A 72,089-nucleotide genomic window follows, 5' to 3' on the forward strand; every position below is an offset into this window, starting at 1 on the left:
TTTTGCAGATGGCCCTTTTGCCCGTGGGGCAGTGAGACTTCATTGTAGTGCAGATTTCCTTTGCAAGCTTGCTTGGTTGGCCAAAAAGGGCGTATGCATTTTTTCCTGAATATATTCAGGAAAAAACGCATACGCCCTTTTTGGCCAAGTGCATCATTGTGGACGTTCTGCCTCTTTTCCTATGCTTTTCATGCAATTCCTGTCTACCTCCTGAAATCGGTTTCCTGCAATCTGCCCCGCTTTCAAGTCCTCTTGGCAGCCTTACTTCAATATATTTTTGGACGATAGCTGTCATTTATGACTCTGCAGGTTTGAGAATGACAGTGCCCCTGAGCTCCTTTCTTCAACTCGCTTTCTTGTGAGCTGGCCGCAACACCGCAAGATTGCTTCAGGCCCTAGTGTGGTTCCGGCACGGCAAGCTGAGCCTTTGGTTAATTCCTCTTCCTGGTGGGAAATGAGAGTTAAATTTGCCCGTCCAGACACCTCCAGCTAGTCTCTCATTGGTTCTCCCTATTCCTGTTCATTTCCCGCGGAAATTGCAAACTGGGCCAAACAGGAGGTTAAAGGCACTGACTCTCCAAGTGGGGAGAGTGTTAGTAAAGCGTCTGGAATGTTGCACCCGAGTACCAGGGGACGAAAACTGAGACATATATGAACACGTTTCCCGATCACACAGTGGATCATACTCTGGGTTCCACATGCATGTTTTAGCTGAAGGAAGAATCCCTTAAACCTGGAGAGTTGAGACCCATGGAATGGGTACCATGCAATATGACTTCAAAGGGTCTGCATTTGCTCACCGAACCTCACTAATCCTATCACTGCTGCGTTTATGCTGCTGTACACACGCTTGATTCTCTTTTGGAGACATGTAAATCCATAGGTTTTAAGATTCTTACTAGTCAGGTATATTCTTAGGCGTTTAATATGGGGTGTTGAGTCCACTTCGTTGAGCAAGGAGTAGCTCTTGTCTATTACATATTTGGCTTATGGAACGGTATCTGTGCTAATTTCAATCTCTGGTTTTATGCAGCACCCCAACTCACCTTTGCCCTTAAGCAAGCATAAGTTGGTTTTCTACATTTGAGACCCTGTTCTGTTTTGTAATTCAGTTCCTGGGTAGCCAAGTTTACATTCCGTGTATTAGTGATACCTTATGATATTTCTTTTTTTGTGTGACTTATTTCTCTTAGAATCATCGTACCTGAGTCCACTCATTATGCTGCTACGGGTCTGATGACATAGATTTCATTGCTGAGTGGTATTGCATTGTACATAAGTACCACAAATTCTTTATTCATTTTTCGCTTTCTGTGATATTGAACTTGTACCATAAACGAGGTTCTTGTAAACAGAGCCGTCCCAAACTTTGGGGTGGCTGTGACTTTTTGATTTGAATTTCCCTAAGCTATAGGAGCATAAGTGGAAGTGCCCTAGGCTCTGTTGCTTTGTTTTTTAGATGTTTCAGGAAACACCATACACTTCTCCAGAGTGGCTGTTGGCAATTTACATCCCGCCCATCAGCAAAACAAGGCTCCCAGTTCTCCATGGCCTGTCCTGCCTTTCTGGATTTTACACTTTTTTCAGATGGCCCTTTTGCCCAGGGGGCTGTGAGACTTCATTGTAGTGCAGATTTCCTTTGCAAGCTTGCTTGGTTGGCCAAAAAGGGCGTATGCGTTTTTTCCTGAATATATTCAGGAAATAACGCATACGCCCTTTTTGGCCAAGTGCATCATTGTGGACGTTCTGCCTCTTTTCCTATGCTTTTCATGCAATTCCAGTCTACCTCCTGAAATCGGTTTCCTGCAATTCTGCCCCGCTTTCAAGTGCTCTTGGCAGCCTTACTTCAATATATTTTTGGACGATAGCTGTCATTTATAACTCTGCAGGTTTGTGAATGACAGTGCCCCTGAGCTCCTTTCTTCAACTGGCTTTCTTGTGAGATGGCCGCAACACCGCAGGATTGCTTCAGGCCCTAGTGTGGTTCCGGCACGGCAAGCTGAGCCTTTGGTTAATTCCTCTTCCTGGTGGGAAATGAGAGTTAAATTTGCCCGTCCAGACACCTCCAGCTAGTCTCTCATTGGTTCTCCCTATTCCTGTTCATTTCCCGCAGAAATTGCAAACTGGGCCAAACACGACGTTAAAGGCACTGACTCTCCAAGTGGGGAGAGTGTTAGTAAAGCGTCTGGAATGTTGCACCCGAGTACCAGGGGACGAAAACTGAGACATATTTGAACACGTTTCCCGATCACATGGTGGATCATACTTGGGGTTCCATATGCATGTTTTAACTGAAGGAAGAATCCCTTAAACCTGGAGAGTTGAGACCCATGGAATGCGTACCATGCAATATGACTTCATAGGGTCTGCATTTGCTCACCGAAACTCACCAATCCTATCACTGCTGCGTTTATGCTGCTGTACACATGCTTGATTCTCTTTCGGAGACATGTAATTCCATAGGTTTTAAGATTCTTACTAGTCAGGTATATTTTTAGGAGTTTAATAAGGGGTGTTGAGTCCACTTCGTTGAGCAAGGAGTAGCTCTTGTCTATTACATATTTGGCTTATGGAACGGTATCTGTGCTAATTTCAATCTCTTGTTTTATGCATCACCCCAACTCACCTTTCCCCTTAAGCGAGCATATGTAGGTTTTCTACATTTGAGACCCTGATCTGTTTTGTAATTCAGTTCCTGTGTAGCCAAGTTTACATTCCGTGTATTAGTGATATCTTATGATGTTTCTTTTTCTGTGTGACTTATTTCACTTAGAATCATCGTATCTGAATCCACTCATTATGGTGCTACGGGCCTGTTGACATAGATTTCATTGCTGAGTGATATTGCATTGTACGTAAATACCACAAATTCTTTATTCATTTTTCGCTTTCTGTGATATTGAACTTGTACCATAAACGAGGATCTTGTAAACAGAGCCGTCCCAAACTTTGGGGTGGCTGTGACTTTTTGATTTGAATTTCCCTAAGCTATAGGAGCATAAGTGGAAGTGCCCTAGGCTCTGTTGCTTTGTTTTTTACATGTTTCAGGAAACACCATACACTTCTCCAGACTGGCTGTTGGCAATTTACATCCCGCCCATCAGCATAACAAGGCTCCCAGTTCTCCATGGCCTGTCCTGCCTTTCTGGATTTTACACTTTTTTCAGATGGCCCTTTTGCCCGTGGGGCAGTGAGACTTCATTGTAGTGCAGATTTCCTTTGCAAGCTTGCTTGGTTGGCCAAAAAGGGCGTATGCGTTTTTTCCTGAATATATTCAGGAAAAAACGCATACGCCCTTTTTGGCCAAGTGCATCATTGTGGACGTTCTGCCTCTTTTCCTATGCTTTTCATGCAATTCCAGTCTACCTCCTGAAATCGGTTTCCCGCAATTCTGCCCCGCTTTCAAGTCCTCTTGCAGCCTTACTTCAATATATTTTTGGACGATAGCTTTCATTTATAACTCTGCAGGTTTGTGAATGACAGTGCCCCTGAGCTCCTTTCTTCAACTCTCTTTATTGTGAGCTGGCCGCAACACCGCAGGATTGCTTCAGGCCCTAGTGTGGTTCCCGCACGGCAAGCTGAGCCTTTGGTTAATTCCTCTTCCTGGTGGGAAATGAGAGTTAAATTTGCCCGTCCAGACACCTCCAGCTAGTCTCTCATTGGTTCTCCCTATTCCTGTTCATTTCCCGCAGAAATTGCAAACTGGGCCAAACAGGAGGTTAAAGGCACTGACTCTCCAAGTGGGGAGAGTGTTAGTAAAGCGTCTGGAATGTTGCACCCGAGTACCAGGGGACGAAAACTGAGACACATTTGAACACGTTTCCCGATCACACGGTGGATCATACTCTGGGTTCCACATGCATGTTTTAGCTGAAGGAAGAATCCCTTAAACCTGGAGAGTTGTGACCCATGGAATGGGTACCATGCAATATGATTTCAAAGGGTCTGCATTTGCTCACCGAAACTCACCAATCCTATCACTGCTGCGTTTATGCTGCTGTACACATGCTTGATTCCTTTTCGGAAACATATAAATCCATAGGTTTTAAGATTCTTACTATTCAGGTATATTTTTAGGCGTTTAATATGGGGTGTTGAGTCCACTTCGTTGAGCAAGGAGTAGCTCTTGTCTATTACATTTTTGGCTTATGGAACGGTATCTGTGCTAATTTCAATCTCTGGTTTTATGCAGCACCCCAACTCACCATTCCCCTTAAGCAAGCATAAGTTGGTTTTCTACATTTCAGACCCTGTTCTGTTTTGTAATTCAGTTCCTGTGTAGCCAAGTTTACATTCCGTGTATTAGTGATATCTTATGATTTTTCTTTTTCTGTGTGACTTATTTCACTTAGAATCATCGTATCTGAATCCACTCATTATGGTGCTACGGGCCTGTTGACATAGATTTCATTGCTGAGTGATATTGCATTGTACGTAAATACCACAAATTCTTTATTCATTTTTCGCTTTCTGTGATATTGAACTTGTACCATAAACGAGGATCTTGTAAACAGAGCCGTCCCAAACATTGGGGTGGCTGTGACTTTTTGATTTGAATTTCCCTAAGCTATAGGACCATAAGTGGAAGTGCCCTAGGCTCTGTTGCTTTGTTTTTTACATGTTTCAGGAAACACCATACACTTCTCCAGAGTGGCTGTTGGCAATTTACATCCCGCCCATCAGCATAACAAGGCTCCCAGTTCTCCATGGCCTGTCCTGCCTTTCTGGATTTTACACTTTTTTCAGATGGCCCTTTTGCCCGGGGGGCAGTGAGACTTCATTGTAGTGCAGATTTCCTTTGCAAGCTTGCTTGGTTGGCCAAAAAGCGCGTATTCGTTTTTTCCTGAATATATTCAGGAAAAAACGCATACGCCCTTTTTGGCCAAGTGCATCATTGTGGACGTTCTGCCTCTTTTCCTATGCTTTTCATGCAATTCCAGTCTACCTCCTGAAATTGATTTCCTGCAATTCTGCCCCGCTTTCAAGTGCTCTTGGCAGCCTTACTTCAATATATTTTTGGACGATAGCTGTCATTTATAACTCTGCAGGTTTGTGAATGACAGTGCCCCTGAGCTCCTTTGTTCAACTCGCTTTCTTGTGAGCTGGCCGCAACACCGCATGATTGCTTCAGGCCCTAGTGTGGTTCCGGCACGGCAAGCTGAGCCTTTGGTTAATTCCTCTTCCTGGTGGGAAATGAGAGTTAAATTTGCCCGTCCAGACACCTCCAGCTAGTCTCTCATTGGTTCTCCCTATTCCTGTTCATTTTCCGCAGAAATTGCAAACTGGTCCAAACACGACGTTAAAGGCACTGACTCTCCAAGTGGGGAGAGTGTTAGTAAAGCGTCTGGAATGTTGCACCCGAGTACCAGGGGACGAAAACTGAGACACATTTGAACACGTTTCCCGATCACACGGTGGATCATACTCTGGGTTCCACATGCATGTTTTAGCTGAAGGAAGAATCCCTTAAAGCTTGAGAGTTGAGACCCATGGAATGGGTACCATGCTATATGACTTCAAAGGGTCTGCATTTCCTCACCGAAACTCACCAATCCTATCACTGCTGCGTTTATGCTGCTGTACACATACTTGATTCCTTTTCGGAGACATATAAATCCATAGGTTTTAAGATTCTTACTAGTCAGTTATATTCTTAGGCGTTTAATAAGGGGTGTTGAGTCCACTTCGTTGAGCAAGGAGTAGCTCTTCTCTGTTACATATTTGGCTTATGGAACGGTATCTGTGCTAATTTCAATCTCTGGTTTTATGCAGCACCCCAACTCACCTTTCCCTTAAGCAAGCATAAGTTGGTTTTCTACATTTGAGACCCTGTTCTGTTTTGTAATTCAGTTCCTGTGTCGCCAAGTTTACATTCCGTGTATTAGTGATACCTTATGATATTTCTTTTTCTGTGTGACATATTTCACTTAGAATCATCGTACCTGAATCCACTCATTATGCTGCTACGGACCTGATGACATAGATTTCATTGCTGAGTGATATTGCATTGTACGTAAGTACCACAAATTCTTTATTCATTTTTCGCTTTCTGTGATAATGAACTTGTACCATAAACGAGGTTCTTGTAAACAGAGCCGTCCCAAATTTTGGGCTGGCTGTGACTTTTTGATTTTAATTTCCCTAAGCTATAGGAGCATAAGTGGAAGTGCCCTAGGCTCTGTTGCTTTGTTTTTTAGATGTTTCAGGAAACACCATACACTTCTCCAGAGTGGCTGTTGGCAATTTACATCCCGCCCATCAGCATAACAAGGCTCCCAGTCCTCCATGGCCTGTCCTGCCTTTCTGGATTTTACACTTTTTTCAGATGGCCCTTTTGCCCGGGGGGCAGTGAGACTTCATTGTAGTGCAGATTTCCTTTGCAAGCTTGCTTGGTTGGCCAAAAAGGGCGTATGCGTTTTTTCCTGAATATATTCAGGAAAAAACGCATACGCCCTTTTTGGCCAAGTGCATCATTGTGGACGTTCTGCCTCTTTTCCTATGCTTTTCATGCAATTCCAGTCTACCTCCTGAAATCGGTTTCCTGCAATTCTGCCCCGCTTTCAAGTGCTCTTGGCAGCCTTACTTCAATATATTTTTGGACGATAGCTGTCATTTATAACTCTGCAGGTTTGTGAATTACAGTGCCCCTGAGCTCCTTTGTTCAATTCGCTTTCCTGTGAGCTGGCCGCAACACCGCAAGATTGCTTCAGGCCCTAGTGTGGTTCCGGCACGGCAAGCTGAGCCTTTGGTTAATTCCTCTTCCTGGTGGGAAATGAGAGTTAAATTTGCCCGTCCAGACACCTCCAGCTAGTCTCTCATTGGTTCTCCCTATTCCTGTTCATTTCCCGCGGAAATTGCAAACTGGGCCAAACAGGAGGTTAAAGGCACTGACTCTCCAAGTGGGGAGAGTGTTAGTAAAGCGTCTGGAATGTTGCACCCGAGTACCAGGGGACGAAAACTGAGACATATATGAACACGTTTCCCGATCACACAGTGGATCATACTCTGGGTTCCACATGCATGTTTTAGCTGAAGGAAGAATCCCTTAAACCTGGAGAGTTGAGACCCATGGAATGGGTACCATGCAATATGACTTCAAAGGGTCTGCATTTGCTCACCGAACCTCACTAATCCTATCACTGCTGCGTTTATGCTGCTGTACACACGCTTGATTCTCTTTTGGAGACATGTAAATCCATAGGTTTTAAGATTCTTACTAGTCAGGTATATTCTTAGGCGTTTAATATGGGGTGTTGAGTCCACTTCGTTGAGCAAGGAGTAGCTCTTGTCTATTACATATTTGGCTTATGGAACGGTATCTGTGCTAATTTCAATCTCTGGTTTTATGCAGCACCCCAACTCACCTTTGCCCTTAAGCAAGCATAAGTTGGTTTTCTACATTTGAGACCCTGTTCTGTTTTGTAATTCAGTTCCTGGGTAGCCAAGTTTACATACCGTGTATTAGTGATACCTTATGATATTTCTTTTTTTGTGTGACTTATTTCTCTTAGAATCATCGTACCTGAGTCCACTCATTATGCTGCTACGGGTCTGATGACATAGATTTCATTGCTGAGTGGTATTGCATTGTACATAAGTACCACAAATTCTTTATTCATTTTTCGCTTTCTGTGATATTGAACTTGTACCATAAACGAGGTTCTTGTAAACAGAGCCGTCCCAAACTTTGGGGTGGCTGTGACTTTTTGATTTGAATTTCCCTAAGCTATAGGAGCATAAGTGGAAGTGCCCTAGGCTCTGTTGCTTTGTTTTTTAGATGTTTCAGGAAACACCATACACTTCTCCAGAGTGGCTGTTGGCAATTTACATCCCGCCCATCAGCATAACAAGGCTCCCAGTTCTCATAGCCTGTCCTGCCTTTCTGGATTTTACACTTTTTTCAGATGGCCCTTTTGCCCGGGGGGCAGTGAGACTTCATTGTAGTGCAGATTTCCTTTGCAAGCTTGCTTGGTTGGCCAAAAAGGGCGTATGCGTTTTTTCCTGAATATATTCAGGAAAAAACGCATACACCCTTTTTGGCCAAGTGCATCATTGTGGACGTTCTGCCTCTTTTCCTATGCTTTTCATGCAATTCCAGTCTACCTCCTGAAATCGGTTTCCTGCAATTCTGCCCCGCTTTCAAGTGCTCTTGGCAGCCTTACTTCAATATATTTTTGGACGATAGCTGTCATTTATAACTCTGCAGGTTTGTGAATGACAGTGCCCCTGAGCTCCTTTGTTCAACTCACTTTCTTGTGAGCTGGCCGCAACACCGCAGGATTGCTTCAGGCCCTAGTGTGGTTCCGGCACGGCAAGCTGAGCCTTTGGTTAATTCCTCTTCCTGGTGGGAAATGAGAGTTAAATTTGCACGTCCAGACACCTCCAGCTAGTCTCTCATTGGTTCTCCCTATTCCTGTTCATTTTCCGCAGATATTGCAAACTGGTCCAAACACGACGTTAAAGGCACTGACTCTCCAAGTGGGGAGAGTGTTAGTAAAGCGTCTGGAATGTTGCACCCGAGTACCAGGGGACGAAAACTGAGACACATTTGAACACGTTTCCCGATCACACGGTGGATCATACTCTGGGTTCCACATGCATGTTTTAGCTGAAGGAAGAATCCCTTAAAGCTTGAGAGTTGGGACCCATGGAATGGGTACCATGCTATATGACTTCAAAGGGTCTGCATTTCCTCACCGAAACTCACCAATCCTATCACTGCTGCGTTTATGCTGCTGTACACATACTTGATTCCTTTTCGGAGACATATAAATCCATAGGTTTTAAGATTCTTACTAGTCAGTTATATTCTTAGGCGTTTAATAAGGGGTGTTGAGTCCACTTCGTTGAGCAAGGAGTAGCTCTTGTCTGTTACATATTTGGCTTATGGAACGGTATCTGTGCTAATTTCAATCTCTGGTTTTATGCAGCACCCCAACTCACCTTTCCCTTAAGCAAGCATAAGTTGGTTTTCTACATTTGAGACCCTGTTCTGTTTTGTAATTCAGTTCCTGGGTAGCCAAGTTTACATTCCATGTATTAGTGATATCTTATGATGTTTCTTTTTCTGTGTGACTTATTTCACTTAGAATCATCGTAGCTGAGTCCACTCATTATGCTGCTACGGGCCTGTTGACATAGATTTCATTGCTGAGTGATATTGCATTGTACGTAAATACCACAAATTCTTTATTCATTTATCGCTTTCTGTGATATTGAACTTGTACCATAAATGAGGATCTTGTAAACAGAGCCCTCCCAAACTTTGGGGTGGCTGTGTCTTTTTGATTTGAATTTCCCTAAGCTATAGGAGCATAAGTGGAAGTGCCCTAGGCTCTGTTGCTTTGTTTTTTAGATGTTTCAGGAAACACCATACACTTCTCCAGAGTGGCTGTTGGCAATTTACATCCCGCCCATCAGCATAACAAGGCTCCCAGTTCTCCATGGCCTTTCCTGCCTTTCTGGATTTTACACTTTTTTCAGATGGCCCTTTGCCCGTGGGGCAGTGAGACTTCATTGTAGTGCAGATTTCCTTTGCAAGCTTGCTTGGTTGGCCAAAAAGGGCGTATGCGTTTTTTCCTGAATATATTCAGGAAAAAACGCATACGCCCTTTTTGGCCAAGTGCATCATTGTGGACGTTCTGCCTCTTTTCCTATGCTTTTCATGCAATTCCAGTCTACCTCCTGAAATCGGTGTCGTGCAATTCTGCCCCGCTTTCAAGTCCTCTTGGCAGCCTTACTTCAATATATTTTTGGACGATAGCTGTCATTTATAACTCTGCAGGTTTGTGAATGACAGTGCCCCTGAGCTCCTTCGTTCAACTCGCTTTCTTGTGAGCTGGCCGCAACACCGCATGATTGCTTCAGGCCCTAGTGTGGTTCCGGCACGGCAAGCTGAGCCTTTGGTTAATTCCTCTTCCTGGTGGGAAATGAGAGTTAAATTTGCCCGTCCAGACACCTCCAGCTAGTCTCTCATTGGTTCTCCCTATTCCTGTTCATTTCCCGCAGAAATTGCAAACTGGGCCAAACAGGAGGTTAAAGGCACTGACTCTCCAAGTGGGGAGAGTGTTAGTAAAGCATCTGGAATGTTGCACCCGAGTACCAGGGGACGAAAACTGAGACACATTTGAACACGTTTCCCGATCACACGGTGGATCATACTCTGGGTTCCATATGCATGTTTTAGCTGAAGGAAGAATCCCTTAAACCTGGAGAGTTGAGACCCATGGAATGGGTACCATGCAATATGACTTCAAAGGGTCTGCATTTCCTCACCGAAACTCACCAATCCTATCACTGCTGCGTTTATGCTGCTGTACACACGCTTGATTCTCTTTCGGAGACATGTAAATCCATAGGTTTTAAGATTCTTACTAGTCAGGTATATTCTTAGGCGTTTAATATGGGGTGTTGAGTCCACTTCGTTGAGCAAGGAGTAGCTCTTGTCTATTACATATTTGGCTTATGGAACGGTATCTGTACTAATTTCAGTCTCTTGTTTTATGCAGCACCCCAACTCACCTTTGCCCTTAAGCAAGCATAAGTTGGTTTTCTACATTTGAGACCCTGTTCTGTTTTGTAATTCAGTTCCTGTGTAGCCAAGTTTACATTCCGTGTATTAGTGATATCTTATGATGTTTCTTTTTCTGTGTGACATATTTCACTTAGAATCATCATACCTGAATCCACTCATTATGGTGCTACGGGCCTCATGACATAGATTTCATTGCTGAGTGATATTGCATTGTACGTAAATACCACAAATTCTTTATTCATTTTTCGCTTTCTGTGATATTGAACTTGTACCATAAACGAGGATCTTGTAAACAGAGCCGTCCCAAACTTTGGGGTGGCTGTGTCTTTTTGATTTGAATTTCCCTAAACTATAGGAGCATAAGTGGAAGTGCCCTAGGCTCTGTTGCTTTGTTTTTTAGATGTTTCAGGAAACACCATACACTTCTCCAGAGTGGCTGTTGGCAATTTACATCCCGCCCATCAGCATAACAAGGCTCCCAGTTCTCCATGGCCTCTCCTGCCTTTCTGGATTTTACACTTTTTTCAGATGGCACTTTTGCCGGGGGGCAGTGAGACTTCATTGTAGTGCAGATTTCCTTTGCAAGCTTGCTTGGTTGGCCAAAAAGGGCGTATGCCTTTTTTCCTGAATATATTCAGGAAAAAACGTATACGCCCTTTTTGGCCAAGTGCATCATTGTGGACATTCTGCCTCTTTTCCGATGTTTTTCATGCAATTCCAGTCTACCTCCTGAAATCGGTGTCCTGCAATTCTGCCCCGCTTTCAAGTGCTCTTGGCAGCCTTACTTCAATATATTTTTGGACGATAGCTGTCATTTATAACTCTGCAGGTTTGTGAATGACAGTGCCCCTGAGATCCTTTCTTCAACTCTCTTTATTGTGAGCTGGCCGCAACACCGCAGGATTGCTTCAGGCCCTAGTGTGGTTCCGGCACGGCAAGCTGAGCCTTTGGTTAATTCCTCTTCCTGGTGGGAAATGAGAGTTAAATTTGCCCGTCCAGACACCTCCAGCTAGTCTCTCATTGGTTCTCCCTATTCCTGTTCATTTCCCGCAGAAATTGCAAACTGGGCCAAACACGACGTTAAAGGCACTGACTCTCCAAGTGGGGAGAGTGTTAGTAAAGCGTCTGGAATGTTGCACCCGAGTACCAGGAGACGAAAACTGAGACACATTTGAACACGTTTCCCGATCACACGGTGGATCACACTCTGGGTCCACATGCATGTTTTAGCTGAAGGAGGAATCCCTTAAACCTGGAGAGTTGTGACCCATGAAATGGGTACCATGCAATATGACTTCAAAGGGTCTGCATTTGCTCACCGAACCTCACCAATCCTATCACTGCTGCGTTTATGCTGCTGTACACATGCTTGATTCTCTTTCAGAGACATGTAAATCCATAGGTTTTAAGATTCTTACTAGTGAGGTATATTCTTAGGCGTTTAATATGGGGTGTTGAGTCCACTTCGTTGAGCAAGGAGTAGCTCTTGTCTATTACATATTTGGCTTATGGAACGGTATCTGTGCTAATTTCAATCTCTTGTTTTATGCAGCACCCCAACTCACCTTTCCCCTTAAGCAAGCATAAGTTGGTTTTCTACATTTGAGACCCTGTTCTGTTTTGTAATTCAGTTCCTGTGTAGCCAAGTTTACATTCCGTGTATTAGTGATACCTTATGATATTTCTTTTTCTGTGTGACATATTTCACTTAGAATCATCGTACCTGAATCCACTCATTATGCTGCTACGGACCTGATGACATAGATTTCATTGCTGAGTGATATTGCATTGTACGTAAGTACCACAAATTCTTTATTCATTTTTCGCTTTCTGTGATAATGAACTTGTACCATAAACGAGGATCTTGTAAACAGAGCCGTCCCAAACTTTGGGGTGGCTGTGTCTTTTTGATTTCAGTTTCCCTAAGCTATAGGAGCATAAGTGGAAGTGCCCTAGGCTCTGTTGCTTTGTTTTTTAGATGTTTCAGGAAACACCATACACTTCTCCAGAGTGGCTGTTGGCAATTTACATCCCGCCCATCAGCATAACAAGGCTCCCAGTTCTCCATGGCCTGTCCTGCCTTTCTGGATTTTACACTTTTTGCAGATGGCCCTTTTGCCCGTGGGGCAGTGAGACTTCATTGTAGTGCAGATTTCCTTTGCAAGCTTGCTTGGTTGGCCAAAAAGGGCGTATGCGTTTTTTCCTGAATATATTCAGGAAAAAACGCATACGCCCTTTTTGGCCAAGTGCATCATTGTGGACGTTCTGCCTCTTTTCCTATGCTTTTCATGCAATTCCTGTCTACCTCCTGAAATCGGTTTCCTGCAATCTGCCCCGCTTTCAAGTCCTCTTGGCAGCCTTACTTCAATATATTTTTGGACGATAGCTGTCATTTATGACTCTGCAGGTTTGAGAATGACAGTGCCCCTGAGCTCCTTTCTTCAACTCGCTTTCTTGTGAGCTGGCCGCAACACCGCAAGATTGCTTCAGGCCCTAGTGTGGTTCCGGCACGGCAAGCTGAGCCTTTGGTTAATTCCTCTTCCTGGTGGGAAATGAGAGTTAAATTTGCCCGTCCAGACACCTCCAGCTAGTCTCTCATTGGTTCTCCCTATTCCTGTTCATTTCCCGCGGAAATTGCAAACTGGGCCAAACAGGAGGTTAAAGGCACTGACTCTCCAAGTGGGGAGAGTGTTAGTAAAGCGTCTGGAATGTTGCACCCGAGTACCAGGGGACGAAAACTGAGACATATATGAACACGTTTCCCGATCACACAGTGGATCATACTCTGGGTTCCACATGCATGTTTTAGCTGAAGGAAGAATCCCTTAAACCTGGAGAGTTGAGACCCATGGAATGGGTACCATGCAATATGACTTCAAAGGGTCTGCATTTGCTCACCGAACCTCACTAATCCTATCACTGCTGCGTTTATGCTGCTGTACACACGCTTGATTCTCTTTTGGAGACATGTAAATCCATAGGTTTTAAGATTCTTACTAGTCAGGTATATTCTTAGGCGTTTAATATGGGGTGTTGAGTCCACTTCGTTGAGCAAGGAGTAGCTCTTGTCTATTACATATTTGGCTTATGGAACGGTATCTGTGCTAATTTCAATCTCTGGTTTTATGCAGCACCCCAACTCACCTTTGCCCTTAAGCAAGCATAAGTTGGTTTTCTACATTTGAGACCCTGTTCTGTTTTGTAATTCAGTTCCTGGGTAGCCAAGTTTACATTCCGTGTATTAGTGATACCTTATGATATTTCTTTTTTTGTGTGACTTATTTCTCTTAGAATCATCGTACCTGAGTCCACTCATTATGCTGCTACGGGTCTGATGACATAGATTTCATTGCTGAGTGGTATTGCATTGTACATAAGTACCACAAATTCTTTATTCATTTTTCGCTTTCTGTGATATTGAACTTGTACCATAAACGAGGTTCTTGTAAACAGAGCCGTCCCAAACTTTGGGGTGGCTGTGACTTTTTGATTTGAATTTCCCTAAGCTATAGGAGCATAAGTGGAAGTGCCCTAGGCTCTGTTGCTTTGTTTTTTAGATGTTTCAGGAAACACCATACACTTCTCCAGAGTGGCTGTTGGCAATTTACATCCCGCCCATCAGCATAACAAGGCTCCCAGTTCTCATAGCCTGTCCTGCCTTTCTGGATTTTACACTTTTTTCAGATGGCCCTTTTGCCCGGGGGGCAGTGAGACTTCATTGTAGTGCAGATTTCCTTTGCAAGCTTGCTTGGTTGGCCAAAAAGGGCGTATGCGTTTTTTCCTGAATATATTCAGGAAAAAACGCATACGCCCTTTTTGGCCAAGTGCATCATTGTGGACGTTCTGCCTCTTTTCCTATGCTTTTCATGCAATTCCAGTCTACCTCCTGAAATCGGTTTCCTGCAATTCTGCCCCGCTTTCAAGTGCTCTTGGCAGCCTTACTTCAATATATTTTTGGACGATAGCTGTCATTTATAACTCTGCAGGTTTGTGAATGACAGTGCCCCTGAGCTCCTTTGTTCAATTCGCTTTCCTGTGAGCTGGCCGCAACACCGCAAGATTGCTTCAGGCCCTAGTGTGGTTCCGGCACGGCAAGCTGAGCCTTTGGTTAATTCCTCTTCCTGGTGGGAAATGAGAGTTAAATTTGCCCGTCCAGACACCTCCAGCTAGTCTCTCATTGGTTCTCCCTATTCCTGTTCATTTCCCGCAGAAATTGCAAGCTGGGCCAAACAGGAGGTTAAAGGCACTGACTCTCCAAGTGGGGAGACTGTTAGTAAAGCGTCTGGAATGTTGCACCCGAGTACCAGGGGACGAAAACTGAGACATATATGAACACGTTTCCCGATCACACGGTGGATCATACTCTGGGTTCCACATGCATGTTTTAGCTGAAGGAAGAATCCCTTAAACCTGGAGAGTTGAGACCCATGGAATGGGTACCATGCAATATGATTTCAAAGGGTCTGCATTTGCTCACCGAACCTCACTAATCCTACCTCTGCTGCGTTTATGCTGCTGTACACACGCTTGATTCTCTTTTGGAGACATGTAAATCCATAGGTTTTAAGATTCTTACTAGTCAGGTATATTCTAAGGCGTTTAATATGGGGTGTTGAGTCCACTTCGTTGAGCAAGGAGTAGCTCTTGTCTATTACATATTTGGCTTATGGAACGGTATCTGTGCTAATTTCAATCTCTGGTTTTATGCAGCACACCAACTCACCTTTCCCCTTAAGCAAGCATAAGTTGGTTTTCTACATTTGAGACCCTGTTCTGTTTTGTAATTCAGTTCCTGTGTAGCCAAGTTTACATTCCGTGTATTAGTGATACCTTATGATATTTCTTTTTCTGTGTGACTTATTTCTCTTAGAATCATCGTACCTGAGTCCACTCATTATGCTGCTACGGGTCTGATGACATAGATTTCATTGCTGAGTGGTATTGCATTGTACATAAGTACCACAAATTCTTTATTCATTTTTCGCTTTCTGTGATATTGAACTTGTACCATAAACGAGGTTCTTGTAAACAGAGCCGTCCCAAACTTTGGGGTGGCTGTGACTTTTTGATTTGAATTTCCCTAAGCTATAGGAGCATAAGTGGAAGTGCCCTAGGCTCTGTTGCTTTGTTTTTTAGATGTTTCAGGAAACACCATACACTTCTCCAGAGTGGCTGTTGGCAATTTACATCCCGCCCATCAGCATAACAAGGCTCCCAGTTCTCCATGGCCTGTCCTGCCTTTCTGGATTTTACACTTTTTTCAGATGGCCCTTTTGCCCGGGGGGCAGTGAGACTTCATTGTAGTGCAGATTTCCTTTGCAAGCTTGCTTGGTTGGCCAAAAAGGGCGTATGCGTTTTTTCCTGAATATATTCAGGAAAAAACGCATACGCCCTTTTTGGCCAAGTGCATCATTGTGGACGTTCTGCCTCTTTTCCTATGCTTTTCATGCAATTCCAGTCTACCTCCTGAAATCGGTTTCCTGCAATTCTGCCCCGCTTTCAAGTGCTCTTGGCAGCCTTACTTCAATATATTTTTGGACGATAGCTGTCATTTATAACTCTGCAGGTTTGTGAATTACAGTGCCCCTGAGCTCCTTTGTTCAATTCGCTTTCCTGTGAGCTGGCCGCAACACCGCAAGATTCCTTCAGGCCCTAGTGTGGTTCCGGCACGGCAAGCTGAGCCTTTGGTTAATTCCTCTTCCTGGTGGGAAATGAGAGTTAAATTTGCCCGTCCAGACACCTCCAGCTAGTCTCTCATTGGTTCTCCCTATTCCTGTTCATTTCCTGCAGAAATTGCAAACTGGGCCAAACAGGAGGTTAAAGGCACTGACTCTCCAAGTGGGGAGAGTGTTAGTAAAGCGTCTGGAATGTTGCACCCGAGTACCAGGGGACGAAAACTGAGACACATTTGAACACGTTTCCCGATCACACGGTGGATCATACTCTGGATTCCATATGCATGTTTTAGCTGAAGGAAGAATCCCATAAACCTGGAGAGTTGAGACCCATGGAATGGGTACCATGCAATATGACTTCAAAGGGTCTGCATTTGCTCACCGAACCTCACCAATCCTATCACTGCTGCGTTTATGCTGCTGTACACATGCTTGATTCCTTTTCGGAGACATATAAATCCATAGGTTTTAAGATTCTTACTAGTCAGGTATATTCTTAGGTGTTTAATATGGGGTGTTGAGTCCACTTCGTTGAGCAAGGAGTAGCTCTTGTCTATTACATATTTGGCTTATGGAGTGGTATCTGTGCTAATTTCAATCTCTGGTTTTATGCAGCACCCCAACTCACCTTTCCCTTAAGCAAGCATAAGTTGGTTTTCTACATTTGAGACCCTGTTCTGGTTTGTAATTCAGTTCCTGGGTAGCCAAGTTTACATTCCGTGTATTAGTGATACCTTATGATATTTCTTTATCTGTGTGACATATTTCACTGAGAATCATCGTACCTGAATCCACTCATTATGCTGCTACGGGCCTGATGACATAGATTTCATTGCTGAGTGATATTGCATTGTACGTAAGTACCACAAATTCTTTATTCATTTTTCGCTTTCTGTGATAATGAAATTGTACCATAAACGAGTTTCTTGTAAACAGAGCCGTCCCAAATTTTGGGGTGGCTGTGACTTTTTGATTTTAATTTCCCTAAGCTATAGGAGCATAAGTGGAAGTGCTCTAGGCTCTGTTGCTTTGTTTTTTAGATGTTTCAGGAAACACCATACACTTCTTCAGAGTGGCTGTTGGCAATTTACATCCCGCCCATCAGCATAACAAGGCTCCCAGTCCTCCATGGCCTGTCCTGCCTTTCTGGATTTTACACTTTTTTCAGATGTCCCTTTTGCCCGTGGGGCAGTGAGACTTCATTGTAGTGCAGATTTCCTTTGCAAGCTTGCTTGGTTGGCCAAAAAGGGCGTATGCGTTTTTTCCTGAATATATTCAGGAAAAAACGCATACGCCCTTTTTGGCCAAGTGCATCATTGTGGACGTTCTGCCTCTTTTCCTATGCTTTTCATGCAATTCCAGTCTACCTCCTGAAATCGGTGTCCTGCAATTCTGCCCCGCTTTCAAGTCCTCTTGGCAGCCTTACTTCAATATATTTTTGGACGATAGCTGTCATTTATAACTGTGCAGGTTTGTGAATGACAGTGCCCCTGAGCTCCTTTGTTTAACTCGCTTTCTTGTGAGCTGGCCGCAACACCGCAAGATTGCTTCAGGCCCTAGTGTGGTTACGGCACGGCAAGCTGAGCCTTTGGTTAATTCTTCTTCCTGGTGGGAAATGAGAGTTAAATTGGCCCGTCCAGACACCTCCAGCTAGTCTCTCATTGGTTCTCCCTATTCCTGTTCATTTCCCGCAGAAATTGCAAACTGGTCCAAACACGACGTTAAAGGCACGGACTCTCCAAGTGGGGAGAGTGTTAGTAAAGCGTCTGGAAAGTTGCACCCGAGTACCAGGGGACGAAAACTGAGACACATTTGAACACGTTTCCCGATCACACGGTGGATCATACTCTGGGTTCCACATGCATGTTTTAGCTGAAGGAAGAATCCCTTAAACCTGGAGAGTTGAGACCCATGGAATGGGTACCATGCAATATGACTTCAAAGGGTCTGCATTTCTCACCGAACCTCACTAATCCTATCACTGCTGCGTTTATGCTGCTGTACACACGCTTGATTCTCTTTCGGAGACATGGAAATCCATAGGTTTTAAGATTCTTACTAGTCAGGTATATTCTTAGGCGTTTAATATGGGGTGTTGAGTCCACTTCGTTGAGCAAGGAGTAGCTCTTGTCTATTACATATTTGGCTTATGGAACGGTATCTGTGCTAATTTCAATCTCTGGTTTTATGCAGCACCCCAACTCACCTTTCCCCTTAAGCAAGCATAAGTTGGTTTTCTACATTTGAGACCCTGTTCTGTTTTGTAATTCAGTTCCTGGGTAGCCAAGTTTACATTCCGTGTATTAGTGATACCTTATGATATTTCTTTTTCTGTGTGACTTATTTCTCTTAGAATCATCGTACCTGAGTCCACTCATTATGCTGCTACGGGCCTGATGACACAGATTTCATTGCTGAGTGATATTGCATTGTACGTAAGTACCACAAATTCTTTATTCATTTTTCGCTTTCTGTGATATTGAACTTGTACCATAAACGAGGTTCTTGTAAACAGAGCCGTCCCAAACTTTGGGGTGGCTGTGTCTTTTTGATTTTAATTTCCCTAAGCTATAGGAGCATAAGTGGAAGTGCCCTAGGCTCTGTTGCTTTGTTTTTTAGATGTTTCAGGAAACACCATACACTTCTCCAGAGTGGCTGTTGGCAATTTACATCCCGCCCATCAGCATAACAAGGCTCCCAGTTCTCCATGGCCTGTCCTTCCTTTCTGGATTTTACACTTTTTTCAGATGGCACTTTTGCCCGGGGTCAGTGGGACTTCATTGTAGTGCAGATTTCCTTTGCAAGCTTGCTTGGTTGGCCAAAAAGGGCGTATGCGTTTTTTCCTGAATATATTCAGGAAAAAACGCATACGCCCTTTTTGGCCAAGTGCATCATTGTGGACGTTCTGCCTCTTTTCCTATGCTTTTCATGCAATTCCAGTCTACCTCCTGAAATCGGTGTCCTGCAATTCTGCCCCGCTTTCAAGTGCTCTTGGCAGCCTTACATCAATATATTTTTGGATGATAGCTGTCATTTATAACACTGCAGGTTTGTGAATGACAGTGCCGCTGAGCTCCTTTGTTCAACTCGCTTTCTTGTGAGCTGGCCGCAACACCGCAAGATTGCTTCAGGCCCTAGTGTGGTTCCGGCACGGCAAGCTGAGCCTTTGGTTAATTCCTCTTCCTGGTGGGAAATGAGAGTTAAATTTGCCCGTCCAGACACCTCCAGCTAGTCTCTCATTGGTTCTCCCTATTCCTGTTCATTTCCTGCAGAAATTGCAAACTGGGCCAAACAGGAGGTTAAAGGCACTGACTCTCCAAGTGGGGAGAGTGTTAGTAAAGCGTCTGGAATGTTGCACCCGAGTACCAGGGGACGAAAACTGAGACACATTTGAACACGTTTCCCGATCACACGGTGGATCATACTCTGGATTCCATATGCATGTTTTAGCTGAAGGAAGAATCCCTTAAACCTGGAGAGTTGAGACCCATGGAATGGGTACCATGCAATATGACTTCAAAGGGTCTGCATTTGCTCACCGAACCTCACCAATCCTATCACTGCTGCGTTTATGCTGCTGTACACATGCTTGATTCCTTTTCAGAGACATATAAATCCATAGGTTTTAAGATTCTTACTAGTCAGGTATATTCTTAGGTGTTTAATATGGGGTGTTGAGTCCACTTCGTTGAGCAAGGAGTAGCTCTTGTCTATTACATATTTGGCTTATGGAGTGGTATCTGTGCTAATTTCAATCTCTGGTTTTATGCAGCACCCCAACTCACCTTTCCCTTAAGCAAGCATAAGTTGGTTTTCTACATTTGAGACCCTGTTCTGTTTTGTAATTCAGTTCCTGGGTAGCCAAGTTTACATTCCGTGTATTAGTGATACCTTATGATATTTCTTTATCTGTGTGACATATTTCACTGAGAATCATCGTACCTGAATCCACTCATTATGCTGCTACGGGCCTGATGACATAGATTTCATTGCTGAGTGATATTGCATTGTACGTAAGTACCACAAATTCTTTATTCATTTTTCGCTTTCTGTGATATTGAACTTGTACCATAAACGAGGTTCTTGTAAACAGAGCCGTCCCAAACTTTGGGGTGGCTGTGTCTTTTTGATTTGAATTTCCCTAAGCTATAGGAGCATAAGTGGAAGTGCCCTAGGCTCTGTTGCTTTGTTTTTTAGATGTTTCAGGAAACACCATACACTTCTCCAGAGTGGCTGTTGGCAATTTACATCCCGCCCATCAGCATAACAAGGCTCCCAGTTCTCCATGGCCTGTCCTGCCTTTCTGGATTTTACACTTTTTTCAGATGGCCCTTTTGCCCGTGGGGCAGTGAGACTTCATTGTAGTGCAGATTTCCTTTGCAAGCTTGCTTGGTTGGCCAAAAACGGCGTATGCGTTTTTTCCTGAATATATTCAGGAAAAAACTCATACGCCCTTTTTGGCCAAGTGCATCATTGTGGACGTTCTGCCTCTTTTCCTATGCTTTTCATGCAATTCCAGTCTACCTCCTGAAATCGGTTTCCTGCAATTCTGCCCCGCTTTCAAGTGCTCTTGGCAGCCTTACTTCAATATATTTTTGGACGATAGCTGTCATTTATAACTCTGCAGGTTTGTGAATTACAGTGCCCCTGAGCTCCTTTGTTCAATTCGCTTTCCTGTGAGCTGGCCGCAACACCGCAAGATTGCTTCAGGCCCTAGTGTGGTTCCGGCACGGCAAGCTGAGCCTTTGGTTAATTCCTCTTCCTGGTGGGAAATGAGAGTTAAATTTGCCCGTCCAGACACCTCCAGCTAGTCTCTCATTGGTTCTCCCTATTCCTGTTCATTTCCCGCAGAAATTGCAAGCTGGGCCAAACAGGAGGTTAAAGGCACTGACTCTCCAAGTGGGGAGACTGTTAGTAAAGCGTCTGGAATGTTGCACCCGAGTACCAGGGGACGAAAACTGAGATATATATGAACACGTTTCCCGATCACACGGTGGATCATACTCTGGGTTCCACATGCATGTTTTAGCTGAAGGAAGAATCCCTTAAACCTGGAGAGTTGAGACCCATGGAATGGGTACCATGCAATATGATTTCAAAGGGTCTGCATTTGCTCACCGAACCTCACTAATCCTATCACTGCTGCGTTTATGCTGCTGTACACACGCTTGATTCTCTTTTGGAGACATGTAAATCCATAGGTTTTAAGATTCTTACTAGTCAGGTATATTCTTAGGCGTTTAATATGGGGTGTTGAGTCCACTTCGTTGAGCAAGGAGTAGCTCTTGTCTATTACATATTTGGCTTATGGAACGGTATCTGTGCTAATTTCAATCTCTGGTTTTATGCAGCACCCCAACTCACCTTTCCCCTTAAGCAAGCATAAGTTGGTTTTCTACATTTGAGACCCTGTTCTGTTTTGTAATTCAGTTCCTGGGTAGCCAAGTTTACATTCCGTGTATTAGAGATACCTTATGATATTTCTTTTTCTGTGTGACTTATTTCTCTTAGAATCATCGTACCTGAGTCCACTCATTATGCTGCTACGGGCCTGATGACATAGATTTCATTGCTGAGTGGTATTGCATTGTACATAAGTACCACAAATTCTTTATTCATTTTTCGCTTTCTGTGATATTGAACTTGTACCATAAACGAGGTTCTTGTAAACAGAGCCGTCCCAAACTTTGGGGTGGCTGTGACTTTTTGATTTGAATTTCCCTAAGCTATAGGAGCATAAGTGGAAGTGCCCTAGGCTCTGTTGCTTTGTTTTTTAGATGTTTCAGGAAACACCATACACTTCTCCAGAGTGGCTGTTGGCAATTTACATCCCACCCATCAGCATAACAAGGCTCCCAGTTCTCCATGGCCTGTCCTGCCTTTCTGGATTTTACACTTTTTTCAGGTGGCCCTTTTGCCCGGGGGGCAGTGAGACTTCATTGTAGTGCAGATTTCCTTTGCAAGCTTGCTTGGTTGGCCAAAAAGGGCGTATGCGTTTTTTCCTGAATATATTCAGGAAAAAACGCATACGCCCTTTTTGGCCAAGTGCATCATTGTGGACGTTCTGCCTCTTTTCCTATGCTTTTCATGCAATTCCAGTCTACCTCCTGAAATCGGTTTCCTGCAATTCTGCCCTGCTTTCAAGTGCTCTTGGCAGCCTTACTTCAATATATTTTTGGACGATAGCTGTCATTTATAACTCTGCAGGTTTGTGAATTACAGTGCCCCTGAGCTCCTTTGTTCAATTCGCTTTCCTGTGAGCTGGCCGCAACACCGCAAGATTGCTTCAGGCCCTAGTGTTGTTCCGGCACGGCAAGCTGAGCCTTTGGTTAATTCCTCTTCCTGGTGGGAAATGAGAGTTAAATTTGCCCGTCCAGACACCTCCAGCTAGTCTCTCATTGGTTCTCCCTATTCCTGTTCATTTCCCGCAGAAATTGCAAGCTGGGCCAAACAGGAGGTTAAAGGCACTGACTCTCCAAGTGGGGAGAGTGTTAGTAAAGCGTCTGGAATGTTGCACCCGAGTACCAGGGGACAAAAACTGAGACACATTTGAACACGTTTCCCGATCACACGGTGGATCATACTCTGGGTTCCATATGCATGTTTTAGCTGAAGGAAGAATCCCTTAAACCTGGAGAGTTGAGACCCATGGAATGGGTACCATGCAATATGACTTCAAAGGGTCTGCATTTGCTCACCGAATCTCACTAATCCTATCACTGCTGCGTTTATGCTGCTGTACACACGCTTGATTCTCTTTTGGAGACATGTAAATACATAGGTTTTAAGATTCTTACTAGTCAGGTATATACTTAGGCGTTTAATATGGGGTGTTGAGTCCACTTCGTTGAGGAAGGAGTAGCTCTTGTCTATTACATATTTGGCTTATGGAACGGTATCTGTGCTAATTTCAATCTCTGGTTTTATGGAGCACCCCAACTCACCTTTCCCCTTAAGCAAGCATAAGTTGGTTTTCTACATTTGAGACCCTGTTCTGTTTTGTAATTCAGTTCCTGGGTAGCCAAGTTTACATTCCGTGTATTAGTGATACCTTATGATATTTCTATTTCGGTGTGACTTATTTCTCTTAGAATCATCGTACCTGAGTCCACTCATTATGCTGCTACGGGCCTGATGACATAGATTTCATTGCTGAGTGATATTGCATTGTACGTAGGTACCACAAATTCTTTATTCATTTTTCGCTTTCTGTGATATTGAACTTGTACCATAAACGAGGTTCTTGTAAACAGAGCCGTCCCAAACTTTGGGGTGGCTGTGACTTTTTGATTTGAATTTCCCTAAGCTATAGGAGCATAAGTGGAAGTGCCCTAGGCTCTGTTGCTTTGTTTTTTAGATGTTTCAGGAAACACCATACACTTCTCCAGAGTGGCTGTTGGCAATTTACATCCCGCCCATCAGCATAACAAGGCTCCCAGTTCTCCATGGCCTGTCCTGCCTTTCTGGATTTTACACTTTTTTCAGATGGCCCTTTTGCCCGGGGGGCAGTGAGACTTCATTGTAGTGCAGATTTCCTTTGCAAGCTTGCTTGGTTGGCCAAAAACGGCGTATGCGTTTTTCCTGAATATATTCAGGAAAAAACGCATATGCTTTTTTTGGCCAAGTGCATCATTGTGGACGTTCTGCCTCTTTTCCTCTGCTTTTCATGCAATTCCAGTCTACCTCCTGAAATCGGTGTCCTGCAATTCTGCCCCGCTTTCAAGTGCTCTTGGCAGCCTTACTTCAATATATTTTTGGATGGTAGCTGTCATTTATAACTCTGCAGGTTTGTGAATGACAGTGCCCCTGAGCTCCTTTCTTCAACTCTCTTTATTGTGAGCTGGCCGCAACACCGCAGGATTGCTTCAGGCCCTAGTGTGGTTCCGGCACGGCAAGCTGAGCCTTTGGTTAATTCCTCTTCCTGGTGGGAAATGAGAGTTAAATTTGCCCGTCCAGACCCCTCCAGCTAGTCTCTCATTGGTTCTCCCTATTCCTGTTCATTTCCCGCAGAAATTGCAAACTGGGCCAAACAGGAGGTTAAAGGCACTGACTCTCCAAGTGGGGAGAGTGTTAGTAAAGCGTCTGGAATGTTGCACCCGAGTACCAGGGGACTTAAACTGAGACATATTTGAACACGTTTCCCGATCACACGGTGGATCATACTCTGGGTTCCACATGCATGTTTTAGCTGAAGGAAGAATCCCTTAAACCTGGAGAGTTGAGACCCATGGAATGGGTACCATGCAATATGACTTCAAAGGGTCTGCATTTGCTCACCGAACCTCACGAATCCCATCACTGCTACGTTTATGCTGCTGTACACATGCTTGATTCCTTTTCGGAGACATATAAATCCATAGGTTTTAAGATTCTTACTAGTCAGGTATATTCTTAGGTGTTTAATATGGGGTGTTGAGTCCACGTCGTTGAGCAAGGAGTAGCTCTTGTCTATTACATATTTGGCTTATGGAGTGGTATCTGTGCTAATTTCAATCTCTGGTTTTATGCAGCACCCCAACTCACCTTTCCCTTAAGCAAGCATAAGTTGGTTTTCTACATTTGAGACCCTGTTCTGTTTTGTAATTCAGTTCCTGGGTAGCCAAGTTTACATTCCGTGTATTAGTGATACCTTATGATATTTCTTTATCTGTGTGACATATTTCACTGAGAATCATCGTACCTGAATCCACTCATTATGCTGCTACGGGCCTGATGACATAGATTTCATTGCTGAGTGATATTTCATTGTACGTAAGTACCACAAATTCTTTATTCATTTTTCGCTTTCTGTGATAATGAACTTGTACCATAAACGAGGTTCTTGTAAACAGAGCCGTCCCAAATTTTGGGTTGGCTGTGTATTTTTGATTTTAATTTCCCTAAGCTATAGGAGCATAAGTGGAAGTGCTCTAGGCTCTGTTGCTTTGTTTTTTAGATGTTTCAGGAAACACCATACACTTCTTCAGAGTGGCTGTTGTTAATTTACAACCCGCCCATCAGCATAACAAGGCTCCCAGTCCTCCATGGCCTGTCCTGCCTTTCTGGATTTTACACTTTTTTCAGATGGCCCTTTTGCCCGTGGGGCAGTGAGACTTCATTGTAGTGCAGATTTCCTTTGCAAGCTTGCTTGGTTGGCCAAAAAGGGCGTATGCGTTTTTTCCTGAATATATTCAGGAAAAAACGCATACGCCCTTTTTGGCCAAGTGCATCATTGTGGACGTTCTGCCTCTTTTCCTATGCTTTTCATGCAATTCCAGTCTACCTCCTGAAATCGGTGTCCTGCAATTCTGCCCCGCTTTCAAGTCCTCTTGGCAGCCTTACTTCAATATATTTTTGGACGATAGCTGTCATTTATAACTGTGCAGGTTTGTGAATGACAGTGCCCCTGAGCTCCTTTGTTTAACTCGCTTTCTTGTGAGCTGGCCGCAACACCGCAAGATTGCTTCAGGCCCTAGTGTGGTTCCGGCACGGCAAGCTGAGCCTTTGGTTAATTCCTCTTCCTGGTGGGAAATGAGAGTTAAATTTGCCCGTCCAGACACCTCCAGCTAGTCTCTCATTGCTTCTACCTATTCCTGTTCATTTCCCGCAGAAATTGCAAACTGGGCCAAACAGGAGGTTAAAGGCACGGACTCTCCAAGTGGGGAGAGTGTTAGTAAAGCGTATGGAATGTTGCACCCGAGTACCAGGGGACGAAAACTGAGACACATTTGAACACGTTTCCCGATCACACGGTGGATCATACTCTGGGTTCCACATGCATGTTTTAGCTGAAGGAAGAATCCCTTAAACCTGGAGAGTTGAGACCCATGGAATGGGTACCATGCAATATGACTTCAAAGGGTCTGCATTTCTCACCGAACCTCACTAATCCTATCACTGCTGCGTTTATGCTGCTGTACACACGCTTGATTCTCTTTCGGAGACATGGAAATCCATAGGTTTTAAGATTCTTACTAGTCAGGTATATTCTTAGGCGTTTAATATGGGGTGTTGAGTCCACTTCGTTGAGGAAGGAGTAGCTCTTGTCTATTACATATTTGGCTTATGGAACGGTATCTGTGCTAATTTCAATCTCTGGTTTTATGCAGCACCCCAACTCACCTTTCCCCTTAAGCAAGCATAAGTTGGTTTTCTACATTTGAGACCCTGTTCTGTTTTGTAATTCAGTTCCTGGGTAGCCAAGTTTACATTCCGTGTATTAGTGATACCTTATGATATTTCTTTTTCTGTGTGACTTATTTCTCTTAGAATCATCGTACCTGAGTCCACTCATTATGCTGCTACGGGCCTGATGACATAGATTTCATTGCTGAGTGATATTGCATTGTACGTAAGTACCACAAATTCTTTATTCATTTTTCGCTTTCTGTGATATTGAACTTGTACCATAAACGAGGTTCTTGTAAACAGAGCCGTCCCAAACTTTGGGGTGGCTGTGTCTTTTTGATTTGAATTTCCCTAATCTATAGGAGCATAAGTGGAAGTGCCCTAGGCTCTGTTGCTTTGTTTTTTAGATGTTTCAGGAAACACCATACACTTCTCCAGAGTGGCTGTTGGCAATTTACATCCCGCCCATCAGCATAACAAGGCTCCCAGTTCTCCATGGCCTGTCCTGCCTTTCTGGATTTTACACTTTTTTCAGATGGCCCTTTTACCCGTGGGGCAGTGAGACTTCATTGTAGTGCAGATTTCCTTTGCAAGCTTGCTTGGTTGGCCAAAAACGGCGTATGCGTTTTTTCCTGAATATATTCAGGAAAAAACGCATACGCCCTTTTTGGCCAAGTGCATCATTGTGGACGTTCTGCCTCTTTTCCTATGCTTTTCATGCAATTCCAGTCTACCTCCTGAAATCGGTTTCCTGCAATTCTGCCCCGCTTTCAAGTTTTCTTGGCAGCCTTACTTCAGTATATTTTTGGACGATAGCTGTCATTTATAACTCTGCAGGTTTGTGAATGACAGTGCCCCTGAGCTCCTTTGTTCAATTCGCTTTCCTGTGAGCTGGGCGCAACACCGCAAGATTGCTTCAGGCCCTAGTGTGGTTCCGGCACGGCAAGCTGAGCCTTTGGTTAATTCCTCTTCCTGGTGGGAAATGAGAGTTAAATTTGCCCGTCCAGACACCTCCAGCTAGTCTCTCATTGGTTCTCCCTATTCCTGTTCATTGTCCGCAGAAATTGCAAACTTGGCCAAAGAGGAGGTTGAAGGCACTGACTCTCCAAGTGGGGAGAGTGTTAATAAACCATCTGGAATGTTGCACCCGAGTACCAGGGACGACAACTGAGACACATTTGAACACGTTTCCCGATCACATGGTGGATCACAGTCTGCGTACCTCATGCATGTTTTAGCTGAGGGAAGAGTCCCTTAAACCTGGAGAGTTGTGACCCATGGAATGGGTACCATGAAATATGACTTCAAAGGGTCTGCGTTTGCTCACCGAACCTCACCAATCCTATCACTGCTGCGTTTATGCCGCTGCACAGAAGCTTGGTTCTCTTTCGGAGACATATAAATCCATAGCTTTTAAGATTCTTACTCGTCAGGTATGTTCTTAGGCGTTTAATATGTGGTGTTGAGTCCACTTCGTTGAGCAAGGAGTAGCTCTTGTCTATTACATATTTGCCTTATGGAGCGGCATCTGTGCTAATTTCAATCTCTGGTTTTATGCAGCACCCCAACTCACCTTTCCCCTTAAGCAAGCATAAGTTGGTTTTCTACATTTGAGACCCTGTTCTGTTTTGTAATTCAGTTCCTGTGTAGCCAAGTTTACATTCCGTGTATTAGTGATATCTTATGATATTTCTTTTTCTGTGTGACTTAATTCACTTAGAATCATCGTATCTGAATCCACTCATTATGCTGCTACGGGCCTGATGACATAGATTTCATTGCTGAGTGATATTGCATTGTACGTAAATACCACAAATTCTTTATTCATTTTTCGCTTTCTGTGATATTGAACTTGTACCATAAACGAGGATCTTGTAAACAGAGCCGTCCCAAACTTTCGGGTGGCTTTGACTTTTTGATTTGAATTTCCCTAAGCTATAGAGCATAAGTGGAAGTGCCCTAGGCTCTGTTGCTTTGTTTTTTAGATGTTTCAGGAAACACCATACACTTCTCCAGAGTGGCTGTTGGCAATTTACATCCCGCCCATCAGCATAACAAGGCTCCCAGTTCTCCATGGCCTGTCCTGCCTTTCTGGATTTTACACTTTTTTCAGATGGCCCTTTTGCCCGGGGGGCAGTGAGACTTCATTGTAGTGCAGATTTCCTTTGCAAGCTTGCTTGGTTGGCCAAAAAGGGCGTATGCGTTTTTTCCTGAATATATTCAGGAAAAAACGCATACGCCCTTTTTGGCCAAGTGCATCATTGTGGACGTTCTGCCTCTTTTCCTATGCTTTTCATGCAATTCCAGTCTACCTCCTGAAATCGGTGTCCTGCAATTCTGCCCCGCTTTCAAGTCCTCTTGGCAGCCTTACTTCAATATATTTTTGGACGATAGCTGTCATTTATAACTCTGCAGGTTTGTGAATGACAGTGCCCCTGAGATCCTTTCTTCAACTCTCTTTATTGTGAGCTGGCCGCAACACCGCAGGATTGCTTCAGGCCCTAGTGTGGTTCCGGCACGGCAAGCTGAGCCTTTGGTTAATTCCTCTTCCTGGTGGGAAATGAGAGTTAAATTTGCCCGTCCAGACACCTCCAGCTAGTCTCTCATTGGTTCTCCCTATTCCTGTTCATTTCCCGCAGAAATTGCAAACTGGGCCAAACACGACGTTAAAGGCACTGACTCTCCAAGTGGGGAGAGTGTTAGTAAAGCGTGTGGAATGTTGCACCCGAGTACCAGGGGACTTAAACTGAGACATATTTGAACACGTTTCCCGATCATACGGTGGATCATACTCTGGGTTCCACATGCATGTTTTAGCTGAAGGAAGAATCCCTTAAACCTGGAGAGTTGTGACCCATGGAATGGGTACCATGCAATATGACTTCAAAGGGTCTGCATTTGCTCTCCGAACCTCACTATTCCTATCACTGCTGCGTTTATGCTGCTGTACACATGCTTGATTCTCTTTCGGAGACATGTAAATCCATAGGTTTTAAGATTCTTACTAGTCAGGTATATTCTTAGGCGTTTAATATGGGGTGTTGAGTCCACTTCGTTGAGCAAGGAGTAGCTCTTGTCTATTACATATTTGGCTTATGGAACGGTATCTGTGCTAATTTCAATCTCTTGTTGTATTCAGCACCCCAACTCACCTTTCCCCTTAAGCAAGCATAAGTTGGTTTTCTACATTTGAGACCCTGTTCTGTTTTGTAATTCAGTTCCTGGATAGCCAAGTTTACATTCCGTGTATTAGTGATACCTTATTATATTTCTTTTTCTGTGTGACCTATTTCTCTTAGAATCATCGTACCTGAGTCCACTCATTATGCTGCTACGGGCCTGATGACATAGATTTCATTGCTGCGTGATATTGCATTGTACGTAGGTACCACAAATTCTTTATTCATTTTTCGCTTTCTGTGATATTGAACTTGTACCATAAACGAGGTTCTTGTAAACAGAGCCGTCCCAAACTTTGGGGTGGCTGTGTCTTTTTGATTTTAATTTCCCTAAGCTATAGGAGCATAAGTGGAAGTGCCCTAGGCTCTGTTGCTTTGTTTTTTAGATGCTTCAGGAAACACCATACACTTCTCCAGAGTGGCTGTTGGCAATTTACATCCCGCCCATCAGCATAACAAGGCTCCCAGTTCTCCATGGCCTGTCCTGCCTTTCTGGATTTTACACTTTTTTCAGATGGCCCTTTTGCCCGGGGGGCAGTGAGACTTCATTGTAGTGCAGATTTCCTTTGCAAGCTTGCTTGGTTGGCCAAAAAGGGCGTATGCGTTTTTTCCTGAATATATTCAGGAAAAAACGCATACGCCCTTTTTGGCCAAGTGCATCATTGTGGACGTTCTGCCTCTTTTCCTATGCTTTTCATGCAATTCCAGTCTACCTCCTGAAATCGGTTTCCTGCAATTCTGCCCCGCTTTCAAGTCCTCTTGGCAGCCTTACTTCAATACATTTTTGGACAATAGCTGTCATTTATAACTCTGCAGGTTTGTAAATTACAGTGCCCCTGAGCTCCTTTCTTCAACTCACTCTCTTGTGAGCTGGCCGCAACACCGCAAGATTGCTTCAGGCCCTAGTGTGGTTCCGGCACGGCAAGGCAGCCTTTGGTTAATTCCTCTTCCTGGTGGGAAATGAGAGTTAAATTTGCCCGTCCAGACACCTCCAGCTAGTCTCTCATTGGTTCTCCCTATTCCTGTTCATTTCCCGCAGAAATTGCAAACAGGGCCAAGCAGGAGGTTAAAGGCACTGACTCTCCAAGTGGGGAGAGTGTTAGTAAAGCGTCTGGAATGTTGCACCCGAGTACCAGGGGACGAAAATTGAGACACATTTGAACACGTTTCCCGATCACACGGTGGATCATACTCTGGGTTCCACATGCATGTTTTAGCTGAAGGAAGAATCTCTTAAACCTGGAGAGTTGAGACCCATGGAATGGGTACCATGCAATATGACTTCAAAGGGTCTGCATTTGCTCACCGAACCTCACGAATCCCATCACTGCTGCATTTATGCTGCTGTACACACGCTTGATTCTCTTTCAGAGACATGTAAATCCATAGGTTTTAAGATTCTTACTAGTCAGGTATATTCTTAGGCGTTTAATATGGGGTGTTGAGTCCACTTCGTTGAGCAAGGAGTAGCTCTTATCTATTACATATTTGGCTTATGGAACGGTATCTGTGCTAATTTCAATCTCTGGTTTTATGCAGCACCCCAACTCACCTTTCCCCTTTAGCAAGCATAAGTTGGTTTTCTACATTTGAGACCCTGTTCTGTTTTGTAATTCAGTTCCTGTGTAGCCAAGTTTACATTCCGTGTATTAGTGATACCTTATGATATTTCTTTTTCTGTGTGACTTATTTCACTTAGAATCATCGTACCTGAATCCACTCATTATGCTGCTACGGGCCTGATGACATAGATTTCATTGCTGAGTGATATTGCATTGTACGTAAGTACCACAAATTCTTTATTCATTTTTCGCTTTCTGTAATATTGAACTTGTACCATAAACGAGGTTCTTGTAAACAGAGCCATCCCAAACTTTGGGATGGCTGTGTCTTTTTGATTTTAATTTCCCTAAGCTATAGGAGCATAAGTGGAAGTGCCCTAGGCTCTGTTGCTTTGTTTTTTAGATGTTTCAGGAAACACCATACACTTCTCCAGAGTGGCTGTTGGCAATATACATCCCGCCCATCAGCATAACAAGGCTCCCAGTTCTCCATGGCCTGTCCTGCCTTTCTGGATTTTACAGTTTTTTCAGATGGCCCTCTTGCCCGGGGGGCAGTGAGACTTCATTGTAGTGCAGATTTCCTTTGCAAGCTTGTTTGGTTGGCCAAAAAGGGCGTATGCGTTTTTTTCCTGAATATATTCAGGAAAAAACGCATACGCCCTTTTTGACCAAGTGCATCATTGTGGACGTTCTGCCTCTTTTCCTATGCTTTTCATGCAATTCCAGTCTACCTCCTGAAATCGGTTTCCTGCAATTCTGCCCCCCTTTCAAGTGCTCTTGGCAGCCTTACTTCAATATATTTTTGGACGATAGCTGTCATTTATAACTCTGCAGGTTTGTGAATGACAGTGCCCCTGAGCTCCTTCCTTCAACTCGATTTCTTGTGAGCTGGCCGCAACACCGCAGGATTGCTTCAGGCCCTAGTATGGTTCCGGCACGGCAAGCTGAGCCTTTGGTTAATTCCTCTTCCTGGTGGGAAATGAGAGTTAAATTTGCCCGTCCAGACACCTCCAGCTAGTCTCTCATTGGTTCTCCCTATTCCTGTTCATTGTCCGCAGAAATTGCAAACTTGGCCAAAGAGGAGGTTGAAGGCACTGACTCTCCAAGTGGGGAGAGTGTTAGTAAACCATCTGGAATGTTGCACCCGAGTACCAGGACGACAACTGAGACACATTTGAACACGTTTCCCGATCACACGGTGGATCACAGTCTGCGTACCTCATGCATTTTTTAGCTGAGGGAAGAGTCCCTTAAACCTGGAGAGTTGTGACCCATGGAATGGGTACCATGCAATATGACTTCAAAGGGTCTGCGTTTGCTCACCGAACCTCACCAATCCTATCACTGCTGCGTTTATGCCGCTGCACAGAAGCTTGGTTCTCTTTCGGATACATATAAATCCATAGCTTTTAAGATTCTTACTGGTCAGGTATGTTCTTAGGCGTTTAATATGTGGTGTTGAGTCCACTTCGTTGAGCAAGGAGTAGCTCTTGTCTATTACATATTTGCCTTATGGAGCGGTATCTGTGCTAATTTCAATCTCTGGTTTTATGCAGCACCCCAACTCACCTTTCCCCTTAAGCAAGCATAAGTTGGTTTTCTGCATTTGAAACCCTGTTCTGTTTTGTAATTCAGTTCCTGTGTAGCCAAGTTTACATTCCGTGTATTAGTGATATCTTATGATGTTTCTTTTTCTGTGTGACTTATTTCACTTAGAAACATCGTACCTGAATCCACTCATTATGCTGCTATGGGCCTGATGACATAGATTTCATTGCAGAGTGATATTGCATTGTACGTAAGTACCACAAATTCTTTATCCATTTTTCGCTTTCTGCGATATTGAACTTGTACCATAAACGAGGTTCTTGTAAACAGAGCCGTCCCAAACTTTGGGGTGGCTGTGTCTTTTTCATTTTAGTTTCCCTAAACTATAGGACCATCAGTGGAAGTGCACTACGCTCTGTTGCTTTGTTTTTTGGATGTTTCAGGAAACAACATACACTTCTCCAGATTGTCTGCAGGCAATTTACATCCCGCCCATCAGCATAACAAGGCTCCCAGTTCTCCATGGCCTGTCCTGCCTTTCTGGATTTTACACTTTTTTCAGATGGCCCTTTTGCCCGTGGGGCAGTGAGACTTCATTGTAGTGCAGATTTCCTTTGCAAGCTTGCTCGGTTGGCCAAAATGTGCGTATGCGTTTTTTCATGAATATATTCAGGAAAAAACGCATACACCATTTTTGGCCAAGTGCATCATTGTGGACGGTCTGCTTCTTTTCCTCTGCTTTTCATGCAATTCCAGTCTACCGCCTGAAATCGGTTTCCTGCAATTCTGCCCCGCTTTCAAGTCCTCTTGGCAGCCTTACTTCAATATATTTTTGGACGATAGCTGTCATTTATAACTCTGCAGGTTTGTGAATTACAGTGCCCCTGAGCTCCTTTCTTCAACTCGCTTTCTTGTGAGCTGGCCGCAACACCGCATGATTGCTTCAGGCCCTAGTGTGGTCCCGGTATCTCACGCTGAGCCTTTGGTTAATTCCTCTTCCTGGTGGGAAATGAGAGTTAAATTTGCCCGTCCAGACACCTCCAGCTAGTCTCTCATTGGTTCTCCCTATTCCTGTTCATTGTCCGCAGAAATTGCAAACTTGGCCAAAGAGGAGGTTGAAGGCACTGACTCTCCAAGTGGGGAGAGTGTTAATAAACCATCTGGAATGTTGCACCCGAGTACCAGGGACGACAACTGAGACACATTTGAACACGTTTCCCGATCACATGGTGGATCACAGTCTGCGTACCTCATGCATGTTTTAGCTGAGGGAAGAGTCCCTTAAACCTGGAGAGTTGTGACCCATGGAATGGGTACCATGAAATATGACTTCAAAGGGTCTGCGTTTGCTCACCGAACCTCACCAATCCTATCACTGCTGCGTTTATGCCGCTGCACAGAAGCTTGGTTCTCTTTCGGAGACATATAAATCCATAGCTTTTAAGATTCTTACTCGTCAGGTATGTTCTTAGGCGTTTAATATGTGGTGTTGAGTCCACTTCGTTGAGCAAGGAGTAGCTCTTGTCTATTACATATTTGCCTTATGGAGCGGCATCTGTGCTAATTTCAATCTCTGGTTTTATGCAGCACCCCAACTCACCTTTCCCCTTAAGCAAGCATAAGTTGGTTTTCTACATTTGAGACCCTGTTCTGTTTTGTAATTCAGTTCCTGTGTAGCCAAGTTTACATTCCGTGTATTAGTGATATCTTATGATATTTCTTTTTCTGTGTGACTTAATTCACTTAGAATCATCGTATCTGAATCCACTCATTATGCTGCTACGGGCCTGATGACATAGATTTCATTGCTGAGTGATATTGCATTGTACGTAAATACCACAAATTCTTTATTCATTTTTCGCTTTCTGTGATATTGAACTTGTACCATAAACGAGGATCTTGTAAACAGAGCCGTCCCAAACTTTCGGGTGGCTTTGACTTTTTGATTTGAATTTCCCTAAGCTATAGAGCATAAGTGGAAGTGCCCTAGGCTCTGTTGCTTTGTTTTTTAGATGTTTCAGGAAACACCATACACTTCTCCAGAGTGGCTGTTGGCAATTTACATCCCGCCCATCAGCATAACAAGGCTCCCAGTTCTCCATGGCCTGTCCTGCCTTTCTGGATTTTACACTTTTTTCAGATGGCCCTTTTGCCCGGGGGGCAGTGAGACTTCATTGTAGTGCAGATTTCCTTTGCAAGCTTGCTTGGTTGGCCAAAAAGGGCGTATGCGTTTTTTCCTGAATATATTCAGGAAAAAACGCATACGCCCTTTTTGGCCAAGTGCATCATTGTGGACGTTCTGCCTCTTTTCCTATGCTTTTCATGCAATTCCAGTCTACCTCCTGAAATCGGTGTCCTGCAATTCTGCCCCGCTTTCAAGTCCTCTTGGCAGCCTTACTTCAATATATTTTTGGACGATAGCTGTCATTTATAACTCTGCAGGTTTGTGAATGACAGTGCCCCTGAGATCCTTTCTTCAACTCTCTTTATTGTGAGCTGGCCGCAACACCGCAGGATTGCTTCAGGCCCTAGTGTGGTTCCGGCACGGCAAGCTGAGCCTTTGGTTAATTCCTCTTCCTGGTGGGAAATGAGAGTTAAATTTGCCCGTCCAGACACCTCCAGCTAGTCTCTCATTGGTTCTCCCTATTCCTGTTCATTTCCCGCAGAAATTGCAAACTGGGCCAAACACGACGTTAAAGGCACTGACTCTCCAAGTGGGGAGAGTGTTAGTAAAGCGTGTGGAATGTTGCACCCGAGTACCAGGGGACTTAAACTGAGACATATTTGAACACGTTTCCCGATCATACGGTGGATCATACTCTGGGTTCCACATGCATGTTTTAGCTGAAGGAAGAATCCCTTAAACCTGGAGAGTTGTGACCCATGGAATGGGTACCATGCAATATGACTTCAAAGGGTCTGCATTTGCTCTCCGAACCTCACTAATCCTATCACTGCTGCGTTTATGCTGCTGTACACATGCTTGATTCTCTTTCGGAGACATGTAAATCCATAGGTTTTAAGATTCTTACTAGTCAGGTATATTCTTAGGCGTTTAATATGGGGTGTTGAGTCCACTTCGTTGAGCAAGGAGTAGCTCTTGTCTATTACATATTTGGCTTATGGAACGGTATCTGTGCTAATTTCAATCTCTGGTTTTATGCAGCACCCCAACTCACCTTTCCCCTTAAGCAAGCATAAGTTGGTTTTCTACATTTGAGACCCTGTTCTGTTTTGTAATTCAGTTCCTGGATAGCCAAGTTTACATTCCGTGTATTAGTGATACCTTATTATATTTCTTTTTCTGTGTGACCTATTTCTCTTAGAATCATCGTACCTGAGTCCACTCATTATGCTGCTACGGGCCTGATGACATAGATTTCATTGCTGCGTGATATTGCATTGTACGTAGGTACCACAAATTCTTTATTCATTTTTCGCTTTCTGTGATATTGAACTTGTACCATAAACGAGGTTCTTGTAAACAGAGCCGTCCCAAACTTTGGGGTGGCTGTGTCTTTTTGATTTTAATTTCCCTAAGCTATAGGAGCATAAGTGGAAGTGCCCTAGGCTCTGTTGCTTTGTTTTTTAGATGCTTCAGGAAACACCATACACTTCTCCAGAGTGGCTGTTGGCAATTTACATCCCGCCCATCAGCATAACAAGGCTCCCAGTTCTCCATGGCCTGTCCTGCCTTTCTGGATTTTACACTTTTTTCAGATGGCCCTTTTGCCCGGGGGGCAGTGAGACTTCATTGTAGTGCAGATTTCCTTTGCAAGCTTGCTTGGTTGGCCAAAAAGGGCGTATGCGTTTTTTCCTGAATATATTCAGGAAAAAACGCATACGCCCTTTTTGGCCAAGTGCATCATTGTGGACGTTCTGCCTCTTTTCCTATGCTTTTCATGCAATTCCAGTCTACCTCCTGAAATCGGTTTCCTGCAATTCTGCCCCGCTTTCAAGTCCTCTTGGCAGCCTTACTTCAATACATTTTTGGACAATAGCTGTCATTTATAACTCTGCAGGTTTGTAAATTACAGTGCCCCTGAGCTCCTTTCTTCAACTCACTCTCTTGTGAGCTGGCCGCAACACCGCAAGATTGCTTCAGGCCCTAGTGTGGTTCCGGCACGGCAAGGCAGCCTTTGGTTAATTCCTCTTCCTGGTGGGAAATGAGAGTTAAATTTGCCCGTCCAGACACCTCCAGCTAGTCTCTCATTGGTTCTCCCTATTCCTGTTCATTTCCCGCAGAAATTGCAAACAGGGCCAAGCAGGAGGTTAAAGGCACTGACTCTCCAAGTGGGGAGAGTGTTAGTAAAGCGTCTGGAATGTTGCACCCGAGTACCAGGGGACGAAAATTGAGACACATTTGAACACGTTTCCCGATCACACGGTGGATCATACTCTGGGTTCCACATGCATGTTTTAGCTGAAGGAAGAATCTCTTAAACCTGGAGAGTTGAGACCCATGGAATGGGTACCATGCAATATGACTTCAAAGGGTCTGCATTTGCTCACCGAACCTCACGAATCCCATCACTGCTGCATTTATGCTGCTGTACACACGCTTGATTCTCTTTCAGAGACATGTAAATCCATAGGTTTTAAGATTCTTACTAGTCAGGTATATTCTTAGGCGTTTAATATGGGGTGTTGAGTCCACTTCGTTGAGCAAGGAGTAGCTCTTATCTATTACATATTTGGCTTATGGAACGGTATCTGTGCTAATTTCAATCTCTGGTTTTATGCAGCACCCCAACTCACCTTTCCCCTTTAGCAAGCATAAGTTGGTTTTCTACATTTGAGACCCTGTTCTGTTTTGTAATTCAGTTCCTGTGTAGCCAAGTTTACATTCCGTGTATTAGTGATACCTTATGATATTTCTTTTTCTGTGTGACTTATTTCACTTAGAATCATCGTACCTGAATCCACTCATTATGCTGCTACGGGCCTGATGACATAGATTTCATTGCTGAGTGATATTGCATTGTACGTAAGTACCACAAATTCTTTATTCATTTTTCGCTTTCTGTAATATTGAACTTGTACCATAAACGAGGTTCTTGTAAACAGAGCCATCCCAAACTTTGGGATGGCTGTGTCTTTTTGATTTTAATTTCCCTAAGCTATAGGAGCATAAGTGGAAGTGCCCTAGGCTCTGTTGCTTTGTTTTTTAGATGTTTCAGGAAACACCATACACTTCTCCAGAGTGGCTGTTGGCAATATACATCCCGCCCATCAGCATAACAAGGCTCCCAGTTCTCCATGGCCTGTCCTGCCTTTCTGGATTTTACAGTTTTTTCAGATGGCCCTCTTGCCCGGGGGGCAGTGAGACTTCATTGTAGTGCAGATTTCCTTTGCAAGCTTGTTTGGTTGGCCAAAAAGGGCGTATGCGTTTTTTTCCTGAATATATTCAGGAAAAAACGCATACGCCCTTTTTGACCAAGTGCATCATTGTGGACGTTCTGCCTCTTTTCCTATGCTTTTCATGCAATTCCAGTCTACCTCCTGAAATCGGTTTCCTGCAATTCTGCCCCCCTTTCAAGTGCTCTTGGCAGCCTTACTTCAATATATTTTTGGACGATAGCTGTCATTTATAACTCTGCAGGTTTGTGAATGACAGTGCCCCTGAGCTCCTTCCTTCAACTCGATTTCTTGTGAGCTGGCCGCAACACCGCAGGATTGCTTCAGGCCCTAGTATGGTTCCGGCACGGCAAGCTGAGCCTTTGGTTAATTCCTCTTCCTGGTGGGAAATGAGAGTTAAATTTGCCCGTCCAGACACCTCCAGCTAGTCTCTCATTGGTTCTCCCTATTCCTGTTCATTGTCCGCAGAAATTGCAAACTTGGCCAAAGAGGAGGTTGAAGGCACTGACTCTCCAAGTGGGGAGAGTGTTAGTAAACCATCTGGAATGTTGCACCCGAGTACCAGGGACGACAACTGAGACACATTTGAACACGTTTCCCGATCACACGGTGGATCACAGTCTGCGTACCTCATGCATTTTTTAGCTGAGGGAAGAGTCCCTTAAACCTGGAGAGTTGTGACCCATGGAATGGGTACCATGCAATATGACTTCAAAGGGTCTGCGTTTGCTCACCGAACCTCACCAATCCTATCACTGCTGCGTTTATGCCGCTGCACAGAAGCTTGGTTCTCTTTCGGATACATATAAATCCATAGCTTTTAAGATTCTTACTGGTCAGGTATGTTCTTAGGCGTTTAATATGTGGTGTTGAGTCCACTTCGTTGAGCAAGGAGTAGCTCTTGTCTATTACATATTTGCCTTATGGAGCGGTATCTGTGCTAATTTCAATCTCTGGTTTTATGCAGCACCCCAACTCACCTTTCCCCTTAAGCAAGCATAAGTTGGTTTTCTGCATTTGAAACCCTGTTCTGTTTTGTAATTCAGTTCCTGTGTAGCCAAGTTTATTTTCCGTGTATTAGTGATATCTTATGATGTTTCTTTTTCTGTGTGACTTATTTCACTTAGAAACATCGTACCTGAATCCACTCATTATGCTGCTATGGGCCTGATGACATAGATTTCATTGCAGAGTGATATTGCATTGTACGTAAGTACCACAAATTCTTTATCCATTTTTCGCTTTCTGCGATATTGAACTTGTACCATAAACGAGGTTTTTGTAAACAGAGCCGTCCCAAACTTTGGGGTGGCTGTGTCTTTTTCATTTTAGTTTCCCTAAACTATAGGACCATCAGTGAAAGTGCACTACGCTCTGTTGCTTTGTTTTTTGGATGTTTCAGGAAACAACATACACTTCTCCAGATTGTCTGCAGGCAATTTACATCCCGCCCATCAGCATAACAAGGCTCCCAGTTCTCCATGGCCTGTCCTGCCTTTCTGGATTTTACACTTTTTTCAGATGGCCCTTTTGCCCGTGGGGCAGTGAGACTTCATTGTAGTGCAGATTTCCTTTGCAAGCTTGCTCGGTTGGCCAAAATGTGCGTATGCGTTTTTTCATCAATATATTCAGGAAAAAACGCATACACCATTTTTGGCCAAGTGCATCATTGTGGACGGTCTGCTTCTTTTCCTCTGCTTTTCATGCAATTCCAGTCTACCGCCTGAAATCGGTTTCCTGCAAATCTGCCCCGCTTTCAAGTCCTCTTGGCAGCCTTACTTCAATATATTTTTGGACGATAGCTGTCATTTATAACTCTGCAGGTTTGTGAATTACAGTGCCCCTGAGATCCTTTCTTCAACTCGCTTTCTTGTGAGCTGGCCGCAACACCGCATGATTGCTTCAGGCCCTAGTGTGGTCCCGGTATCTCACGCTGAGCCTTTGGTTAATTCCTCTTCCTGGTGGGAAATGAGAGTTAAATTTGCCCGTCCAGACACCTCCAGCTAGTCTCTCATTGGTTCTCCCTATTCCTGTTCATTTCCCGCAGAAATTGCAAACTGGGCCAAACACGACGTTAAAGGCACTGACTCTCCAAGTGGGGAGAGTGTTAGTAAAGCGTCTGGAATGTTGCACCCGAGTACCAGGGGACTTAAACTGAGACATATTTGAACACGTTTCCCGATCATACGGTGGATCATACTCTGGGTTCCACATGCATGTTTTAGCTGAAGGAAGAATCCCTTAAACCTGGAGAGTTGTGACCCATGGAATGGGTACCATGCAATATGACTTCAAAGGGTCTGCATTTGCTCTCCGAACCTCACTAATCCTATCACTGCTGCGTTTATGCTGCTGTACACACGCTTGATTCTCTTTCAGAGACATGTAAATCCATAGGTTTTAAGATTCTTACTAGTCAGGTATATTCTTAGGCGTTTAATATGGGGTGTTGAGTCCACTTCGTTGAGCAAGGAGTAGCTCTTGTCTATTACATATTTGGCTTATGGAACGGTATCTGTACTAATTTCAATCTCTGGTTTTATGCAGCACCCTAACTCACCTTTCCCCTTAAGCAAGCATAAGTTGGTTTTCTACATTTGAGACCCTGTTCTGTTTTGTAATTCAGTTCCTGGGTAGCCAAGTTTACATTCCGTGTATTAGTGATACCTTATGATATTTCATTTTCTGTGTGACTTATTTCTCTTAGAATCATCGTACCTGAGTTCACTCATTATGCTGCTACGGGTCTGATGACATAGATTTCATTGCTGAGTGATATTGCATTGTACGTAAGTACCACAAATTCTTTATTCATTTTTCGCTTTCTGTGATATTGAACTTGTACGATAAACGAGGTTCTTGTAAACAGAGCCGTCCCAAACTTTGGGGTGGCTGTGTCTTTTTGATTTGAATTCCCTAAGCTATAGGAGCATAAGTGGAAGTGCCCTAGGCTCTGTTGCTTTGTTTTTTAGATGTTTCAGGAAACACCATACACTTCTCCAGAGTGGCTGTTGGCAATTTACATCCCGCCCATCAGCATAACAAGGCTCCCAGTTCTCCATGGCCTGTCCTGCCTTTCTGGATTTTACACTTTTTTCAGATGGCCCTTTTGACCGGGGGGCAGTGAGACTTCATTGTAGTGCAGATTTCCTTTGCAAGCTTGCTTGGTTGGCCAAAAAGGGCGTATGCGTTTTTTCCTGAATATATTCAGGAAAAAACGCATACGCCCTATTTGGCCAAGTGCATCATTGTGGACGTTCTGCCTCTTTTCCTATGTTTTCATGCAATTCCAGTCTACCTCCTGAAATCGGTTTCCTGCAATTCTGCCCCGCTTTCAAGTGCTCTTGGCAGCCTTACTTCAATATATTTTTGGACGATAGCTGTCATTTATAACTCTGCAGGTTTGTGAATGACAGTGCCCCTGAGCTCCTTTGTTCAACTCGCTTTCTTGTGAGCTGGCCGCAACACCGCAAGATTGCTTCAGGCCCTAGTGTGGTTCCGGCACGGCAAGCTGAGCCTTTGGTTAATTCCTCTTCCTGGTGGGAAATGAGAGTTAAATTTGCCCGTCCAGACACCTCCAGCTAGTCTCTCATTGGTTCTCCCTATTCCTGTTCATTTCCCGCAGAAATTGCAAACTGGGACAAACAGGAGGTTAAAGGCACTGACTCTCCAAGTGGGGAGAGTGTTAGTAAAGCGTCTGGAATGTTGCACCCGAGTACCAGGGGACTTAAACTGAGACATATTTGAACACGTTTCCCGATCACACGGTGGATCATACTCTGGGTTCCACATGCATGTTTTAGCTGAAGGAAGAATCCCATAAACCTGGAGAGTTGAGACCCATGGAATGGGTACCATGCAATATGACTTCAAAGGGTCTGCATTTGCTCACCGAATCTCACTAATCCTATCACTGCTGCGTTTATGCTGCTGTACACACGCTTGATTCTCTTTTGGAGACATGTAAATACATAGGTTTTAAGATTCTTACTAGTCAGGTATATACTTAGGCGTTTAATATGGGGTGTTGAGTCCACTTCGTTGAGGAAGGAGTAGCTCTTGTCTATTACATATTTGGCTTATGGAACGGTATCTGTGCTAATTTCAATCTCTGGTTTTATGGAGCACCCCAACTCACCTTTCCCGTTAAGCAAGCATAAGTTGGTTTTCTACATTTGAGACCCTGTTCTGTTTTGTAATTCAGTTCCTGGGTAGCCAAGTTTACATTCCGTGTATTAGTGATACCTTATGATATTTCTTTTTCTGTGTGACTTATTTCTCTTAGAATCATCGTACCTGAGTCCACTCATTATGCTGCTACGGGTCTGATGACATAGATTTCATTGCTGAGTGATATTACATTGTACGTAAGTACCACAAATTCTTTATTCATTTTTTGCTTTCTGTGATATTGAACTTGTACCATAAACGAGGTTCTTGTAAACAGAGCCGTCCCAAACTTTGGGGTGGCTGTGTCTTTTTGATTTGAATTTCCCTAAGCTATAGGAGCATAAGTGGAAGTGCCCTAGGCTCTGTTGCTTTGTTTTTTAGATGTTTCAGGAAACACCATACACTTCTCCAGAGTGGCTGTTGGCAATTTACATCCCGCCCATCAGCATAACAAGGCTCCCAGTTCTCCATGGCCTGTCCTGCCTTTCTGGATTTTACACTTTTTTCAGATGGCCCTTTTGCCCCGGGGGCAGTGAGACTTCATTGTAGTGCAGATTTCCTTTGCAAGCTTGCTTGGTTGGCCAAAAAGGGCGTATGCGTTTTTTCCTGAATATATTCAGGAAAAAACGCATACGCCCTTTTTGGGCAAGTGCATCATTGTGGACGTTCTGCCTCTTTTCCTATGCTTTTCATGCAATTCCAGTCTACCTCCTGAAATCGGTTTCCTGCAATTCTGCCCCGCTTTCAAGTCCTCTTGGCAGCCTTACTTCAATACATTTTTGGACAATAGCTGTCATTTATAACTCTGCAGGTTTGTAAATTACAGTGCCCCTGAGCTCCTTTCTTCAACTCACTCTCTTGTGAGCTGGCCGCAACACCGCAAGATTGCTTCAGGCCCTAGTGTGGTTCCGGCACGGCAAGGCAGCCTTTGGTTAATTCCTCTTCCTGGTGGGAAATGAGAGTTAAATTTGCCCGTCCAGACACCTCCAGCTAGTCTCTCATTGGTTCTCCCTATTCCTGTTCATTTCCCGCAGAAATTGCAAACAGGGCCAAGCAGGAGGTTAAAGGCACTGACTCTCCAAGTGGGGAGAGTGTTAGTAAAGCGTCTGGAATGTTGCACCCGAGTACCAGGGGACGAAAAGTGAGACACTCTGAACACGTTTCCCGATCACACGGTGGATCATACTCTGGGTTCCACATGCATGTTTTAGCTGAAGGTAGAATCTCTTAAACCTGGAGAGTTGAGACCCATGGAATGGGTGCCATGCAATATGACTTCAAAGGGTCTGCATTTGCTCACCGAACCTCACGAATCCCATCACTGCTGCATTTATGCTGCTGTACACACGCTTGATTCTCTTTCAGAGACATGTAAATCCATAGGTTTTAAGATTCTTACTAGTCAGGTATATTCTTAGGCGTTTAATATGGGGTGTTGAGTCCACTTCGTTGAGCAAGGAGTAGCTCTTATCTATTACATATTTGGCTTATGGAACGGTATCTGTGCTAATTTCAATCTCTGGTTTTATGCAGCACCCCAACTCACCTTTCCCCTTTAGCAAGCATAAGTTGGTTTTCTACATTTGAGACCCTGTTCTGTTTTGTAATTCAGTTCCTGTGTAGCCAAGTTTACATTCCGTGTATTAGTGATACCTTATGATATTTCTTTTTCTGTGTGACTTATTTCACTTAGAATCATCGTACCTGAATCCACTCATTATGCTGCTACGGGCCTGATGACATAGATTTCATTGCTGAGTGATATTGCATTGTACGTAAGTACCACAAATTCTTTATTCATTTTTCGCTTTCTGTGATATTGAACTTGTACCATAAACGAGGTTCTTGTAAACAGAGCCATCCCAAACTTTGGGATGGCTGTGTCTTTTTGATTTTAATTTCCCTAAGCTATAGGAGCATAAGTGGAAGTGCCCTAGGCTCTGTTGCTTTGTTTTTTAGATGTTTCAGGAAACACCATACACTTCTCCAGAGTGGCTGTTGGCAATATACATCCCGCCCATCAGCATAACAAGGCTCCCAGTTCTCCATGGCCTGTCCTGCCTTTCTGGATTTTACAGTTTTTTCAGATGGCCCTCTTGCCCGGGGGGCAGTGAGACTTCATTGTAGTGCAGATTTCCTTTGCAAGCTTGTTTGGTTGGCCAAAAAGGGCGTATGCGTTTTTTTCCTGAATATATTCAGGAAAAAACGCATACGCCCTTTTTGACCAAGTGCATCATTGTGGACGTTCTGCCTCTTTTCCTATGCTTTTCATGCAATTCCAGTCTACCTCCTGAAATCGGTTTCCTGCAATTCTGCCCCCCTTTCAAGTGCTCTTGGCAGCCTTACTTCAATATATTTTTGGACGATAGCTGTCATTTATAACTCTGCAGGTTTGTGAATGACAGTGCCCCTGAGCTCCTTCCTTCAACTCGATTTCTTGTGAGCTGGCCGCAACACCGCAGGATTGCTTCAGGCCCTAGTATGGTTCCGGCACGGCAAGCTGAGCCTTTGGTTAATTCCTCTTCCTGGTGGGAAATGAGAGTTAAATTTGCCCGTCCAGACACCTCCAGCTAGTCTCTCATTGGTTCTCCCTATTCCTGTTCATTTCCCGCAGAAATTGCAAACTGGGCCAAACACGACGTTAAAGGCACTGACTCTCCAAGTGGGGAGAGTGTTAGTAAAGCGTCTGGAATGTTGCACCCGAGTACCAGGGGACGAAAACTGAGACACATTTGAACACGTTTCCCGATCACACGGTGGATCATACTCTGGGTTCCACATGCATGTTTTAGCTGAAGGAAGAATCCCTTAAAGCTGGAGAGTTGAGACCCATGAAATGGGAACCATGCAATATGACTTCAAAGGGTCTGCCTTTGCTCACCGAACCTCACCAATCCTGTCACTGCTGCATTTATGCTGCTGTACACACGCTTGATTCTCTTTCGTAGACATATAAATCCATAGGTTTTAAGATTCTTACTAGTGAGGTATATTCTTAGGCGTTTAATATGGGGTGTTGAGTCCACTTCGTTGAGCAAGGAGTAGCTCTTGTCTATTACATATTTGGCTTATGAAACGGTATCTGTGCTAATTTCAATTTCTGGTTTTTTTTTTTTTTTCTGTACGGAGGCCTCTCATTGTTGTGGCGTCTCCCGTTGTGGAACACAGGCTCCAGATGCGCAGGCTCAGCGGCCAAGGCTCACGGGCCCAGCCACTCCGCGGCATGTGGGATCCTCCCGGATCGGGGCACGCACCCGTGTCCCCTGCATCAGTAGGCGGACTTTCAACCTCTGAGCCACCAGGGAACCCTCAATCTCTGGTTTTATGCAGCACCCCAACTCACCTTTCCCCTTAAGCAAGCATAAGTTGGTTTTCTAAACTTGAGACCCTGTTCTGTTTTGTAATTCAGTTCATGTGTAGCCAAGTTTACATTCCATGCATCAAACATCTTATGATGTTTCTTTTTCTGTGTGACTTATTTCACTTAGAATCATCGTGCCTCAATCCACTCCTTATGCTGGGAGGTTCCAACTGCTCGATTCCTCAAGTTTTGTATTCTACGGGTCCTGTGTTGTGATGCTCCTCCTGCCTGCCTCACTCGCAACCCCTTCGTGATGTGGGTCTTCTGGTTTGAGGCCACATGTGCTGGGTTCCGCAACTTTCAATGATGTGGCCCCACTGGTGTGAGGACACTCCTGCCTGGTTCCCATCCCCTTGGTGATGTGGGCCTTCTGGTGACAGTCTTATCCTGGCTGGGTTCCTCACTCTTCTGTGAGGTAGGCCCTCTGCTGTGAGGTCAATCCTGCCTGACTTGCACACATCATCTTGGCGACGTGGGCCCTCTGTTGGCACATGGAACCTGCTGGGAGCCTCCTGCCCTCGGTGATGACGGCCCTCTAGCATCAGGCTCTAACTGCTGGGCTCCCCACGTTTCCTGATGTGAGCCCAGTGATGCCAGGACACTCCTGTCAGGTTCCCATCCCCATGGGGATGTGGGCTTTCTGCTCTGAGGTCCCAATGCCTGGGTTGCTCACAGTTTCATGATGTGGGCTCTCTGCTGTTAGTTCACTCCTGCCTGCATCCCATAGCTTCTGTGCTCTCGGCCGCCTGCTGGGAGGTTCCAAATGCTGGATTCCTCACCTTTTTTATTCTTTGGGCCCTCTGTTTTTAGGCTACTCCTACCTGCCTCACTCCCATCCCCTTTGTGATGTATGTCCTCTGATATGAGGCCACATGTGCTGGGTTCCTCACCTTTCGATGTTGTGGCCCCACTGGTGGGAGGACAGTCCTGACTGGTTCCCATCCCCTTGGTGTTGTGGGCCCTCTGGTGAGAGTCTCATCCTGCCTCGGTTCCTCACCCTTCTGTGAGATAGGCCCTCTGCTGTGAGGTCACTACTGCCTGGCTGGCGCATGTCACCTTGTAGACGTGGGCCCTCTGTTGGCAGTTGGAACCTGCTGGGAGTCTCCTCCCCTCAGTTATGAGAGCCCCCTGGCGTCAGGCCCTATCTGCTGGGCTCCTAACATTTTCTGATATGTGCTAAGTGGTGCGAAGCCACACCTGCCAGGTTCCCATCCCAATGGGGATGTGGGCCTTCTGTTCTGAGGTCCCAATGGCTGCGCTGCTCACAGGTTCATGATGTGGGCCCTCTGCTGTGAGTTCACTGCAGCCTGGATCCCATAGCCTCGGTGCTCTGGGCCACTTGCTGGGAGGTTCCAACTGCTAGATTCCTCAACTTTTTTATTCTATGGGCCCAGTGTTGTGAGGCCGGTTCTGCCAGCCTCATTCCGACCCCTTGGTGATGTGGTTCATCTATTTGAGGACACATGTGCTGGGATCCTCACCTTTCAATGATGTTGTCCCACTGGTGTGGGGACACTCCTGCCTGGTTCCCATCCCCTTGGTGATGTGGGCCCTCTGGTGAGAGTCTGATCCTGGCTGTGTTCCTCACCTTTCTGTGAGGTGGGACCTCTGCTGTTGGGTAACTCCTGCCTGGCTTGATCACGTTGCCTTGGCAATGTGAGCCCTCAGGTGACAGTTGGAGCCTGCTGGGAATCTCCGCCCCTCAGTTATGAGAGCTCTGGATAAAACACATATGCCCTTTTTTGCCAAGTGCATTATTTTCCAAGTTCTGTCTCTTTTCCTATACTTTAAGAGCGACTCCCGTGTACCTTCTGAAATCGCTTTCCAGCAATCAGCCCCGCATTCAAGTCCTCTTCGCAGCATTACTTCAGTATAATTTTGGCTGATAGCTGTCATTTATAACTCCGCATGTTTGTGAATGACAGTGCCCCTGAGCTCCTTTCTTCAACTCGCTTTCTTGTGAGCTGGCCGAAAACCGCAGGATCTCTTCAGGCACTAATCTAGTTCCAGCACGGCACGTGGAGCCTTTGCTTCATTCGTCTTCCTGGTGGGAAATGAGAGTTAAATTTGCCCGTGCAGACACCTATAGATAGTCTCCCATTGCTTCTCCTTATTCCTGTTCATCTTCCGAAGAAATTGCAAACTGGGCCAAACAGGAGGTTAAAGGCACTGACTCTCCAAGTGGGGAGAGTGTTAGTAAAGCGTCTGGAATGTTGCACCCGAGTACCAGGGGACTTAAACTGAGACATATTTGAACACGTTTCCCGATCACACGGTGGGTCATACTCTGGGTTCCACATGCATGTTTTAGCTGAAGGAAGAATCCCTTAAACCTGGAGAGTTGAGACCCATGGAATGGGTACCATGCAATATGACTTCTAAGGGTCTGCATTTGCTCTCCGAACCTCACCAATCCTATCACTGCTGCGTTTATGCTGCTGTACACACGCTTGATTCTCTTTTGGAGACATGTAAATCCATAGGTTTTAAGATTCTTACTAGTCAGGTATATTCTTAGGCGTTTAATATGGGGTGTTGTGTCCACTTCGTTGAGGAAGTAGTAGCTCTTGTCTATTACATATTTGGCTTATGGAACGGTATCTGTGCTAATTTCAATCTCTTGTTTTATGCAGCACCCCAACTCACCTTTCCCCTTAAGCAAGCATAAGTTGGTTTTCTACATTTGAGACCCTGTTCTGTTTTGTAATTCAGTTCCTGTGTAGCCAAGTTTACATTCCGTGTATTAGTGATATCTTATGATGTTTCTTTTTCTGTGTGACTTATTTCTCTTACAATCATCGTACATGAATCCACTCATTATGCTGCTACGGTCCTGATGATATAGATTTCATTGCTGATTTATATTGCACTGTACGTAAGTACCACAAATTCTTTATCCATTTTTCGCTTTCTCTGATATTGAACTTGTACCATAAAAGAGGTTCTTGTAAAAATAGCTGTGCCATACTTTGGGGTGGCTGTGTCTTTTTGATTTAAATTTCCTGAATATATTCAGGAAAAAACGCATACGCCCTTTTTTGCCAAGTGAATCATTGTGGATGTTCTGCCTCTTTTCCTATGCTTTTCATGCAATTCCAGTCTACCTCCTGAATTCTGTTTCCGGCAATTCTGTCCTGCTTTAAGGTCCTCTTGTCAGCCTTCCTTCAATATATTTTTGGACGATAGCTGTCATTTATAACTCTGCAGGTTTGTGAATTACAGTGCCCCTGAGCTCCTTTCTTCAACTCGCTTTCTTGTGAGCTGGCCGCAACACCGCAGGATTGCTTCAGGCCCTAGTGTGGTTCCGGCACGGCACGTTGAGCCCTTGGTTAATTCCTCTTCCTGGTGGGAAATGAGAGTTAAATTTGCCCGTCCAGACACCTCCAGCTAGTCTCTCATTGGTTCCCCCTATTCCTGTTCATTTACCGCAAAAAATTGCAAAGTGGGCCAAACAGGAGTTTAAAGGCACTGACTCTGCAAGTGGGGAGAGTGTTAGTAAAGCATCTGGAATGTTGCACCCGAGTACCAGGGACGAAAACTGAGACACATTTGAACACGTTTCCCGATCACATGGTGGATCATACACTGCGAACCTCATGCATGTTTTAGCTGAAGGAAAAATCCCTTCAACCTGGAGAGTTGAGGCCCATGGAATGGGTACCATGCAATATGATTTCAAAGGGTCTGCATTTGCTCACCGAACCTCACCAATCCTATCACTGCTGCGTTTATGCCTCTGTACACTAGCTTGGTTCTCTATCGCAGATATATAAATACATAGGTTTTAATATTCTTACTAGTCAGGTATATTCTTAGGCGTTTAATATGGGGTGTTGAGTCCACTTCGTTGAGCAAGGAGTAGCTCTTGTCTATTACATATTTGGCTTATGGAACGGTACCTGTGCTAATTTCAATCTCTGGTTTTATGCAGCACCCCAACTCACCTTTCCCCTTAAGCAAGCATAAGTTGGTTTTCTACATTTGAGATCCTGTTCTGTTTTGTAATTCAGTTCCTGTGTAGCCAAGTTTACATTCCGTGTATTAGTGATATCTTATGATGTTTCTTTTTCTGTGTGACTTATTTCACTTAGAATCATCGTACCTGAATCCACTCATTATGCTGCTACGGGCCTGATGACATAGATTTCATTGCTGAGTGATATTGCATTGTACGTAAGTACCACAAATTCTTTATCCATTTTTCGCTTTCTGCGATATTGAACTTGTTCCGTGAACGAGGTTCTTTTAAACAGAGCCATCCCAAAATTTGGGGTGGCTGTGTCTTTTTGATTTTAATTTCCCTAATCTATAGGACCATAAGTGGAAGCGCCCTAGGCTCTGTTGCTTTGTTTTTTAGATGTCTCAGGAAACACCATACACTTCTCCAGAGTGGCTGTTGGCAATTTACATCCCGCCCATCAGCATAACAAGGCTCCCAGTTCTCCATGGCCTGTCGTGCCTTTCTGGAGTTTACACTTTTTTCAGATGGCCCTTTTGACCGGGGGGCAGTGAGACTTCATTGTAGTGCAGATTTCCTTTGCAAGCTTGCTTGGTTGTCCAAAAAGGGCGTATGCATTTTTTCCTGAATATATTCAGGAAAAAACGCATACGCCCTTTTTGGCCAAGTGCATCATTGTGGACGTTCTGCCTCTTTTCCTATGCTTTACATGCAATTCTAGTCTACCTCCTGAAATCGGTTTCCTGCAATTCTGCCCCGCTTTCAAGTCCTCTTGGCAGCCTTACTTCAATATATTTTTGGACGATAGCTGTCATTTATAACTCTGCAGGTTTTTGAATGACAGTGCCCCTGAGCTACTTTCTTCAACTCGATTTCTTGTGAGCTGGCCGCAACACCGCAGGATTGCTTTAGGCCCTAGTGTGGTTCTGGCATGGCACACTGAGCCTTTGGTTAATTCCTCTTCCTGGTGGGAAATGAGAGTTAAATTTGCCCGTCCGGACACCTACAGCTAGTCTCTCATTGGTTCTCCCTATTCCTGTTCATCTTCCACAGAAATTTTAGCTCTGTTTTTTAGATGATTTAGGAACCATCATACACTTCTCCAGAGTGGCTCTCAGCAGTTCACACACTGTCCATCAGCGTATAAAGGCTCCCTGTTCTCCATGGCCTGTCCTGCATTTCTGGTTTTTACAATTTTTTCGGATGGCCCTTTTGACCGGTGGGAAATGAGACTTCTTTGTTGTGCACATTTGCATTGCTTGCTTGCTTGGTTGCCCATAAAGTGCGTATGCGTTTTTTCCTGGATATATTCAGGAAAAAATGCATACTCTCTTTTGGGCCAACTGCATCATTGTCGAAATTCTGCCGCTTTTCATGTGCTTTAAAGACGAGTCCAATCTATCTCTTGAAATCTGTTTCTTGCAATTCTGTCTTGCATTCAGATCCTCTTCTTTGCCTTACCTCAACATATTTTTGGACGTTAGTTTTCATTTATAACTCTGCAGGTTTGTGAATTGCAGTGATCCTGAGCTCCATTTTTTAAGTTGCTCTTTTGTGAGCTGGCCTCAAAACCGCAGGATTGCTTCAGGCCCTATTTTGGCTCCGGCGAGGTGGGCTGAGCCTTTTATTAATTCTTATTCTTAATGGGAAATTAGAGTGACATGTGCCCGTCCAAACCCCTACAACTATTCTCTCATTGGTTCCCCCTCTTCCCGTTCATCCTCCTCACAATTTGCAAAATGTGTGAAACAGAAGTTTAAATGTGCTGATTCTCTAAGTGGGGGAGATTCTAAGTAACGTGGCTAGAATGATGAACAGGAGCACCAGGAGAGGATAAATGAGGTGCATTTTAGACACATCTCCCGATCACATGGTGTACAGTCCTCTGGGTTTTCCATGCATGTTTTAGCTGTAGGAAGATTCCTTGAATCTGCAGATTTGGGACCCATTGAATGGGTACCAGGTAGTATTACTTTAAAGGGTGTGCATTTCCTCACCCAACCTCACATTTCTCTTAGCGCGAACAGTTTCCAGCCTTATGTCTCATCCTGCTGTGGGTCTAGATGTGTTCAATCCATGTTGCATCACCGTCCCTGAGGAAAAGTTGTAAGAGGTTTTCTCTGTCTCTCTGTCGTTTACTTTTTTCAATTTATTACTATATTGGTTACAGCTGATTTTCAAAGCACTGTTTCTTGCTGCTGTACATCCACTTGATTCACATACAGAGAGACATCAATAAATTCTTCTTCAGATTCTTACCAGTCATAGATATTCTTTTCCGGTCACTTGAGTGTGCTGAGTGCAGTTCTTTTAGCTACCGTGTAGGCCTTGTTGATTATCAGTTTGGTATTTGGAATGGTATCTTTGCTAATTTCAACCTCCTGGATGATGCCTCACCCCTCCCCACCTTTCTCGTTTAGCAGCCTTACGCGTGTTTTCTACATATTTGACTATGTTTTTGTTTTGTAATTTATTTCATGTGTAGCCATTTTGGATTCCACCTTTAAGTGATATCTTATGATATGTGTCTTTTTCTTTTTGAATTATGTCACTTAGAATGATCATACATAACTCCTCCGGAGTTGTTACACCTGGCCATATTTCATTGATTTCTAGGCTGAGTAATATTCCACTCTACATAAGTACCACATCTCTATCCATTTTTTCCCTCCAGAGACATTTAAGTTATATCCTAGTCGAGGATCTTTTAAACAGAGAGGCAGTAAACATTGGGGTGCCTGTGTCCTCTCGATTTTTGTTTTTCCCAAGATATACGCCCATGAGTGCAAGTGCCCTATGCTCTGTAGCTCATTTTTTAGATGCTTTAGTAAACACAAAACACTTCTCCAGAATGGCCGTTGGCAATATACATTTCCACTATAAGCCTCACAGGGCTCCCTCTTCTCCTTGCCCTGTCCTGCATTTCTGGTGTTTACACTTTATGACGATGGCTCTTCTGACTGATGCGAAGTGATATCTTTTGTAGTATTGATTTCCAGTGCCCACCTGTTTGGTTGGCTAAAAAAGTGTATGCCCTTTTCTTGAATATATACAGAAAAAAACGCATACAGCCTTTTTGGCCAACTGCAATGTTGGCAATGTTCAGCCCCTTTTTTGTGCTTAATGGCGAGTCCTTTCTACCTCCTCAAATCCCTTTCCTGCCATTCTCCCTTGCTTACCAATCCTTTTCTCTGACTTTCCTCAAGACATTTTTCAGTGATAGATATTTTCAACTCTGCAGTTTCATGAATTTTACTGCCCCTGAGTTCCATTGTTCAACTTGTGTTTATGGGAACTGGCCACAAAGCAGTGGGATTTCCTCAAGCCCTATACTGTTTCCATGGGCAACCCTAGCCTTTGGTCAATTCATCTTCCTGATTGGAAATTAGAGTGACATGTGCCTGTCTGAACACTTAGGACTTGTCTCTCATTGTTCTTCAAACTTCCGCTTCATCCACTGGACAAATTCCAAACTGTACGCAACAGGATGTTGACAGTGCTGACATCTCCAAGTGGGGAGACTGTTAGTAAAGACGCTGGAGGGGTGAACCCGAGCACCAGGAGATGAGGAGATGAGATGCCTTTTCCAAACTCTTCCTGATCAGATTGTATACCATCCTCTGGGTGTGACAGACATGTTTTAGCAGTAGGAAGAGTCCCATTCATGTAAGGAGAACACCAGGGCTTTTTCAAAATCAGTGTCTCCCCGAAACCCAAACTGGGGAATTTTTTAAGCTACGGCTACACATATGTTCATTAAGGGCCTTGGGAAGTAGGCAGAGTCCAAACTTTAGATGATTGAAGTCTTCAGGGTCAGAAGCACTCACCACCGGCTTCCCTTAGGTTACACTTTAACTGTCATTGATAGATGATGTCAATAAAAATATCTATTCTTTTTCCGATTATTTCCCCTTATAGGTTATTGCAAAATATTGAGTGTAGTTCCCTGTGCTATACAGTAGTTCCTTGTTGATGATCTATTTTATACATAGCAGTGTGTATGTGTTAATTCCAAACTGTTAATTTATCCCTCCTCCCACCTTTCCCCTTTGGTAATAATAAATTATAAGATTTTATACTTCTCAGAAATGGGGGAGCTGAAAGAGAGGTATCATTTTCAATGGAAAAGCATTTAAAACAAGATTGAAGCTTTAACCAAGATTATTAGATGTACATCCTTGGAAAGAAATCACTTCATTTCTCTAATATTGACCTGACAAATAAGACAAACCTTTTCACTGAACTTGCTTATAATAAAGTGATGGAAATATCAAATGGAAGTGTTAGAAACATCTTATTTTACCCGAGCCTTATAAACTGTTCTATGTTAACGACAGTTTGGCTCACACATCTGTTCATTGAAGTTACAATAGTCTCAATTTCTGTTACTGATCCTCCAGAGTGGACCCCAACAAGTGTCCCCCTGCCCAGTGTCATTGGGGCCAACAGATCGAGACTGAGTTTGGTTCACAAGCAAAGGAAGCTTTATATTTTGATCAGAGAATGGAGAGGTGAGAGCATGCACTACCCCGTGGGCTGTGGGCTGGGCTGCTGTGTAGAGATCCTGTCAGAGTCAGTGGGAGGGAGGGGGCGGAGCTCTCGAGGGCCAGGTTGGCTGCAGCTCAGGCTCTATATCTCGGAGTCTGCACTGGGCCCCAGGAGCTGAGGTGTCGACCCAGCCATTCTGCACTAGGAAATCTGGTCTGAAGTGCCGGGTGTGGAACCTCTGCATGCGGGACCCTAGGAGCACGTGAAATTAGACAAAGCACAAAGGATCAAAAAGGTCAGACTTGACTTTATTGCCCAGATTCTATTTTTATCTCCCAGGGATTTTTAATGGGCTTTGCTGGGGACAAACCCCTCCTCTGCCTTTTGTCCCGTTCCTCATTCTTGGAGTGCTGAGGGTGCAGACCCTTCTTCTGTAACTGCTGAGTGCTGAGTTGGGAGCCCTCATACCAGGGGACGAGGGTCAGAACTTCTCCCCAGCAGCCTCCAGGTGACGTTGATTGTCCCCAGGCCCCCTGCCTCCCTGCTCGTCCGCCTGAGCACCAGCATTGGAAGTGTTATAGATTCTAATGACCTTTAAGGGTCCAGGAAAGAGATGTGCAGAGACGCTGTGGGGGCCGGTTTCACCCCGCCCCACATTTGTTCGGCCACCTTAGGCTGACCGTTTCTGCCAGCCTAGATGCTCTGACCAGTAGTCTGCTCTTTCTTCAATTAGGCCCCTGAATTAACGTAAAAACAGCACCAGGTGTCAGAGCCCTGCCCGCTCCACTCCCAGACAGTCCAGGGTCAGTGGTGATCAAGGACCATGATGGCCACTGAGTCAACAGCCTTTTGAAGTAAACAGGAGTCCAGCCGGTCTTATTGGCCACCATCATCACGGTGTCTGTAGGCTTTTCTATGGTGACAGTGTGATATACGGTTCCCCCGCCAAGTTTATTAGCTCCCCTCCGGGTGCAGTAAGTCCTGCAAGCAGTAGTCTATTGTTGTTTTATGAGAGAAACTCCAGGTCAAGTGATGTTCACACGAGTCGTCATGGTGCCCTGTTGCCCCCGGTTATCTCTCTGGATGTTGGAGTTGGAGGGCCTCCTCACTCGAGGTCGGTGTGCCCACGGAGCGAACCCTGCAACTTCAGGGCATGGTTGGTGATTAGGATCACCACGTGGGGTCCTTTTCCCTTAGGAGGGAGGTGGCCTTTTGGGCTGCTGATTTCCAGGTTTTTAGATACCGCCAGTATCTTGGCCAGATGTGGCAGTGGGCCAAGCCCCTTGGTGACTGTAGTTTATCCTACTTGGATGGCATTCTTGCATTGTTCCATTTCAAGTGGTCCCAGTTTTTGCACTAATTCTGCAATGGCGATTCACCTTTCACCGGGAGTGTAAAGGTCAAAGGGTTTAGCTCAATTAGGGAGTTCCAGGGCAAGGGTCTGAATTGACTGCTCTTTCCATTCTTGAAAGGCCACTTCTGGATTCTGTTCAAAAGGATCATCATCTTTTCCTTTCAGTGTTTCATATAGAGGCCCAGCTAGTAGACTCTAGTTAGGGATCCAGAAGCAGCAAACCCTGGCCTCCCCAGGAACACCTAAGCTGTCTTCTCGTTTTAGAAAGGGGTAAGGCTGCAAATGGTTTCTTCCTTTTCCTGGGATGGGATTCTCTGACCTTGTGTGAGAATGAAGCCCAGGCAGGTCACCGCAGTCTGTGATATTTGAGCTTTTTCTTGGACAACTTCTATCCTTTATTGGCTTGGTAGTTCAGAGGTCTCCTTAGTAGGGCTGGCGATCAGAATGTCGTCTGCATATTGAAGGAGGGTTTCCTTTTCCAGAGGTAGAACTTTTCGGTCTTTAGCTAAGCTTTCCCCAAAGATGGTGTGGGAATTTTTGAGCCCTTGGGGCAAGACGGCCCGGAAGTATTGTTTTAGTTGTATGTTGAGTCCTGCCACTCACAAGCCAAAATTTCTTGTGACTCTGGGACTAATGGAATACAAAAGAAGGCATCATTGAAGACTAATACAGAATACCATGTCCTGGTGGTTGGTAGAATGACCAGCAGGGTGTAGGAATCAGGAGCAACTGGAGGTATATCCTCGGTGGCTTCACTGACTGTCCTGACATCCTTTACCAGGTCCCCAGCAGCCCATGGGGCTCTCGTGGTCAGGTCAATCCCAGGATATGGAGCTCTCCTGGGCAGGTACCCCACCCCCAACCCAGCCCACGGGGCTCTCATGGTCAGACCCCTCCCAGGATACAGAGCTACCCTTGCAGGTACCGTGGCAGGGCTGGGCACACAGGAACCGTGCACATAGCCCTCATTGAAGAGCACCCCCAGCTCACCTGTCGCTCAGAGCTGACACAGAGCACCTCAGAGCAGGACTTGAACTAACAAACAGCAGCTCCGACAGGTCTGTGACCCTGGGCATCACTCTGTGTGGCCTCCCTCCACCTGGTCTTCCAGAGACTTCCACTGCACCCGGGGCACCAGGCCTCTGTCTCCAACCACCACCCACCCCTCCTCTCCCTGACTCCTGGGTTCCTCTCATTAGGAGGGGGTTTTCTTGAAGTTGTCTCCCACTCATGGGCCAGATAAAATGATTAGAAAACAAGCCAAAGCTGCAGCCCCTTGTCTATCCTGACTCTCAGGAGCCCACACCTGTTCCTTGGACCTGGCCGGTTCAGCAAGTTCCATTTTCTGCAACTGTGAGTCCCTGAGAGGTGATGATTGGCTGACCTGGGCAGGCTTACCGTGCCGGCCAGCCCTCCCCAGGTGTGCCTGGGTTGAGATCAATATAAATACCACTCCAGGCAGCAAAAGCCCCTGCAGCTGTGCCTGACGCCATTTTCTCTGCCCTGTCAGCAGTCTCGGGGCTGGGCTGGTGGGAGGGAGTGAGAGGCCACGGCTTTGTGGGTGGTCCAGTGTGAGTGGGGCTCTGCTGGACTTTCTGCAGCAGTTGCCAGGCTGCCACCTGCTAAAGAAGAGGATGTGTCACCCATACCTGCTGCTGGAATTTCTCCCTGGGCAGAGGTGAGGAAGGAAAAAAGCAGTGGGGGCAGGGACAGGACGGGTATCTCAGGCAGGGAAATGGAAATCTTCCAGAAGAGCACCCAGGGCCAGGACCATCCTGGCTGGCCTGCAGGCACCAAGTCAGCTGGCATGCTGTCACTCGTGTGGCTCCATGGCCCTTTCTCTAGGCTTTCAAGTCCTTGTATATATTCAGGTGTTTTACCTGGGAAGGGTGGGAACAGTTCAGCAGCAACTGGCCTGGGGCTCAGCTCACGTTTACTCACAGATGCCTCGGCACGGCGCCCCAGCTTTGCAATGAGGACGCTTGTTGTGTGGGGGCTGCTGGCTGAATGGGAGACGATTCCCCACCACTGACCAACTTCAGAATTGTTTACAACTGGAGCAAGTGCCCTGCTACGGTTTTCCTCTGAGTAACTGGTGGGTTCTGTTTTTTTTTTTTCTCTTTTTCGTTTTTGGTTCAAGGTAGATTTTATTCCTCTTTTTTGTATTTACAGATATAAGCATGGAAATAATTTATTCATATAAATACATGTATGTGAAGGGAATAATTGTTTTTTTTGTTTTATTTTTTAAATTTTATTTCTTTTTAATTTTGAATTTTATTTTATATTTTTATACAGCAGGTTCTTATTGGTTATCTATTTTATACATATAAATGTTTACATGCCAATCCCAATCTCTCAACTCCTCCCACCACCACCCCTCCAAGAGCTTTCCCCCCTTGTTGTCCATACGATTGTTGTCTACATCTGTTGCTCTATTTATGCCTTGCAAAACGGTTAATCTGTACAGTTTTTCTAGGTTCCACATAGATGCATGAATATACAAGATTTGTTTTTCTCTTTCTGACTTACTTCACTCTGTATGACAGTCTCTAGATCCATCGACGTCTCTACAAATGACCCAATTTCATTCCTTTCATGGCTTAGTAATATTCCATTTTATATATGTACCACATCTTTATGCATTCGTCTGTCTGTGGGCATTTAGGTTGCTTCCATTACCTCGATACTGTAAATAGTGATGCAATGAACATTGCGGTGAATGTCTCTTTTTGATTTATGGTTTTGTCTGGGTATATGTCTAGTACTGGGATTGCTGTATCATATGGTAATTCTATTATTAGTTTCTTAAGAAACTCCATATTGTTCTCCATAGTGACTGTATCAATTTATATTCCCAACAATAGTGGAAGAGGCTTCCTTTTCTCCACACCCTGTCCAGCATTTGTTGTTTGTAGATTTTCAGATGATGCCCATTCTAACAGGTGTGAGGTGATACCTCATTGTTGAGTCCATTTCGTTGAGCAAGGGGTAGGTCTAGTCTATTACATATTTGGCTTATGGAACGGTATCTGTGCTAATTTCAATCTCTGGTTTTATGCAGCACCCCAACTCACCTTTCCCCTTAAGCAAGCATAAGTTGGTTTTCTAAACTTGAGACCCTGTTCTGTTTTGTAATTCAGTTCATGTGTAGCCAAGTTTACATTCCGTGCATTAGTGATACCTTATGATGTTTATTTTTCTGTGTGACTTATTACACTTAGAATCATCATGCCTCAATCCACTCATTATGCTGGTACAGGCCTGGTGACACAGATTTCATTGCTGAGTGGTATTCTGTTGTACGTAAGTACCGCAACTTCTTTATCAATTATTTGTTCTCTAGGATATTTAACTTGTACCGTAGAAGAGGTTCCTGTAAACAGAGCCGTCCCAAATTTTGGGGTGGCTGTGTCTTTTTGATTGTAATTTCCCTAAGCTATAGGACCATACGTAGAAATGCCCTAGACTCTGTTGTTTTGTTTTTCAGATGTATCAGGAAACACCATAGGCTTCTCCAGAGTGGCTGTTGGCAATTTACATCCCGCCCATCAGCATAACAAGGCTCCTTTTTCCCCATGGCCTATCTTGCCTTTCTGGATTTTACACTTTTTTCAGATGGCCCTTTAGACAGGGGGGAAGTGGCACTTCATAGTAGTTCGGATTTCCATTGCAAGCTTGCTTGGTTTGCCAAAAAGGGCGTATGTGTTTTTTCCTGAATATATTCAGGAACAAACTCATACGCCCTTTTTTGCCAAGTGCATCATTGTCGATGTTCTGCCTCTTTTCCTATGCTTTAAATGCAAATCCAGTCTACCTCCTGAAATCGGTTTCCTGCAATTCTGCCCCGCTTTCAAGTCCTCTTCGCAGCCTTACTTCAATATATTTTTGGACGTTATCTGTCATTTATAACTCTGCAGGTTTGTGAATTACAGGGCCCCTGAGCTCCTTTCTTCAACTCACTTTCTTGTGAGCTGGCCGCAAACCCGCAAGACTGCTTCAGGCCCTAATCTGCTTCTGACATGGCACACTGAGCCTTTGGTTAATTCCTCTTCCTGGTGGGAAATGAGTGTTAAATATGCCCGTCCAGACACCTACCTCACTCTCAACCCCTTGGTGATGTGGGTCCTCTGGTTTGTGGCCACCTTTGCTGGGTTCCTCACCTTTCGATAACGTGGCCCCACTAGTGTGAGGACACTCCTGCCTGGTTCTCATCCACGTGGTTATGTGAACCCCCTGGTGAGAGTCTGTTTTTGGCTGTGTTCCTCACCCTTCTGTGAGGGAGACCCTCTGCTGATAGGTCACTCCTGCATGGCTGGCACACATTGCCTTGGTGAAGTCAGCCTTGTGGTGGCAGTTGGAGCATGCTGGGAATCTCCTCCCACCGGTGATGAGGGCCCTCTTGCGTCAGGCCCTAACTGCTGGGCTCACCAACTTTTCTTAGTGAGCCCAATGATGCTTGGGCACTCCTCTTAGGATCCCATCTCCATGGGGATGTGGGTCTTCTGCTCTGAGGTTCCAACGGCTGGGTTGTTCACATTTTCATGATGTGGGCTCTCTGGTGATAGTTCACAGAGGCCTGGATCCCATAGCCTCTGTGCTCTTGGCCGCCTGCTGGGAGGTTCCAACTGCTGGATTCCTCACTTTTTTAAATTTTTTGGGCCCTCTATTGTGAGGATCCTCCTGCCTGCCTCACTCCCAGCCCCTTCGTGATGTATGTCCTCTGGTTTGAGGCCACATGTGCTGGGTTCCTCACCTTTCGATGATGTGGGACCAATGGTCTTAGGAGACTCCTGCCTGGTTCACATCCCCTTGGTGATGTGGGCCCTCTGTTGAGAGTCTGATCCTGGCTGGGTTCCTCACCTATCTGTGAGGTGGGCCGTCTGCTGTGAGGTCACTCCTGCCTGGCATGCTCACCTCGCCTTGTGGACATGAGCCCTCTGGTGGCACTTGGAGCCTGCTGGGAGCCTCCTCCCCTCGGTGATGAGGGCCCTCTGGCATCAGGCCCTAACTGCTGGGCTCCCCACATTTTGTGATGTGCGACCAGTGGTGCGAGGACACTCCAGCCAGGTTCACATCCCCATTGGGATGTGGGCCTTCTGCTCTGAGGTCCCAACGGCTGGGTTGTTCACAGTTTCATGATGTGGGCTCTCTGCTCTTAGTTCACTCTGGCCTGGATGCCATAGCCTCTGTGCTCTGGGCCGCCTGCTGGGAGGTTCCAACTGCTCGATTCCTCAACTTTTGTATTCTATGGGTCCTGTGTTGTGATGCTCCTCCTGCCTGCCTCACTCGCAACCCCTTCGTGATGTGGGTCCTCTGGTTTGAGGCCACATGTGCTGGGTTCCGCAACTTTCAATGATGTGACCCCACTGGTCTGAGGACACTCCTGCCTGGTTGCCATCCCCTTGGTGATGTGGGCCTTCTGGTGACAGTCTTATCCTGGCTGGGTTCCTCACTCTTCTGTGAGGTAGGCCCTCTGCTGTGAGGTCAATCCTGCCTGACTTGCACACATCACCTTGGCGACGTGGGCCCTCTGTTGGCACATGGAACCTGCTGGGAGCCTCCTGCCCTCGGTGATGACGGCCCTCTAGCATCAGGCCCTAACTGCTGGGCTCCCCACGTTTTCTGATGTGAGCCCAGTGATGCCAGGACACTCCTGTCAGGTTCCCATCCCCATGGGGATGTGGGCTTTCTGCTCTGAGGTCCCAACGCCTGGGTTGCTCACAGTTTCATGATGTGGGCTCTCTGCTGTTAGTTCACTCCTGCCTGCATCCCATAACTTCTGTGCTCTCGGCTGCCTGCTGGGAGGTTCCAAATGCTGGATTCCTCACCTTTTTTATTCTTTGGGCCCTCTGTTTTTAGGCTACCCCTACCTGCCTCACTCCCATCCCCTTTGTAATGTATGTCCTCTGATATGAGGCCGCATGTGCTGGGTTCCTCACCTTTCGATGATGTGGCCCCACTGGTGGGAGGACAGTCCTGACTGGTTCCCATCCCCTTGGTGTTGTGGGCCCTCTGGCGAGAGTCTCATCCTGCCTCGGTTCCTCACCCTTCTGTGAGATAGGCCCTCTGCGGTGAGGTCACTACTGCCTGGCTGGCGCATGCCACCTTGTAGACGTGGGCCCTCTGTTGGCAGTTGGAACCTGCTGGGAGTCTCCTCCCCTCAGTTATGAGGGCCCCCTGGCGTCAGGCCCTAACTGTTGGGCTCCTAACACTTTCTGATATGTGCTAAGTGGTGCAAGGCCACTCCTGCCAGGTTCCCATCCCAAAGGGGATGTGGGCCTTCTGTTCTGAGGTCCCAACGGCTGGGCTGCTCACAGGTTCATGATGTGGGCCCTCTGCTGTGAGTTCACTGCGGCCTGGATCCCATAGTCTTGGTGCTCTGGGCCACTTGCTGGGAGGTTCCAACTGCTGGATTCCTCAACTTTTATATTCTATGGACCCTGTGTTGTGAGGCCAGTCCTGCCAGCCTAATTCTGAACCCCTTGGTGATGTGGTTCCTCTGGTTTGAGGCTACATGTGCTGGGAACCTCACCTTTTGATGATGTTGTCCCACTGGTGTGGGGACACTCCTGCCTGGTTCCCATCCCCTTGTTGATGTGGGCCCTCTGGTGCGAGTCTGATCCTGACTGGGTTCGTCACCCTTCTGTGAGGTGGGCCCTCTGCTGTGAGGTCACTCCTGCCAGGCTGGCGCACATCGCCTTGGCGACGTTGGCCCTCTGGTGGCAGCTGGAGCCTGCTGGGAGCCTCCTCCTCTCGGTGATGAGTGCCCTCTAGCGTCAGGCCCTAACTTCTGAGCACCCCACGTTTTCTGATGTGAGCCCAGTGATGCCAGGACACTTCTGTCATGTTCCCATCACCATGGGGATGTGGGCCTTCTGCTCTGAGGTCCCAATGTCTGGGTTCATGATGTGGGCTGTCTGGTGTTAGTTCACTCTGGCCTGGATCCCCTAGCCTCTGTGCTCTGGGCCGCCTGCTGGGAGGTTCCAACTGCTGGATTCCTCACCTTTCTTATTTTTGGGCCCTCTGTTATGAGGCTCCTCCTGCCTGCCTCACTCCCAGCCCCTTGGTGATGTGTGTCCTATGGTTTGAAGCCACATGTTCTGGGTTCCTCACCTTTAGATGATGTGGTCCTACTCATGTGAGGACACTCCTGCCTGGTTCAATTCAATTTGGTGATGTGGGCCCTCTGGTGTGAGTCTGATCCTGACTGGGTTCGTCACACTTCTCTGAGGTGGGCCCTCTGCTGTGAGGTCATTCGTGCCTGGTTGGCACACATCGCCTTGGCGACGTCAGCCCTCTGGTGGCAGTTGGAGCCTGCTGGGAGCCTCCTTCCCTTGGTGATGAGGGTCCTCTGGCGTCAGGCCCTAACTGCTGGTCGCCCAAAATTTTCTGATATGTTCTCAGTGGTGCGAGGACACTCCTACCAGATTTCCATCCCCATGGGGATGTGGGCCTCCTGCTCTGAGGTCCCAATGGCTGGGTTGCTCAGTTTCATGACATGGGCCCTCTTCTGTGAGTTCACTGTGGCCTGGATCCCATAGCCTCAGTGCTCTGGGCCACCTGCTGGGAGGTTCCAAATGCTGGATTCCTCACTTTTTTATTCTATGGGCCCAGTGTTGTGAGGCTACTCCTGCCTGCCTCACTCCGAGGCCTTTGGTGATGTGGGTCCTCTGGTTGGAGGACACATGTGCTGAGTACCTCACATTTCGATGATGTGGCCCCACTGGTGTGAAGACACTCCTGCCTGGTTCCCATCCCCATGGTGATGTGGGCCCTCTGGTGAGAGTCTGATGTTGGCTGGGTTTCTCACCCTTCTGTGAGGTGGGACCTCTGCTGTTGGGTAACTCCTGCCTGGCTTGCTCACGTTGCCTTGGCAATGTGAGCCCTCAGGTGGCAGTTGGAGCCTGCTGGGAATCTCCGCCCCTCAGTTATGAGAGCTCTGGATAAAACACATATGCCCTTTTTTGCCAAGTGCATTATTTTCCAAGTTCTGTCTCTTTTCCTATGCTTTAAGAGCGACTCCCGTGTACCTTCTGAAATCGGTTTCCAGCAATCTGCCCCGCATTCAAGTCCTCTTCGCAGCCTTACTTCAGTATAATTTTGGATGATAGCTGTCATTTATAACTCCGCAGGTTTGTGAATTACAGTGCCCATGAGCTCCTTTCTTCAACTCTCTTTCTTGAGAGCTGGCCTCAACACCGCATGATTCCTACAGGCCCTAGCGTGGTTCCGGCATGGCATGTTGAGCCTTTGTTTAATTCCTCCTCCTGGTGGGAAATGAGAGTTAAATTTGCCTGTCCAGACACCTCCAGCTAATCTCTCATTGGTTCTCCCTATTCCTGTTAATTTCCCACAGAAATTGCAAACTGGGCCAAACAGGAGGTTAAAGGCACTGACTCTCCAAGTGGGGAGAGTGTTAGTAAAGCATCTGGAATGTTGCACCCGAGTACCAGGGACAAACTGAGACACATTTGAACACGTTTCCTGATCACATGGTGGATCATACTCTGCGTGCCATATGCATGTTTTAGCTGAAGGAAGAATCCCTTAAACCTGGAGAGTTGAGACCCATGGAATGGGTACCATGCAATATGACTTCAAAGGGTCTGCATTTGCTCACCGAACTTCACCAATCCTATCACTGCTGCGTTTATGCTGCTGTACACATGCTTGATTCTCTTTCGGAGACGTATAAATCCATAGGTTTTAAGATTCTTACTAGTCAGGTATATTCTTAGGCGTTTAATATGGGGTGTTGAGTCCACTTCGTTGAGCAAGGAGTAGCTCTTGTCTATTACATATTTGGCTTATGGAACGGTATCTGTGCTAATTTCAATCTGGTTTTATGCAGCACTCCAACTCACCTTTCCCCTTAAGCAAGCATAAGTTGGTTTTCTACATTTGAAACCCTGTTCTGTTTTGTAATTCAGTTCCTGTGTAGCCAAGTTTACATTCCGTGTAGTAAAGATATCTTATGATGTTTCTTTTTCTGTGTAACTTATTTCACTTAGAATCATCATACCTGAATCCACTCATTATGCTGCTACGGGCCTGATGACATAGATTTCATTGCTGAGTGATATTGCATTGTACGTAAGTACCAAAACTTCTTTATCCATTTTTCGCTTTTTTGTGATATTGAAATTGTACAGTAAATGAGGTTCTTGTAAATAGAGCCATCCCAAGCTGTACGGTGGCTGTGTTTTTGATTTTAATTTCCCTAAGCTATAGGACCATAAGTGGAAGCGCCCTAGGCTCTGTTGCTTTGTTTTTTAGATATTTCAGGAAACACCATACACTTCTCCAGAGTGGCTGTTGGCAATTTACATCTCGCCCATCAGCATAACAAGGCTCCCAGTTCTCCATAGCCTGTCCTGCCTTTCTGGATTTTACACTTTTTTCAGATGGCCCTTTTGACCGGGGGGCTGTGAGACTTCATTTTACTGCAGATTTCATTTGCAAGCTTGCTTTGTTGGCCAAAAATGCCGTATGCGTTTTTTCCTGAATATATACAGGAAAAATGCATACGCCCTTTTTGGCAAAGTGCATCATTGTGGACGTTCTGCCTCTTTTCCTATGCTTTACATGCAATTCCAGTCTACCTCCTGAAATCGGTTTCCTGCAATTCTGCCCCGCTTTCAAGTCCTCTTGGCAGCCTTACTTCAATATATTTTTGGACGATAGCTGTCATTTATAACTCTGCAGTTTTGTGAATCACAGTGCCCCTGAACTCCCTTCTTCAACTCGCTTTTTTGTGAGCTGGCCGCAACACCGCAGGACGGTTCAGGCCCTAGTGTGGTTCCGGCATGGCATGTTGAGCCTTTGGTTAATTCCTCTTCCTGGTGGGAAATGAGAGTTAAATTTTCCCGTCCAGACACCTCCAGCTAGTCTCTCATTGGTTCTCCCTATTCCTGTTCATCTTCCGCAGAAATTGCAAACTGGGCCAAACAGGACGTTAAAGGCACTGACTCTCCAAGTGGGGAGAGTGTTAGTAAAGCGTCTGGAATGTTGCACCCGAGTAGCAGGGGACGAAAACTGAGACACATTTGAACACGTTTCCCGATCACACGGTGGATCATACTCTAGGTTCCACATGCATGTTTTAGCTGAAGGAAAAATCCCTTAAACCTGGAGAGTTGAGACCCATGGAATGGGTACCATGCAATATGACTATAAAGGGTCTGCATTTGCTCACCGAACCTCACCAATCCTATAACTGCTGAGTTTATGCTGCTGTACACACGCTTGATTCTCTTTCAGAGACATGTAAATCCATAGGTTTTAAGATTCTTACTAGTCAGGTATATTCTTAGGCGTTTAATATGGGGTGTTGAGTCCACTTCGTTGAGCAAGGAGTAGCTCTTGTCTATTACATATTTGGCTTATGGAATGGTATCTGTGCTAATTTCAATCTCTGGTTTTATGCAGCACCCCAACTCACCTTTCCCCTTAAGCAAGCATAAGTTGGTTTTCTACATTTGAGACCCTGTTCTGTTTTGTAATTCAGTTCCTGTGTAGCCAAGTTTACATTCCGTGTATTAGTGATACCTTATGATGTTTCTTTTTCTGTGTGACTTATTTCTCTTAGAATCATCGTACCTGAGTCCACTCATTATGCTGCTACGGGCCTGATGACATAGATTTCATTGCTGAGTGATATTGCATTGTACGTAAGTACCTCAAATTCTTTATTCATTTTTCGCTTTCTGTGATAATGAACTTGTACCATAAACGAGGTTCTTGTAAACAGAGCCGTCCCAAACTTTGGGGTGGCTGTGTCTTTTTGATTTGAATTTCCCTAAGCTATAGGAGCATAAGTGGAAGTGCCCTAGGCTCTGTTGCTTTGTTTTTTAGATGTTTCAGGAAACACCATACACTTCTCCAGAGTGGCTGTTGGCAATTTACATCCCGCCCATCAGCATAACAAGGCTCCCAGTTCTCCATGGCCTCTCCTGCCTTTCTGGATTTTACACTTTTTTCAGATGGCCCTTTTGCCCGTGGGGCAGTGAGACTTCATTGTAGTGCAGATTTCCATTGCAAGCTTGCTTGGTTGGCCACAAAGGGCGTATGCGTTTTTTCCTGAATATAGTCAGGAAAAAACGCATACGCACTTTTTGGCCAAGTGCATCATTGTGGACGTTCTGCCTCTTTTCCTATGCTTTTCATGCAATTCCAGTCTACTTCCTGAAATCGGTGTCCTGCAATTCTGCCCCGCTTTCAAGTGCTCTTGGCAGCCTTACTTCAATATATTTTTGGACGATAACTGTCATTTATAACTCTGCAGGTTTGTGAATGACAGTGCCCGTGAGCTCCTTTCTTCAACTCTCTTTATTGTGAGCTGGCCGCAACACCGCAGGATTGCTTCAGGCCCTAGTGTGGTTACGGCACGGCAAGCTGAGCCTTTGGTTAATTCCTCTTCCTGGTGAAAAATGAGAGTTAAATTTGCACGTCCAGATACCTCCAGCTAGTCTCTCATTGGTTCTCCCTATTCCTGTTCATTTCCCGCAGAAATTGCAAACTGGGCCAAACAGGAGGTTAAAGGCACTGACTCTCCAAGTGGGGAGAGTGTTAGTAAAGCGTCTGGAATGTTGCACCCGAGTACCAGGGGACGAAAACTGAGACACATTTGAACACGTTTCCCGATCACACGGTGGATCATACTCTGGGTTCCACATGCATGTTTTAGCTGAAGGAAGAATCCCTTAAACCTGGAGAGTTGAGACCCATGGAATGGGTACCATGCTATATGATTTCAAAGGGTCTGCATTTGCTCACCGAACCTCACCAATCCTATCACTGCTGCGTTTATGCTGCTGTACACACGCTTGATTCTCTTTTGGAGACATATAAATCCATAGGTTTTAAGATTCTTACTAGTGAGGATTATTCTTAGGCGTTTAATATGGGGTGTTGAGTCCACTTCGTTGAGCAAGGAGTAGCTCTTGTCTATTACATATTTGGCTTATGGAACGGTATCTGTGCTAATTTCAATCTCTTGTTGTATTCAGCACCCCAACTCACCTTTCCCCTTAAGCAAGCATAAGTTGGTTTTCTACATTTGAGACCCTGTTCTGTTTTGTAATTCAGTTCCTGTGTAGCCAAGTTTACATTCCATGTGTTAGTGATATCTTATGATGTTTCTTTTTCTGTGTGACTTATTTCACTTAGAATTATCGTACCTGAATCCACTCATTATGGTGCTACGGGCCTGATGACATAGATTTCATTGCTGAGTGATATTGCATTGTACGTAAATACCACAGATTCTTTATTCATTTTTCGCTTTCTGTGATATTGAACTTGTACCGTAAACGAGGATCTTGTAAACAGAGCCGTCCCAAACTTTGGGGTGGCTGTGTCTTTTTGATTTGAATTTCCCTAAGCTATAGGAGCATAAGTGGAAGTGCCCTAGGCTCTGTTGCTTTGTTTTTTAGATGTTTCAGGAAACACCATACACTTCTCCAGAGTGGCTGTTGGCAATTTACATCCCGCCCATCAGCATAACAAGGCTCCCAGTTCTCCATGGCCTCTCCTGCCTTTCTGGATTTTACACTTTTTTCAGATGGCCCTTTTGCCCGTGGGGCAGTGAGACTTCATTGTAGTGCAGATTTCCATTGCAAGCTTGCTTGGTTGGCCACAAAGGGCGTATGCGTTTTTTCCTGAATATAGTCAGGAAAAAACGCATACGCCCTTTTTGGCCAAGTGCATCATTGTGGACGTTCTGCCTCTTTTCCTATGCTTTTCATGCAATTCCAGTCTACTTCCTGAAATCGGTGTCCTGCAATTCTGCCCCGCTTTCAAGTGCTCTTGGCAGCCTTACTTCAATATATTTTTGGACGATAACTGTCATTTATAACTCTGCAGGTTTGTGAATGACAGTGCCCGTGAGCTCCTTTCTTCAACTCTCTTTATTGTGAGCTGGCCGCAACACCGCAGGATTGCTTCAGGCCCTAGTGTGGTTACGGCACGGCAAGCTGAGCCTTTGGTTAATTCCTCTTCCTGGTGAAAAATGAGAGTTAAATTTGCACGTCCAGACACCTCCAGCTAGTCTCTCATTGGTTCTCCCTATTCCTGTTCATTTCCCGCAGAAATTGCAAACTGGGCCAAACAGGAGGTTAAAGGCACTGACTCTCCAAGTGGGGAGAGTGTTAGTAAAGCGTCTGGAATGTTGCACCCGAGTACCAGGGGACGAAAACTGAGACACATTTGAACACGTTTCCCGATCACACGGTGGATCATACTCTGGGTTCCACATGCATGTTTTAGCTGAAGGAAGAATCCCTTAAACCTGGAGAGTTGAGACCCATGGAATGGGTACCATGCTATATAACTTCAAAGGGTCTGCATTTGCTCACCGAACCTCACCAATCCTATCACTGCTGCGTTTATGCTGCTGTACACACGCTTGATTCTCTTTTGGAGACATATAAATCCATAGGTTTTAAGATTCTTACTAGTGAGGTATATTCTTAGGCGTTTAATATGGGGTGTTGAGTCCACTTCGTTGAGCAAGGAGTAGCTCTTGTCTATTACATATTTGGCTTATGGAACGGTATCTGTGCTAATTTCAATCTCTTGTTGTATTCAGCACCCCAACTCACCTTTCCCCTTAAGCAAGCATAAGTTGGTTTTCTACATTTGAGACCCTGTTCTGTTTTGTAATTCAGTTCCTGTGTAGCCAAGTTTACATTCCATGTGTTAGTGATATCTTATGATGTTTCTTTTTCTGTGTGACTTATTTCACTTAGAATCATCGTACCTGAATCCACTCATTATGGTGCTACGGGCCTGATGACATAGATTTCATTGCTGAGTGATATTGCATTGTACGTAAATACCACAGATTCTTTATTCATTTTTCGCTTTCTGTGATATTGAACTTGTACCGTAAACGAGGATCTTGTAAACAGAGCCGTCCCAAACTTTGGGGTGGCTGTGTCTTTTTGATTTGAATTTCCCTAAGCTATAGGAGCATAAGTGGAAGTGCCCTAGGCTCTGTTGCTTTGTTTTTTAGATGTTTCAGGAAACACCATACACTTCTCCAGAGTGGCTGTTGGCAATTTACATCCCGCCCATCAGCATAACAAGGCTCCCAGTTCTCCATGGCCTGTCCTGCCTTTCTGGATTTTACACTTTTTTCAGATGGCCCTTTTGCCCGGGGGGCAGTGAGACTTCATTGTAGTGCAGATTTCCTTTGCAAGCTTGCTTGGTTGGCCAAAAAGGGCGTATGCGTTTTTTCCTGAATATATTCAGGAAAAAACGCATACGCCCGTTTTGGCCAAGTGCATCATTGTGGACGTTCTGCCTCTTTTCCTATGCTTTTCATGCAATTCCAGTCTACCTCCTGAAATCGGTTTCCTGCAATTCTGCCCCGCATTTAAGTGCTCGTGGCAGCCTTACTTCAATATATTTTTGGACGATAGCTGTCATTTATAACTCTGCAGGTTTGGGAATTACAGTGCCCCTGAGCTCCTTTGTTCAATTCGCTTTCCTGTGAGCTGGGCGCAACACCGCAAGATTGCTTCAGGCCCTAGTGTGGTTCCGGCACGGCAAGCTGAGCCTTTGGTTAATTCCTCTTCCTTGTGGGAAATGAGAGTTAAATTTGCCCGTCCAGACACCTCCAGCTAGTCTCTCATTGGTTCTCCCTATTCCTGTTCATTTCCCACAGAAATTGCAAACTGGGCCAAACAGGAGGTTAAAGGCACTGACTCTCCAAGTGGGGAGAGTGTTAGTAAAGCGTCTGGAATGTTGCACCCGAGTACCAGGGGACGAAAACTGAGACATATTTGAACACGTTTCCCGATCACACGGTGGATCATACTCTGGGTTCCACATGCATGTTTTAGTTGAAGGAAGAATCCCTTAAACCTGGAGAGTTGTGACCCATGGAATGGGTACCATGCAATATGACTTCAAAGGGTCTGCATTTGCTCACCGAAACTCACCAATCCTATCACTGCTGCGTTTATGCTGCTGTACACACGCTTGATTCCTTTTCGGAGACATATAAATCCATAGGTTTTAAGATTCTTACTATTCAGGTATATTTTTAGGCGTTTAATATGGGGTGTTGAGTCCACTTCGTTGAGGAAGGAGTAGCTCTTGTCTATTACATATTTGGCTTATGGAACGGTATCTGTGCTAATTTCAATCTCTGGTTTTATGGAGCACCCCAACTCACCTTTCCCCTTAAGCAAGCATAAGTTGGTTTTCTACATTTGAGACCCTGTTCTGTTTTGTAATTCAGTTCCTGGGTAGCCAAGTTTACATTCCGTGTATTAGTGATACCTTATGATATTTCTATTTCGGTGTGACTTATTTCTCTTAGAATCATCGTACCTGAGTCCACTCATTATGCTGCTACGGGCCTGATGACATAGATTTCATTGCTGAGTGATATTGCATTGTACGTAGGTACCACAAATTCTTTATTCATTTTTCGCTTTCTGTGATATTGAACTTGTACCATAAACGAGGTTCTTGTAAACAGAGCCGTCCCAAACTTTGGGGTGGCTGTGACTTTTTGATTTGAATTTCCCTAAGCTATAGGACCATAAGTGGAAGTGCCCTAGGCTCTGTTGCTTTGTTTTTTAGATCTTTCAGAAAACACCATACACTTCTCCAATGTCGCTGTTGGCAATTTACATCCCTCCCATCAGCAAAACAAGGCTCCCAGTTCTCCATGGTCTGTCCTGCCTTTCTGGATTTTACACTTTTTCAGATGGCCCTTTTGCCCGTGGGGCAGTGAGACTTCATTGTAGTACAGATTTCCTTTGCAAGCTGCTTGGTTGGCCAAAAAGGGCGTATGCGTTTTTTCCTGAATATATTCAGGAAAAAACGCATACGCCCTTTTTGGCCAAGTGCATCATTTTGGACGTTCTGCCTCTTTTCCTATGCTTTTCATGCAATTCCAGTCTACCTCCTGAAATCGGTGTCCTGCAATTCTGCCCCACTTTCAAGTGCTCTTGGCAGCCTTACTTCAATATATTTTTGGACGATAGCTGTCATTTATAACTCTGCAGGTTTGTGAATGACAGTGCCCCTGAGATCCTTTCTTCAACTCGCTTTCTTGTGAGCTGGCCGCAACACCGCAAGATTGCTTCAGGCCCTAGTGTGGTTCCGGCACGGCAAGCTGAGCCTTTGGTTAATTCCTTTTCCAGGTGGGAAATGAGAGTTAAATTTGCACGTCCAGACACCTCCACCTAGTCTCTCATTGGTTCTCCATATTCCTGTTCATCTTACGCAGAAATTGCCAACTGGGCCAAACAGGAGGTTAAAGGCACTGACTCTCCAAGTGGGGAGAGTGTTAGTAAAGCGTCTGGAATGTTGCACCCGAGTACCAGGGGACTTAAACTGAGACATATTTGAACACGTTTCCCGATCACACGGTGGATCATACTCTGGGTTCCACATGCATGTTTTAGCTGAAGGAAGAATCCCTTAAACCTGGAGAGTTGAGACCCATGGAATGGGTACCATGCAATATGACTTCAAAGGGTCTGCATTTGCTCACCGAACCTCACCAATCCTATCACTGCTGCGTTTATGCTGCTGTACACACGCTTGATTCTCTTTCGGAGACATGTAAATCCATAGGTTTTAAGATTCTTACTAGTCAGGTATATTCTTAGGCGTTTAATATGGGGTGTTGAGTCCACTTCGTTGAGCAAGGAGTAGCTCTTGTCTATTACATATTTGGCTTATGGAACGGTATCTGTGCTAATTTCAGTCTCTGGTTTTATGCAGCACCCCAACTCACCTTTCCCCTTAAGCAAGCATAAGTTGGTTTTCT

Source organism: Lagenorhynchus albirostris, chromosome 1, assembly GCF_949774975.1.
Source record: "Lagenorhynchus albirostris chromosome 1, mLagAlb1.1, whole genome shotgun sequence".
Lineage (NCBI taxonomy): Eukaryota > Metazoa > Chordata > Mammalia > Artiodactyla > Delphinidae > Lagenorhynchus > Lagenorhynchus albirostris.